Below are 61087 nucleotides of genomic sequence, written 5' to 3'. Positions count from 1 at the left end.
GAGGATGACAGGACTGTTTGCACCCCTCCCCCATGCCCTCTGCTGCCAGAGCACATTCCTCTTCTAGTGAGAAGGACATAAACATTTGACTGCCCCAGGCCGGGGTTTCGGGTAGGCCAGCCAACTTTCATGCCAGCTGCCAACAGCCTTCCTGGTGCTGGGTCAGCCAGGCCCTAGGGCCCTGGATGCTGTGTCCGGATATTCTGTGTCTGGGGTGCTTGGGGGTGATGGATGAGGTCTGTGTGTGCATGGAAGTGGGGTGTCAGAGTCTGAGTCCCTGGTAGGGATCTGGGCCTGGGTCCTTGGGCAGAGGTGTTTGGTCTCTAAGGTGGGAGGAGAGGGGAGGGGAACTCTGTGTATCACACCTGGGCTTAAAGGGAGCCTCCAAATGGCAGGACCTCTGATATGGGGGCCTGTGCATCTGTGAGTGTTGAGGGTTTTGTTTCAGAACCTGTGTGTGGGGACATCTGTTCCCCATGGGCAGCAGCATATCTGAGGGATACTAGGGAGGCAGTAGGAGTCGGGGAGGGGAGGGGAGGGCAGTAAACCCCTGGGGGTCTGGGACCCTGAGGGATGATGGTGGTGGTATGTGGGTGTGTGGTGGGAAAGGAGCATTTGGGATATGTTGGTTGCTGGGGGATATCTGCATATTTGATCCCATAGACAGGGAATTGAACTGGGGGGGGGGAGGGAGTAGGCATGATGGAAGCAGACCACTGCGTCCCAGCAACTATAGGTGACAAGTCCCCTGCCTAAGGTGATAGGAAATCCAAGCTCCTCCCCTCCTGGCTAGAACTCCTCATGGTCCTGCATGTCTGGGTTTGAGGGCTGCTGACTCAGTGTGTGCAGGCTGGGTGCAGGATACCCAGACAGTTCTTTGCCTCCATGGTGTAAAAGGCTACTCTGCCTTCCCAGGAATGAGACTTGGGCAGAAAGGCCTGGTGGGCACGGGAGGGGACAGTATCAGAGCACATTATACATGACTGTGAGCTTTATTGGAAACGTGGAGACCAAGCATGAGGGAAGGGAAGGAGCAGAGGCGTTGATAGAAGCTTGGTCCCTCCCAAACGGAAACGCAGCCTGTCACCGTAGCTAGGCTTGGAAGGAGGAGGAGGCAAAGCGCAGGAAGGTTCCTGGGGCCAATCTGTGAGAAGCCACAGGTGTCCAAGCGCCCACAGCAGCCCAAATTGGGATTGGATCTTTGCCCAAGGCGACAAGGAAACCGGTCATTTAGACTCCTGGGGGTGGGCCAGCGGGGCCAGACCTGCGGGCCAGGAGCCCGGCTCTTCCTGGAAGACGCCGAGGGACAAGTGCGGAAGGGGATGCAGACCGGGGCGCACGGCAGTTTGGGCAGGCCAGGCCGCTGTGCCCGCAGCCCTTCTTCCTCCTCAAGTCCGGAGCCTTCGGAGCTCCGGGACCGCGGCGGGGCGCAGGGACTGTGGGCTCGCGGAGCGGGGTCTTCACACAACCGGGGCGTTAGGCGAAGCGCACGGAGCGGCCGCTGCCACAGCTCTGGCCGCAGGGCGCGCACATTCCGGTGCTCACCGCCAGGTTCCCGCTGCACTGGGCGTTGCAGACGCTGCCGGTCACTGGCCGGGAGCCTGTCACGCAGAGGTCCCCGCACACGACTCCGCCCCGGGAGCTGCTGACACCTGTGGGAGGAGGCCAATGCTTAGCCCCAAGCGAGGTCCTGGCCTGCCCCCCCCCCCCCGCCCTTGCTGGCCAGAACCCCTTTCCTAGCTAGGGCTCCTCCTGTAGATTTCTAGTGCCTTCTCCCACACCATCACCTGGGCACTCCCTGGAGTCTAATTTCAAGTATCCCTGATACACTATTGGCCCAGGAACTCCCCACAGGCAGAAATAGCGACTTAAACGACCATAACCACACTGCCCTACCCTCTCCTTCTTTTTAGTCTCTTAAACCATGGCTATATGGTGATTTCCCTTTTGTTGGAACCCAGCCATTCCTGTTTAGAATCGGCTATGACTGTGGCTGCTTTCATATTACCAAAGACCACACCGCCTGCAAGGCTGACATATTTACTATCTGACCCCTTAAGAAAAAGTTTGCCCACCCGAAACTCCAAGCCCTTATTTCCAAACCCACAGTGTGGCTTACTTACAGACATTTACAGAACCAATGCCCTCACACAACCTGGGGAAAGCAAAGAGACAAAAATTAGGAAGGAAAAAGCTGCTGAAATGTTTTGACCTACAAATTCCCTCCTTTAAGAAGTGTTGATGCAAATTAGATGCAAATAATATCCCAATGAGCTCCTGACCCTTGAAGTGCAGCAACCCTACTTGGGGACATTGAAGAGGCACCCTCTCCATAGGTGGGGGACCCACCTCTGCTCCTCGCCCTCCAGCAGGCGCCTGTAGGTGGCGATCTCGATGTCCAGGCCCAGCTTGGAGTTCATCACCTCCTGGTACTCCTTGAGCAGGCAGGCCATGTCCTGCTTGGCCTTTTGCAGGGCGCCCTCCAGCTCAGCCAGCTTGCAGCGGGCATCGCTCAGGGCCGCCTCGCCCTGCTGCTCAGACTGGGTCACTGCCGTCTCCAGCTTGGTGTTCTGGGGGCAGGGGAGAGAGTTATTCAGACCCCCTGTTCTGGGTTTAAATCAGAGGCCAGGCTTCCACTGATCGATGACTCTCAAACGAGCCTATTTGTTAGGAATTGCAAATTCATGCTCCCGGGGGAACATAGGCACAGTGGGCCTCAATTTTGGAAATTTAACATAACAATCCAGATTCTGGGTTTCTTTTGAAAAATCAGGAGATCTGATCACACTAGGCCTGCAGTTCTGTATGGCCTGTCTTGGGGAGATCTGGTTGGTTTTGCTCTTTGTGTTTTCCATGAGCCACAGTCCCTGCCATACCCCCATATCCAGGGCCTTGGGTACAGCCTGCTTCACCCATTCATTAGTGTCTGACGACATCTGAGGGTGTGATCACTGATCCAGAACACGGACCAGAGAGGGCAAATGACTCTCCCACCTCACATGGTGAAAGGGCTGGTTGGGGAGCCCAGGTTTTCTGCATCCCTGACCAGTGCCATTTGCTCTGTTCCATTCTGCGCCTGGGTCTAGGGAAGCCCTTGTCACCTCCTTTCCCTCCACACTACCCTGCCTTTTCCATTCAGTGAGAATGTAGAGCATTTTTCATGAAGAAGACGGCCTGATGTTTGATGTTCACTTCTCTTCTCACAAAGTGGCAAGATGTCTGATTGAAATTCCTCTATGCAGGCTGACCCCACTCTTCCCACACTGAGGGGGACCTGGGCTCCTGTACCTGGCACTTGGCATTCTCCACCTCGGCCGTCAACCTCTGGATGATGCGGTTCAGCTCGTTGATCTCTTCTTTGGTGCGGCGCAGGGTCTCCCCGTGCCTGATCACTGTGGCCTTCATCTCCTCGCACTGGGGGGAGGCAGAGATGCTCATGAAGCTCAGCATGGGACATCCCACCCACTTAAGACATCATTGATGTCTATGTAGGTGGTATAGTGCTCAACTTGTACAACCAGACATGGCAGCCGTCTCAACCTGAGAGCTGTCAGCCCTTCTCTTGTCATGCTTAGAATAAAAGAAGGCCTTTCTAAACGATACCTCACACCCCTCCCACTGCCATGCGCAGAAGGCAGGTGTCCGGGGCCTCTCACCTTGGTGCGGTACCAGGACTCAGCCTCAGCCCTACTACGATTGGCGATGTCATCATACTGAGCCTTGATCTCGGCCACGACACAGTCCATGTTCAGGTCGCGGCTGTTGTCCATCTTGACGACAACGGAGGTGTCTGAGATGTGGGAGTTGAGAACGCGGATCTCCTGCAGGAGGAGGGGAGGGCAAGAACTATGTCCAGAGTCTGACTCTTGGCAAATTTAACATAACAATCCAGATTCTGGGTTTCTTTTGAAAAATCAGGAGATCTGATCACACTAGGCCTGCAGACCATCTCACAGTCCTTCCCTGACCCTTCCCCTGCTTCCTTCCCTGTGCGAAGTCCCAGTCATAGTCTTTCCTTGAACCCCGGGACCCCACCACACCCCTCAGGCCCAGAGTCCTGGGGCTGAGAGGAGAAGGTAGAGGGAGTCCAGGTCTGAGATCAACTGTCTGATCTCAGACAGGGTCTAGGACCAGAGCTGACGTCCTGTAATGATTGTTAACACAGTAACCAGGAAGTTACCACTTGTCAGGGCACAGGATACAAGAGGTCAAACTCTCCTTCTTCACTCTTGATAGCAACCTGCCCCAGTCTCTCAACTACTCTGTGCTCCTGACATGCTGCCTTAGGGCTTGGAAGTCAAAATGGTGATGAGTCCTTCCCAAGCCTAACACCCTTCTTGCTGCCCCCTGCTCTGAGCCCCTCACCTCCTCATACAGTCGTCTCAGGAAGTCGATCTCCTGGGTCAGGGCCTCCGCGTTGGCTTCCAGGTCTGACTTTCTCAGGTAGGCGCAGTCCACGTCCTAAAGGGGAAAGATGGGCCAGGTGTCTCCCTGGGAACACAACCCAGAACTCTCACTGTCCCCCCAGCAGGCTGAGCAGACTCTTTGGGAAGCTCGCTTGGATGTCATCCTAGTGTCTGGTGTCATGGCTCAGGCAAAGCCCTTTATGAAGCTAGTGGGCTCAGAAGCAGGTGTGGGGAGAAGAGGGGGTTCCCCCAGGTTTCCAGGCACTTCCTCTGGGACCACTAGGATGATTCCTCTAGAACTCACACCTTGCATTATTACCCAAGCTTAGGATCTAGTGTGGATGCCTCACACCTCTCTGCTCTGGATCTCGTGCAAAGAAAAATCTAGATCTGTGGTCAGAAGGGTGCTTGGCCATCCAGACTGCCCCTTCCAGCCCAGGGCAACTCAGAGCAAGACTTTCAACTCTGTGCCTCATTTTGTCACACTGAGGTGGCTGGAAGGAGAGGCAACGTGGTGGCACTTGTGCAGAGTTAGGCTGAAGAGGTGAGGAACCACAGCTGCTGTCCAGCTGTCACCGGCCTGAGGCTGTCGGCATTGCCTGGCATTCAGCAGCTCCTTCAGTCATGGGTATTTATTGAGTGCCCAATCTACATCAGGCACAGGGCCCGGGGAACTGGGAAGCCAGTGGCCAGATGGACAAGAATGTTGCCTGCTTGAAGTTGGCCCTGTACTTGAACGTTGGGTCTAAAGGGGAGCTGTGGAGCCTTTGGGAGAGAGGAACAGGGGCGAAATCTTTCTGGGGGAGCTGTGACTCTGGGGGAGCTGCTCAGCCTCTCAAATGTACACAACTTTCTGCTGCCTCCGCCCTCGGTTCAGATGTGGGATGAGTCCTCTGGGGTCACTCACCTTCTTCAGAGCCACAAATTCGTTCTCAGCAGTGGCCCTGAGTGCCACTTCCTCTTCATACCTGAGGACCCAGGACACAAAGCTCAGATGAAGAGAGAATAAAGGCCCAGACAAGCACAGCCCAGAGCACTGAACTAGAAGGGACCTTGTCTATTCTTGTGCTCTGGGCATTCAAACCAGCCTGTCACCCAAGGCTCTTCCAGTTTCAGGGATTCTCATTGCTGATGTGGTTCCCGGGTGGGTGCCTTTGAAGGTGCATGTTCTGTTTCTGGACTGTGACTCCCTGAGGGGCAGGAATTTGCCCTAGTTCTGGTAAAACTTTCCCCTCTTATTTCATTTTTTTTTGTGTGGTGCTGGGGCTTGAACCCAGGGCTTTATGCATGTGAGGCAAGCACTCTAACAACTGAGCTATATCCCCAGCCCTGCTTTTCCCTCTTCCTTACTTTCTTATCCCTCCCCCACTCAGTGCCTAACACAGCACCTAGAATGTTGAATGGATGCCCAATGAAAGTTTGATGAATTAATGAAATAAATATATCATGACGAGGTAGCTGGAGTAGCTCAGAATCTCTCTACAACCATAAACTCCCAACCCAGAAAAAAAATCCCTCCCCTTCAGAGGCTTATTGTCACTGTCTTCTTTCTATTGGGAAGTTCCTCTGGTAGTCTAATCCAAATTTATCTTGTCTTGACTTAATCCTGTTTTATTTCTCCAAACCTGCTTCCCCACTGCACTCACTTCTTCTTGTAGCCCTCCAGCACCTCCCGCACGTGGTTGAGCTCTGAGGCCAGCCTCCCGCTGTCGGCCTCCACACACTCGGCCTCCCGCCTCAGGGTCTCGATGTAGCCCTCGAACAGGGGCTCCAGGTTGCTCTCGCAGCACTTGCGGTTCTGGTAGAACTGCAGCTTGGTCTCCAGCAGCTTGTTCTGCTGCTCCAGGAAGCGCACCTAGGGTGGGAGTGGGAGAAAAGTCTGCGAGAGGAACCAGCATGCCCTGCTCTCCTTAGAGAAATGGCAGAGTCGAGACAGAACCAGCAGCAAAATGTGTAGAGGCCAAAAAGTGTGTAGCGGCCAAGGTGGATGTCATGGTTCTTTCTGGGCTCTCCTGACCTGAGGATGCACCTGTGGAATCCTTGTTTCATGGCTGAGCAAATGAGAGACATAGGATTGTGCTGGGTTACTGTGGGGACAGGTAGCCATGGAGGATAGTGACAATCATGAAAGGCTCCCCAAAGCAGTACTGGGCAGGATTAAGTAGGAAGGAAGCCTTCCACCATGAGCTCCCTCAGTGCAGACCCCTGGCTTATTTATGGATGTCCTTGGGGGTCAGCTGGGGCATGGTGGACAGTTGCCCAACAGTCAGGGTGGGAAGGGCTTCCTAGTTGGGGAAGGCAGAGAAGTTAGACTCTTTCCAAGCAGGATGCCCGAGGTTGGAAGAAGCCTGGGGAGATGTGGGTATGTATGGTCGAAGGTGGCCTACACTCATATAGGATACAGTGTCACACAGCTCTGGAGGCCAGGTTGACAAGGTGAGGCGTGCCACCCTTTACTGGAAGTCATTCAAACTGGAGAGACACAATGGCAGCAATACACTGTGGGCCAGGAAGACGGTCAGCAAACAAGACTAGGCCCTTGGCCTCCAGGTTTCCACTCCTCATGCATTTCAGGTGGAGTTGAGGTGCCTCCTTGCCTTTTAGCCTCGGGACCCTTCCATCCAACTCCTTGAGTGTGGCTGGGAATTCCCAGGCTGGAACTTCCAGATGAGGAATAGAGACTGTTGGTACTTTATGGATAATTTTAGGTGGTCTTGGCTCATAGGATCTCATGGCTACCTTAGCCCCATCTTCCCTTTCAAAATCATGGCTAGCTCACCCACAGTCTTCATGGGGAGGATGCTGGGGTGGAGCTCAGGCCGGGACCTTTTCCACATGCCATCTCTTGCTACCTCCCTAGGATGCTGTCCGTGGAGGCATGCTAGCCCCTCCTAGAGGGGAATGGTGCAACTGGGGATCTAAGCTTTGGACCTTCTAGCCCCAGGAATCTGTGGAGCAGGAGAGATCCTGGGCCTGGAGTCCTGCTCTGGCAAATCTTTCTGTGAGCCTTTGGTGGTGGTGATGGGGGTGGGGGTCCTTGCCTTATCCCTGCCCCTTTTCCTTTCTGTGTACACTCAAAGGACTGCACTCTTGGCAGCAATTCTTAAATATCCACCCTTCACAGGCTGACTTCAGAATTTTGCTACCCTCTGTGCTATTTTACTCATGTGACATCTCTAAGCATATTCACTCAGTGAAATCTGTAAACATTTACACTGAGGGAGTTAAAGTGGTAACTTTATGTTACCACCACAGAACCAGCATCACTAGGCAGGCACAAGGAATTCGCAAAACAAATCCTAGTTGAAACTATTGTCCCAGACAGCTCCGAATCCAGGGCTTGCTGTCTTTATTACAAGCAGAAGGGAAGCAAGTAGTAGATGTCACACACATTGCCACTCAATGAGATTTTTCTCCAGCTACTTTTTTTTTTTTTAAAAAAAATTATTTGGCTGTCAATGGAGCTTTGTTTTATTTATTTATATGTGGCACTGAAAATCCAACCCAGTGCCTCACACATGCTAGGCACCCCAGCCCTCTCCAGCTACTTTTAAGGAAGAAAACAGGACATGAATTTTTTTCATCAGATGTTTCAATGCTATTTAATATCATGGGTCTGGACACCCGAAAATTATCATAAAATAGCGGTCCTCGTTTTGCATTTCTATAAAGACTGGCCTGGGGCAACCCATCTCCTTCTAGAACATCCAGGACACCCACCTTGTCGATGAAGGCAGCGAACCTGCTGTTGAGGCACTTGATCTGCTCCTTCTCCTCGTGCTTCACACACTGCGCGTTGGGGTCGATCTCCAGGTTGAGGGGCGTGAGCAGGCTCTCGTTGACCGACACGGAGGTGATGCAGGGTGGGCTGGGTCCGCACACGCCGCCAGAGCGGTAGCCGAAGCTGCGTCCGCAGGAGCCCGAGCGGAAGGCTCCGCAGACGCTGCGGCTGCCGAAGCCCCCGGTGATGCCGCGGTAGCAGGAGATGCCGCGGTAGGGGGCGGCGGTGATGCAGCAGCGGCCTGGCCGGGGCCCGCAGGCCGAGGCGCAGCTGAAGGCTCGGACGCCGCAGGGGCCGCTGAAGCCGGAGAGGCAGGACATGGTGCAGTGGCAGGGGCAGGGGCAGGCTGGACCCCGAAGCCCGCGCGGAGCCTTATATGGCGGCCCGCGGGCCCGGGGAGGGAGCTCGCCGCCCAGGCATTTACGAGCTTGGAGGGCTCGGCCCTCGCGCCTCGCCGAGCCGGGAATCAAAGCGGGCCGGGCCGCCTGGCAGCCCACATGAAACGGCCTTCGCTTCCTGCCAGCGCTTTATGAGGCCGGGAAGCGCCTGGTCAGCTCCGAGGGCCATGCACTGTGGGCACCGCGGGCGGGTCCCTTACGCCCCGCTGCTGGGACTCAGCCCGGGAAGCGCTGGGTTATTGGCTCCATCCCGGGCGTGTGGCTGGACACACCCGGGCCCCTCTTGGGTCCCAACCCTGAGGCTTGGGAAGCCCTGGGAGTTACCTGAGCATGTGTGCACGGTATGGGGGGCCAGTGAGTGCGCGTTTGTTGAAGGGGTCAGGGCCCTCGAAAGTCAAGGGCAAGTTCATGTCGTGAGGTTGGATAGGTGAATAAACTTTCTGAGTCTCAGTTTTCTCATAGGCTAAGTAGGGATAATGATAAGACTTGTTGGGAGGATCTAATGAGATAATGGACCAGAAAGCATTTAGGGCTCTCCCTAGCACTAAGAACTCCACAAATGTTTGTTTGTTTGTTTTATTCTACTATTATTGTCATTTCCACCTGTGTCCCTTTAGGCAAAAACTTTCTCTTTTCTCCTCAGGACTTACTTCATATTTCGTCTCCTCTTCTAGTTAGTGTCCCCCTCACCCTGAGCAAGGACTCCTTATACTCTTCTCCTCTCCACTTGTGGGAGAAGGGAGCTAAATGTGCCTCACTGCTACACAATGCTCCTTGTACTTTGGGGAGGGCTTTTCAATACATAATTCATCTAATTCCCCAGGCAGCCTTCTGAATTTGATATTATTGGGCCCATTTATCTGTTAGGAAGTTGAGCTTAGAATGATCCAGGGACATTTTAAAGGTCTTACATGGAAGGCTCCATAGAGGCCTGCAGTCAGAATCAGAAAGAAGACTCTCCGGCCCCCCTCCATGCTGGCCTCTCCCAGGGTTGGGGTTTTGGGAGCTCAGTTCTTGGAGCTCGGGACATAGACTGCTGGGTTCTTAGAGGGAGGGGACTGATCCAAATCCTTCCCTGATATCAACTGACACTTGGTGGTGGCCACCAACTCCAGAAGGCCACAACCTGTCATAAAGAGGTTAATTATGGGTCCAGTGACTGCCAGGGGAAACCAGAGTGTGTGCTCAGCAGCTGGCATTAAAGAGAAGCCTGCAAGTCACCCTGTGCTTCCTTTGCTTTAAAGATGAGTTATTATTGTGCATACAGTAATTAAATCTTGGAACTCCAGAGGTCATCACAGCCAGCCTGGCATCTCATTGCCAAGGAGTGTCCCATTGTCCCCTTTGCTGTCTTTTCCACATTCCTGTGGGCTTGTCTTTGTCCACACAGCAAATTAAGTCCATTTGAAATTCAGAGAGGTGGGAAAGCTGCAGGCTGACTTGTGCCCACTAAGAACACAACCTTCTGAAGAAGAGGAAAGTGAACATTGGACAGAAACCCCACAAACTGTTGGCACTAATCCCTGATCCAGCTTCAGGGAAACGTGCTCCCTGGTGGCCCCTTTATTATTCTTGGAACCCAGGAGAAATGGGTTGAAACATGAGAAATTTCACAGTCAAGGAAAGACAATGAAGGACAGTTCCCTATAGAGAGGGATGGTGGTCACAGGCTATGGGAACAGGAGGACTTTTCCATTCGTGGCCAGATCTTCTAGAAGACAGTCTCCTTCCCCTTTCCATGTCCAGTGCACCATTCTATGGATGGAAAGCTGATGTCCTGTCTTGTTCATCATGTCTCCTCCCCAGTGGATCCCAGGAAGCAATTCAGGACAGAGAGCATCTCTGAGGATCCTGCAGAAACCAGGCTCAGAGCATGAGGGAGGATTCTGCATCCCAGACAGGGTAGGTGTGCTCAGAGGAGCTTCATGCAAAACTGCAGGGGTCTGGCTATAACGGCAGCACAAGGCTGTGGGGACTTCTTTCAGTGTGAGCCTCCAGTATGTGTGCTTGGGGCTGAGGTCAGGGCTGAGTCCTTGGAGGACACAACACTTTGGTTGGGCTTGAAGAATGTGAGGATTTAGAAGTGACAAGATGAGAGCTGAGGAGGAGGATTAAGTCTGAGGAAATGGTATAAGCAAAGACACCAATCAAGAGAGGCCAGAACCCATTTGGGGAATGGCAGGCAGTCCTCTTTGACTGATGAAGGGGTAGATACGGTAGGGGTAGATAAGCAGGGTGAGCTTAAAACATCAAGCTGAGCACCAGAGATGCTTGACCTAGAGGAGTCCATGCTCACAGAAGGGACACAGGATAGTACATGGAGGGTGCTTGTGTGTGTGTGTGTGTGTGTGTGTGTGTGTGTGTGTGTGTGTGTTTATGTGTGCTTGTATATGTTTGTCTACTTCTGGAAAATTCATCATGAAATACCTTAACCATCAGTATTCCCGTTTCAGAAATCCATTTCTTCCTTCTCCGTGGTAGAGTGATCAAGTGTCTCTGGAATCAGACACACTTTGGCTCTGCCATTTGTGATCTGGGTGAAAACATACATATAATCTCTCTGAGTCTCAGTTTCCCTGTATCTAGAATTGAGATAATAAAACTTTCCCAGAGACATTCTGAGGATAAAGTGTGTCTATAAAGCATTAGCACAATGCCTGGCATATAGCCAGCTGTCAATAATTGTGGTTGTTATTATTACAATTATTATTTTCCTCTCCATTGCCTATTGCACTGGTGACAATCAAGGGAGCCCTCCATGGCCTGGCATGCTCTTCCAGGTCCTGGGACTGTGGTCTCCTGCAAACTGATGCTCTCTTGACTGAGGACTCCAAATTCCACTGCTCTTTTAAGGCTTTGGGGACCCAGTCTCAGAGCTATGGGACAAGTTCTCCTGAAGGATCCCCAGATAACAGAGACCATCTGGAGAGTGTGGTCTTGTGCTTTCTGTCAAAGGGGGGAGATGAGGCAATGAGGGAGAAGTCAGAATCCTGTCTTTTCCTTTAGTTCCACCTCCTCCAGCCTGGAGTTACCATGATTTGTGGATGGTCTTGCCTGAGCTCTGGTAGTTCTGTTCCTGGGTGACTTCTCAGAGACATGGTTCAGGCCGCACTACCAGCTGTGCCTTGGTCTGTGGACCCCTGCCCAGCCACTGCTAAATATCCACCTTCCTGGGGTTTAGGCAGCTGCAGCACGGGCTTTCTGCAGTGGCTCCTGCAGACACAGCTGGGCTCTTGCTCTTGTGGTGTGTGTGGACCTCCCCTGCATCACCACTGTGTCACCAACAAGGGCCTGCCCATGTCCCTCAACTGGGAGATGAACCCCAACGTGCAGCACACGAAGCACAAGAAGGGGCAGATCAAGTGCTCCAAGAACACATTTGCTGCCTTCGTCAGTAAAGTTGGGCATCCAGGTTCTCCACACCCACATTTATTATTATTATTTTCTCCTTTAGGTACTGGGGATTGAACTCAGGGGCACTCAACCACTGAGCCTTAACCCTGGCCCTATTTTGTATTTTATGTAGAGACAGGGTCTCATTGAGTTGCTTAGTGCCTTGCCATTGCTAAGGCTAGCTTTGAACTCCTGATCCTCCTGCCTCAGCCTCTCAAGCTGCTGGGATTACAGGCATGCATCACACACCCTGCTCCATGCTCACATTTCTGACACCTCAGTCATCATCCGGATGGACAACAACTGTGACCAGAACATAGACTGCATCGTGACTGAGATCAAGGCTCAGTATGATGACGTCGCCAACTGTAGTTGGGCTGAGGCCAATTCCTGGGACCGCAGCAAGATAAGGGGCTCAGGACACCTGCCTCCTAGACGTAGCACTGTGAGGGACAAGAGCTAGCTATTAGCAAGGCTTCTTTTGGCTGAAGAAACTGTCCCCTGCCCCCAACAAGTGACATGCGTCCTTCCTGGGGAATGTGTAAGAGAAAATCAAATGATTCTATGGGGGACATAGACAGGGCAGACACATAGATGTGTGCAAACTGTGGACATGCTGGGGATGGTGCCTTCTTGGTTGTGAATGGCTCCTCTTGCAAGGATGTGCATGGGGGGCCTTGGCATTGAGAGAGGTGGTGGCTGCCCCATGCTGAACTTCATGAGCATCTCTGTCTCCCCCAGTGCAAGGAGATGAGGGCCACAGTGATCTGGCACCAGGAGACCTTGCACTGCCCCAGGGAGATCAACCAGCTGAACTGAATGATCCGGAAGCTGACAGCTGAGGTCGAGAATGCCAAGTGCCAGGTATGGGTCAGTGCCCAATAACAACGAGTCTGGGGCTTACCCAGTGCCACTCAGCCAGGGTGTACCCTGTCTAAACTTAGGCAGTCGCCAGGAATACAAACAATAATAAATCCTGGAGAGGATGTGGAGGAAATTAGACACTTTTGCCCTGTTGGTGGGATTGTCAATTAGTGCAACTACTCTGGAAATCAGTATGGAGGTTCCTCAAAAGACTGGGCGTGAACCACCATATGACCCATTTATACCACTCTTCCATATTCATCCTAAAGAATTAAGGTCCTCAAATGATAGTGATACCTGCATACCCATGTTCATAACAGCACAATTCACAACATGTGAACTATGGAATCAGCCCAGGTGTCCATCAAAGGATGAATGGATAAAGAAAATCTGATATATATTCCCAATGGAGTTTTATGGAGCCATACAGAAAAATTAAATTATGTCATTTGCAGGAAAACACGTGGAAATTAAGATTATGTTAAGCAAAATTTCAAAGGTCGTATGTTTTCTCTCATAGGTGGAAGCTAAAGGGGGAAAAATAAAGGTGGTGGAGAGTCTTGAAAATCAAAGGGAAATCAGTAGAATAGAGGAAAGGGATGTGGGGGAGAGAGTAGGGAGGGGGAATGTGATTGGGAGTGATATTGGCCAAATTATATTGTTGTATTGTATGCATGTGTGAATAGGTAACCACAAATCTCACTGTTAAGTACAACTATAAGGCACCAATAAAGATGTGAAAAAAGAAAAAAATATAGCATATATGATTATAAGAAAAAAATAGTTCAACATCCAGTCTCTAGTCCACTTGCTCAGGTAGAGTCCCTGGTTTGGTGACTCAGGGTGACCCAACTGATGAAGGCAAGACCCTCTTTTGGGGGGTTTTCCTAGCCAGATAGATATACTGGACATATTGAGGTAACAAACAGACACACTCAGGGGCCATAACCTCCCCTGTTCTCCTCTGGGCCTCCAGACACCAAGCTGGAGGCCGCAGTGACCCAGTCTGAGCAGCAGGGCGAGGCGGCCCTGAGTGATGCCCACTGCAAGCTGGCTGAGCTGGAGGGCGCCCTGCAGAAGGCCAAGCAGGACATGGCCTGCCTGCTCAAGGAGTACCAGGAGGTGATGAGCTTCCAAAATGGGCCTGGACATCAAGATCACCATTTACTGCCTTTGCTAAGAGCAGTAGCAAATCTCTTTACTTAGATTTGCAGGGACCCCATTGGGTAACTTAAAGCAGGGTAAAGCTCAGCCTCTGGCTTCATTTATATCTGTCTCTTTTATTGCCTTAAACCTTGGGTCAGATTCTTGCTAAATCTGCACATGAGCCTGTCAATCACTTAAGGAATGTAATACAAGGTTATTAGCCCTAAATTGATCTAACCTATCTCATCCCCCTTCAAGACTGAGGACACTGAGATCAGAGTTGCTAAGATATTTTCAAGATTTGCAGGGACATTCAACTTCAGAGCCTGGAAGTCTCCAGTCATTGCCCTAAACCTTTAGTCACCTTGGAATCCAGGAATAAAAGATCCTCACAGATGACAGTGCTGTTCATGATAAAATCACACCCTCCACCCCCACCCCACCAAGTGGGAGTAATTATCCCCTGACAGGGACTGAGGCTGCCCCCGCCCCCCAAGCAGGAGCAAACATCTCAGGGAAACCAGATTGCTCCCTGAAGCTGACATCTCCATGGTCACCTCTTACAATCTGAGCCGAGGCAATGATGGGCCTGATCAGGATGACCTACTCTGTCAGCTATGCAAACCCCTCAGTCATACAAATCCCCTTTTCTGTAAAACCACAAAGTTTCTGTCAGTCCTTTGAAGATAGAATTTTGATCACTATACCCCTATATCTGTACTTCCTGGTATAGCCATGCTGATTAAAAGCTCTTTTCCTGCCCTTTACCACTGCTCATCTCTTTGATTGACATATGGGCTGGGTGGCTGAATCTGGTCTCTTGTGATAGAGTAGGGGCCATTCCTAAAGGACTCTGGTAACATTAACAGTATTTATAAGAGAATAGGGCGTGGTTGCTTTAAGTTTGTTGTCAAATGCCTGATGGTCCATCTAAAGGAAGGGGTAGGGAAGGTGTGGAGCCCAATCTGCTAGGCAGGAAAGATGCCTCTAAGTTCTTTCTTCTGCCCGTGGGCCGGGGCCATTTGGTGTGCTGTTCTACTTCTAAGGCCTAGGCAGCAACCTTTGCTGTGTCATTCCCATTAAAATAGGATCAGTGGTCTGGAAGACAGATGCATGGAAAATTTCCAGTACAAAGAATAGAGAAAAAAAAATAAAAGAAAAATTAACTACCTTAGGGCCCCTTGGTACCACATCAAATAATTTAGCATATATGTAATAGGTATTCCAAAAGGAAAGGGAATAGAAATGAGGCAGAAAAATATTTGACAAAAAATGTCCTGTATTTGATAAAAATATCAACTCAATTTATCAAGGGGCCTCATGCATAATAAATAAAAATAATATCACACATAGACATATAGTGAAAATTCTAAACTCTTGAGAGTAAAAAAAAAAAGATTTTTTTTTTTCAAAGAAACCAGGGAAAAAAGGTCACACTACATATAGAGCCACTGACCAGTTGTCAGAAACAATCATGGCCAAATAATAATAAACTAAGAATTTTATAACCAGCAAATGTATCTAAAACATGGTTGAAATAAAGGCATTTTGAAACCCAAGAATGGAGCAAGTCTGTAATCCCAGTGGCTCGGGAGGCTGAGGCAGGAGGATTACAAATTCAAAGCCAACCTCAACAACTCAGCAAGGCCCTAAGCAACTCAGCAAGACCCTGCCTCTAAATAAAATATGAAAAAGGGTTGGGGATGTGGCTCAGTGTGTAAGTGTCCCTGGGTTCAATCCCAGTAATGCCCCCCCCCCAAAAAAAAGAGTGGACAAAATGTATCCATTGCTGTGCATTACAAAAGATATGATGAGGGTGGGGGATGAAGCTCATTGGCAGAGCATTTGTCTAGCGTGTGGGAGGCACTGGGTTTGATCCTTAGCACCACATAAGGGTAAAATAAAAGCATTCTGTCCACATACAACAACCAAAAAAAAAAAGACACAATGAAAAGATGCAAAGGGCAAGGCATGTGGGAGGGTGGGCAGAACTTTCAAGCCTCATGACCACCCTCCAGAAACCCCCATGCAATCAGCTCTTCAGAAACTCTCCAAACCCTGTCCTTTTGGGCTCTTAGGATGGTTTCATTCTATAGGCATGATCGATTCAGTCATTAGCCACTGGTGACCAACTTCATCTTCAGCCCCTCTCTGCTCCCTAGAGATTGGGAGAGGGGCTAGAAATCCCCTCCTTTAATCCTGACTTCTTTTTTTCCTCTGACCAGTCCAGATCCAGACTGTGCCATCAGTCAACTCACTAGCATAAAAAAGATACTATCACCTCAGAGATTTCAAAAATTTTAAGGGTTGTATGCCAGGAAACTGGACAAAAAGCAAATATAGATTTCACAATAACTCTGTGGGAATGTAAATGGTTCTGTGAAGGATGAAATGTCAGCTGAGAAGTGTGCCGTAGCACGATGTTAGCTCTAAATAGACTTTGATAGATTTAGGATACATATTGTTATTCTAGAGTGATTACCAAAATAAAATATTGCTCTAAAGCCAATAAAATAAATATGATTAAATATTTTAAAATATTTGATTAATCCAAAAGAAGGCAGAAAAGGAACAATAGAGAACAATCAAAGCAAAGCCAAAATAAGCAAACAGAAGGGATTATAGGAAACAGTAAATTGGTTGACTTAAATCTAGTCATCAATAATTACATTAAACATAAAATAAAGAAGTCTGACCTCAATAATAATGAGAAAAACAACTCAATTAAAATGGGCAAAAGACTTGAATCAACCTATTACAAAAGTAAATATATTAAGGGCCAAGGAGCACGTGAAAAGTTGCTCATCATTATTAGTCATAAAGGAAATCCAAATTAAAACCACAAGGAGAAAATATGTAACACCCACTGCTCGGCAGTTCTTTGGGTGTCCATGGTCTGACGCAGTTCTCTCCATTACTTGCTTGAAGTTCCAAGAAAAACTGCAGAATGTGCTGAGAACCCGGCATCCTGAGACAGGGAGTGGCTGAGGAACAGCCTGGCTTCTGTCCTCCTGAAGAATGTCCTTCAATATTTTAGCTCAGTGTTTTATGTCACCTCTGAGGTTTAGAGCCCAGGGCAGCTGCCTTTAGGGGTCCTTCATCTGTGGTGCAAATGGCACATGTGCAGTTGAGACTCTATTCCCTCTAGGCAGCTTTCTGAGCCTTGGGCTCACAAGAGATTTTAGGCTTCCATTGTTCTTTGCAACTGGTGTGTAAGTAACAAATCCACTTTGTGTAACTGGATGCATGAGTGTGTCTTGTCTTGGTCGACCTAGACAAGATGGCAACCAGTGCACCGTGAACCTTCTTCATACTTCCTGTTACGGACCCAAGGCTCAGAAGCTCACCCCATGGAAAAAACAATCTGAGAGATGAGTTGGGGAGAAAGAAAGGCTTTGTTCATGGCCAAAGAATGGAGAAGTGGGAATCCATGCTGGCAAATCTGCTTCTCAACTGCAGGGGGTTGAGAGATTACAGATATGGTATAGGAATTATGAGGGAAAGAGATAGGCTAATAAAGGGGAGGAATTGTCAAATATTTTCTGGAAATACTTCTAGGAGCTTGGATTGCCACCTCTTTTCATGGTCTGGTGTTTCTGGTCCCCTCCCTCCCTCCCTCCCTCCCTCCCTCCCTCCCTCCCTTCCTTCCTTCCTTCCTTCCTTCCTTCCTTCCTTCCTTCCTTCCTTCCTTCTTTCCTTTCCTTTCCTTCCACAGTACAAGGATTGAAACCAGGGGTACTCTACTACTGAGCCACGACTCTCAGCCCTTTTTGCTTTTTATTTTATTTTGAGACAGGGTCTTGCTAGGTTGCTGAGGCTGGCCTTGAACTTTACATCCTCCTGCCTCAGCCTCCCAAGTCGCTGGGATTACAGGCATGTGCTACTGCACCCACCTCATATTCTTAACTTCTAGGCTCAAGGAATGAGTCAGTGTTTTTAGCAAAAATGGCCATTAAGTCCCTGTAGAGCAGCCTAGTGAACTATAATCATCATAACACACACATCAGAGTTGTTTTCTACAGCAAAACCAGTGTGAGACTAATAATCCATTGCCCAGCTATGAATTTTTAAGTCAATTAGGTGTTTTGAAGCTGGAGGTTGTGTTTAGATTCCCCCTCAGTAATAAAAAGCTAAAATATGAAAGACTGACGATGCCAAGTGTGAATCAGCTGGAATGTTATGGAGTATAGAATGCTAGTGTTACCTTGGAGAGCTGTATACCAATTTCATTTTATTTTGTTGTGCTGAGGATTGAATCCAGGGAGGCGTGTATTCTAGGCAAGTGCCTTATCACTGAGGTACATTCAGCCCCTGTATGACAGTTTCTTTTAAAGTTCAATGTGCACTTGTCAAATGGCACAGTGATTGGGACATTTGCCCAAGAGAACTGAAAAACAGGTCTATACAGACACTTGTACATGAATTTCATAGGGATTTTATTCATAATCGCTCCAAACTAGAAACAACCCAAATGTTTATCAACAGATGAATAAATAAACAATCTGGGATACAGTCAGACAATGGAATATCACTTGGCAATAAAAAAATGAACTACTAGTACATTCATGAAACAATGTGGGTAAATCTACAAAACATTTTGCTAAATGGAAAAAAGAAATAAAAATATAGACTGTATGCTTCCATTCATTTGAAGTTCTAGAACTAGAAAAAATTGTCTTCAGTGATAAAAATTAGATCAGTGTTGGTTTGGAATGGGGTAAGAGACCGATGGCAAAAGGCATCAGGGAACTTTCTAAGGTGATGGATATGTCAAAATTTGTTGAATTGTTCTCTTAAAATGTATGCAAATTATATCTAAATAAAATTGATAAAATGATTTAAAGTCCACAAGATACTTAGAAATAAATATAATGAATATGGGAGAGGCCTATACCTTAAGAAATATAAACATTGTAAAAGTATTATAGAAAATTAAGGATAAAAAAGCTCTAACTAAATGAAAGATGTACCATGTTCATAGATAGGAAGCATTACTACGACAAGATATTGATTCTGGTTCAGCTGATCTACAGGGTGGATGTGACTATAATCAAGTTCCAAACAACATACATCTTGATGAGTTAGTTCTAAAATTTATGGGGAAGAACAAAGGGAAAGAAAAGCCAAGGTACCAATAAAAAGGAATGAGTGGACTACTCTTCTTTTAGGAATCTTAACTTATTTATTATAAAGCAACAATAATTGGACACTGGGGTACTCATACAAGGATGGACAAATTAATCAATGGAACAAAATAGATAGTTTCTACATTTATATACATATATAAACAAGTTTGTGCATAAGCTTTGATAAACAAGAGCATAAACTTAATATAACCTTAATGTAACAATGGTTTTTTTGTGTTTTTTTTTTTTTGTGTGTATTTGACATATGACAGAGTGCAGGGAAAGGAGGACCCATACATAGTTACATATATCCACAGGAAAAAAGTTCAACTGGATCTCTGTTCTTTGTTATACACAAAATCAATTTTAAACAAGTTAAAATCATAAATGTTAAAAGCAAAACTTTAAAACTTTAGAAGTAAAACCCTGGACCTTGGTATAGGGAAGATTTTTAAACAAGAAACATACTATGCTCAAAATAAAAGATTGATAAATTAAGGATACATTACATTTAGAACTTTTATTTATCAAAATAGGCCATGAAGACAATTTGTAAACTTGAAGATGATATTTGTAGTACATAGAAGTGACAAAGAAGTAATATCCAGAAAGACAAAGAACACTTGTAATTTAAAGAGATATTAGAACTTCAATAGTAATCATGAAAATGCTTTTTCTATATAAAAAAGGTTAGGAAAAAAGCTAAAAACTACATTTTTAGTTATGCATGTATTTGATAAAACAAAACAAAATCAAAGGGATATAGCACCATTCAGGGAAGTGACGAGCTCTGGTAAGCACAGGAGAGGCCAGGGCAGGAGCCTGTAGGTGGCTTGCTAGCAACTCCGTAATACATTTGGTCTGGCAAAATATTCATGGATCTTTCCTTTTCGTTATATTACTAAATAAGACAAGTAAAATGCCGTTTATAAGAAGTGAAGCTAAAACACAAGAACATAAATAGAAAGTGAAAATGTGTTAATGAGATTAGTCAGAATATCAGAGTACATTATATACAGTAGGGATGAGCAGTTTTTTAACAAATAATTTTATATTATAAATAATATAATTTCAGTATATATATTGTGTATGTGTGTGGTAGTGATTCAGGCATATACACACATACACACATACCCATACACATACATACACACACATATTATTCCAAATTATAATAAAATAACATTTAATCTCAGAGGCTGAGGAAGGAGGATTGTGAGTTTAAGGCCAGCCTAAGTAACTTAGTGAGGTCTTAAGCAACTTAGCTAGACCCTGCCTCAAGATAAAAAATAAAAATGGGCTAGGGATGGGCTCAGTGGTAAGCACCCCTGGGTTCAATCCCTGGTATAAAAAAAATAAAAAAACTCTTTGATTGCCAGTAGCCCTAAGAACCTCTTGTTGAAGTGTGCCCACAGATAAGTACAAATATCTGTAACAGCGTGGTTTGTTACAAGAAACTAAAAAGCACATATGCACTACTAATAGGTAAATGAATAAGCACATTTGGAATGCTACACAACACTGAAAAATAAACAAAGCTTCATCAAAAGAGATAAATCTCAAATTACAACTCGAGAGAGGAAAAAGCAAGTTGTTTTTAGAAGCACACAGTGAATCCCTAAACTATTACCTTGTTTCACCTACAAAGCTTAAAGGTAGGTGAAACCAGGTAATAATTTAGGGATACTTGCATATGATAAAACAAAGAAGGCAAGGAGAAGATTAACATAAAATCCCAGGGGAAGGGGCAGGGCCACAGATCATGGGTCAGCATGGGTCCCAAGGAGACTTTTGGAGGTACTGGTAAGCGCACAGGTTTGTTATGTTATTGTTGCTATTTACATCATTGAACATATGTTACAGATGCTCTTTTGCAGTATGAGAAATTTATATAAAAAAAGAAAATATCAGTGGCAACTTGTGCTCTCTGGTCTGGCTCCCTCCACTAGTTTGGTCAGAGCCTCACCCCAGATTCCCTGCCAATTCTGGGAACTGCCATCCCCAGTCCAGTTTCTTACCCTCCTGTATCTTCCACATTGTTATCAGACTGGCCTTCGTAAATGACATTCCACATCAGGCCACTCTCCTGCTCAAGCACCTTCTGTAGCTCCCCATTGTACATGCCACAAGCCCAGACTCCCTAACTTCACGCATTTTCCCCCATCTGAAGTAGCCTTCTCTCTCTTCCAATTTCCTTCACTTTCCCACTTCAATCCAGGGACTTCCATTTTCCCATCTCAGCCACAGGATGGCCTCTTTCCATCCCATCTCTGAGACCTCCAGGTCAGAATTTTGCGATTGAAACAAGGTGACGTCACAAAGCCCCCAGGAAGGAGAGGCCTCAGTGGTGAGGATTCTGGAGCTCCTCGGGCGGGCGCTGGAGCTGGGCTTTGGTGTTCAAGAGAAACTGGAGGAAACGATAGCTCCTTTCACATGGTGAGACTTGTCCAGGTGACTCATGGGTCACTCAGGGATCAAGGGGGCTTAGATTCCACTCTGATCTGTGGGACCCAGTCAGGCCCAAGCTTTTCTGCTGTGTCTACAATTTTTGGGAAAAGGAGCAGGAACGGGTAGGCAGTGGGGATACAGCAGAAATTTGTGGGCGAGGTTCCCACTGTCTGGGTTGTGAGTGACTTTACTGTCCCTCAGAGTATAAAATGCATTCTGGGACTGGGGTTGAGGCTCAGAGGTAGAGCACTCGCCTAGCACGTGTGGGGCACCGGGTTTGATCCTCAGCACCACATAAAAGTAAATAAACAAAATAAAGGTATGTGTCTATCTACAACTACAAATATTTTTAAGACATGCATTCTGGCTCAGCACCTCTGAGCCCCTACTTCCGTGCCCACGGTAGATGGAATGAGTACCCACCTGCTTGCTCAAGGAAAGGTAACAGACGGTCGCCTCTACCAGGCCTACTTCACAGATAGACATGAGCCACCAATGAGATGGTAGCAGTAAAAGATTAGGAAAAGTGTCAGGCACTGTGCCCAAGCTGTTTACGTATTGCACGTGGAGGCAAAAGTGCCACCAACTTCATCTCCTGTAGGCCACGCTCCCCATACTAGTCTTGGTTGGAGAAAGGAGCTGGTGCTTGGGTCCCCGTCACTGGGTTCTGATTTATCGCATTCATCAAGTTAAGTGGGTTTCCTCATATTCCTAGATTTGAAAAAAGTACTTTTAAAATTAGGCATCATTTTAAAATTTTATCGAGTGCTTTTAATATTCATTTTGGTGGTCACATGAGATAAACTGTGATAATTGGTGTGGAGTGCGGACTGGTGTTGTCATCTCCTGGCTGGGCTGCCTGGTGCAGCCAACGACCCTGGAGACAAGAAAGATTGCCAGCCCCTTTTTAGGTGGACATACAGATGACCATAGAAGTGAGCTGGCCGTCTGTGACGACCATGGAGAGTGGACACCGGAGCCATGTGTCCTGGTCTCCTCGTTCTCCTCCCTGACCTCTGCTCTTCTCTCCTTCCCACCCCCAGTGTGAGGAGATGGAGATGGCCACACAGAAGCACACGCAGGGCCCGAGGCACAGCAAGGAGGATCTGAACAGGCTTAACCAGGCCATTCAGCAGCTGGCTGTGGAGGTGGATGGTGCTAAGGGTCAGGTGTGTGGGCGTAGGGGTGGCAGGTTGGTGACGGTGGGAGGGTGCCCATTGTTTATGACAACTATTCCAGACCCTCCCATCCTTTAGACAGAAACCCTCCAGAGTTTTCTGTTTGTAAATGTGTGAGCAAACAGAAGCAGGCTGCATGCCTACCTTTGCCTGGAACTCTAGGTACGTCATGTGGGTAACTAGCGTATAAAAAATATGTATGAATATGATTATTTGTATAGTTATGTTCATATGGGTATGTATATTTCAGAAGTTGCAAGATTTTTACCTAGAATTCCTGTTTTCTTTAAAACATGAAGATCTGGCCATATTAAGCTGGTAACATTAGGCTGGAGAAGAGACATCTCTTTCTTCTCCATCTTCTCGTAGGGTACAAGTTCAGGGGTGCTGCAGGGCCTACCACTCCCAACTGCATCTTTGGGTACCTAGGCAGAAGACCCTTTGCCATTTCACACCCTGGCTTCACTCTGTGATCCTTGTGGAAGAGAAAAGGCATAGAACCCTTGCCTAGAGAACCAAAAGATAGAGAGCTCGAGAGGGTTCCTGGTGTCATCAGGGAAATGGAAGAGAGTGTGTTTCTCTGTGGAACTGGATATAATGATGTCTGTTTAACACTGGGCCTTCGCCTCTAGTACTTCTAGCCAGGCAGGCCCCTGCAGACATTTGTGTTTGTGACTTGAGCTTTGTGCCTTAGGAAGAAGAGGATCCTGATGGATGCTTCCTTTCTCCTAATCTCTCTCCCTCCCAGCCCTCTTTTCTTCCCCACTATCCCTCTTTGTTACGCACCCCCTGGAAGGGCTCTTCCTGCTCCCAATCTTGTCTAACTTTCTGCAAATGCAAGTATCTCAGGCCTGAGGAACATTCCCGGAGAAGCTTTGCTCTTGTCCAGGCACTGATGACTTTAAGGGGGCAGGGCTGGCAGGGTGGGTGGGGTGGGCCTGTCATGGTTCACCTCCCTGGTGAGGCAGCCTATTCCCCAAGCAGCAGGCTTGCCTCAGGCTTCAGTATTTGTTACTATTATTATTTTTCTCAGAGACCCCATACTTTAGTGTCTGTGGGGGAAGGTATTCTTTCTGTTGGTTTTCCTCATGAAACACGAACACCAGTAGCATTTGATGCTTCCTGGATCCTAGCTCCCATGAGGGGTGTCACCAAGCTAGATTGCAAAGCGCTCTCTCTCAGTCATCCTCAGATGGCTGGCCCCAAACCTCCACCTCGATTGCAGGGGGTGGGTAGATTGTTTTGTATCCTGCAGTCTAGACACAGGCCTAGCACAGGCCTGTTACCTCTCCTCACAATCATGGACAATCTCCAATCCCTCACTGGCCCTTTCACCCCTGAGAAAGATCTGAATCCTGGAGGGCAGAAGAGTGGAGGCCAAGGATGTCTTCTGTCCCTGGTTTTCCTTCACCCTCAGCCCTGTGAACTAGAGAAAGCCAAGGACCTGGCAGCCCTGCAGGAGGAGGGCGCCTCTGGAGGTGCTAAGGGCAAGCTGGCCTGGCTGGAGGGCGCCCTGCAGCGGGCCAAGCAGGACATTGCGCGGCAGCTGCGCGAGTACCAGGAGCTCATGATTGTCAAGTTGGGCCTGGACTTCGAGATCGCCACCTACCGCAGACTTCTGGAGAGTGAGGAGAGCCGGTGAGGGGAGAAGGTGCTTCTGATAGCTGTTGGGTGAGCAGGGCATGGCGGAGCGGCCACAACCCTTGTTAGATGGGGAGGGGTCACCTGGAGGGTAACCGGTTCTTCTGGAGCCAGTCTCCCCACCTTCCTACAGCCTGGGAACTAAAGGGCTCTGCTAATGAGGACCCTTGGTACTGGGGAGGGGGGTGATCCCACAAGTATCTTGCCCCTCCCCCACCCCCATGTCAGACAGCAGGGGCCAGTTTGTCCATCAAGACAGCTGCAGAGACCAGGGGTGGGGGGATAAGGTTTCTAGTGTGATGTGCCTTCATCTCTGCCTCTCTTCCTCAGGCCTGGGAATGCTTTTTAAAAAGGAACAGGTAGGGCTGGCTTGTCACTGTAGACAGCAATAGGAACCAAGCATTTCCAGTGTGAACTGGGTAGGCCAGGCTGAGGGGCAGACAGGCGTGAACTCCCAGCAGGCGGGAGCCACATAGGCATGCTGCAATGATCATCTCCTTTAACCCCTGCAAAAGCCCAGGGGGGAGGAATTACTACCCCTACACAAGGGAGAAGTCTCAGGGCAGGTAAATGACAACCTCAAAGACACACAGGTAAAAAGTGATGGTGTGAGGCTTCACAACATTCTTAAGATCACCGAGCTGTTTCCTCTGTGGTCTCCCTTATAAGTTTAAAATGCCCCCCTTCTAGTTTCCAAGATCAGTTGAGGCTAAAGAAAGGGGGCGATCTTTTGCTTTTTTCTCCTCCAAGAAGTCATCCACTGAAGTAAGTCATATGGATGAAAGCAGGAGGAACTGAGTTTAAAGGTCTGGAAGGAATTTTGACGAAAAGGCTGTGAGGATCAGACAGACCCATGGAGCTTGCAGGATGGAAGTCTCTTGGCTGTCTGTGGAGGGTCAGAGCGTCCGTCTTGGAGAATGGAGAGTATCAAACTTAGTATATAGATTCACTTACTTTCTTGCTTCTCCCCACAGGCTTGGACTGGGATTTGGGGCAGGGAGTGTAGGTAAGTAAACAATGTACCTTGAGCAGAGGCCAACTCTTGTATTCCCCCACTCCTATTTTGGATGCTTCCAACCTGAAGGGTATTTCTGTCCTTACATTTGTGCCTGCCGTCCCTGTGCAGCTTGCCTTGGTTGGGGACCCTTCCTCTCTTGGGGGCGGTTCTTTGGGTGTGTTGGGGGAAGGCTCTGTGAATCTGTTTCTTTGGGGGCAGTTTGCACAAGTGTGGTGGGGAGGGTCTGGGTATCTGTGCCCTATACGTCGGTCTTCTGGGCGGGGCGGGCACCGGAGAGCTTCCTTCCTTCTCACACCGCTCTCTGCCCAGCCCTGGGCAGCGCTGCAGCCAGCAGGCCATTGACCTCGAGCCCCTCCCGCCTGCTGGCGCCTCGAGCCGGCTCCCTGGGCGCGAGCGCCCCCAGCGCCGGTTGTGCGCGCTGCGGCCGCCCAGGTTGCGACGGGGGCTTCAGCTGCAGTGGCTCCCGCGGATGCTGAACCGTTCTCGCCAGCTCCGGAGAAGACGAGGAACCCCAACTTCTGCCCCCAGAGGAACCTCAAGTTCTGGCCCCTTTGTCTCAGATGCCCTCTCCCATGGAGCTGGCCCTCTCTCCACCTCTTCCTCTCAGTCCTCGCTGCGGAGCGTAAGGTCTAGGAAAGAAGCTTACAGAACTGTGACAGATCTGTCCCCAGTGCAGGAAGTCTGGTCGCTGGTGCCATGGAGTAGGCGTAGCCTGTGGCTTCCCTGCACCCAGCACCCTGCAGCTCTGAGCTGCCCTAACCCCTCTTTTCCAGGGACTCCTCCTTTACAATAAAAGTTCTGTAGTGACTGAGCTGCTAGGATTTATTCCCCAGGCCACCCCTGCAATAAAAACCAAGTTTGGCCCCATTGGCAGGAGGGGGGGGGCAATTCCAGGAAGCAACTCTGCCCTTGTGGTGTGTGGGCCCACATGACTGATGTTCGGTAACTTGCTATTGGTCTTTAGGATGGGGAGGGCAAATCAGAGGGCCCTTGGGGAAAACCAAGAGAAGGGGAAATTCCTCCAGGAGGGTCTAGCCTGGATTCTGCAGTCAGCTCTCTTGGGTAGAGTTGCTGAGGACAGTATTTATTCAGCCACTCCTTCACTCTATCAATATTTCTTGAATGGCCTCCCAGGGTCTTGCATAGTGTTTGGCACGGTGTGTGTGTGTGTGTGTGTGTGTGTCCATGAGCAAGACATTCTAGACCTGGCTCTCTGGAGATGATTTCCTATCCCAGGAGGAGACAATCATAAACAAGGAAACAGACCAGAAAGAGAGGGGAGAGGGGTGAAGTGAGTGAGGGCTGCCTGTTTTCTGCTGCCCTGACAAGGTACTTGAGGACAGGCTCTGAAAAGAGGGCCTCTACAGGTGGCACTGGGGGAGATGAACACAATTGGGCAGCCCAGGCCTAGGTTCTGGTTTAGCAAGTGACCTTAGAGTGGCAGAGGGCAGCATGGGTACCTATATACTTCCAGGTCTAAGAATTAGTGTGATTTGAGGTTTTGCAAGGCAACCGGACTTTGGGGGAAGAAGATGGGACAGTTTGGGGTGGAGTAGCCAGAGCAAGGCTGAGTTTCTGGGCTCTTTCCTTACCATGCAAACTGGGGAGAGCAGCTTCTGCTTAGTAAACTCACATTCTTTTCTGTTGCACAAAGGATTACATCACCAGTGTGTCTTGGGAACAATAGTTCCTGCTTTCTATGTCTCTGGGTGGGGCTAAGGTGCGTCATTTGCCAGAGGCCCTTGGCTTTACCTTTTAAGGTACTCTAGTGCCAGACTGTCTGCTGTGTTTTCCTGTTTCTCTGTCCTGAGAACAGGTATTCAAAAGGCCCCCTTCCTGGGTAAATAGAACAGTCTCATGCAAAAGGAATGAGAGAGAAACTTGGCTGGTAGGTGGCCCCCACCTGAGAGGCAGGGCACATGGCCCTGCTGGGCTCATGTTAACCACACTGGATCAAAGCTGACCTACACCAATAATATAAATATTCCTCCTACGATTCCCAATGCAAAACGGCTGCCCGAAAGCAGACTGCCCTGTTGCCAGATACTGGATCCAGCTCCATATTCTTGCATTTTGCTAGGAGGTAATGAGATTCTGTGATTTTCAAGGCCAGTTTTTCCAGCTCCTGCTGCCATGAGCATGTCGATGAAAGAACTTGGTGGGAAGTGCAGACAGAAATGTCCCTGAGGACTGTGGGCAGGGTTTCAGGTGTGTGTTTGCAGCCTGCATTTCTAAGGACTGAGCCTGCATCCTGCTTCCAGAACCCTGAGCCTGAACTTGCCTCTGATGTCCAAGAGATCCCCAAGGTCACTGGGGTCAGGTTAAAATCTCTAGGCTAGGGCCTTGTGGGTCACCAGCAATGTTTGTGGTTTGGGGACCCATGAGAGACTACCATGGCCATGGGCCACATTCCAGTCTGGGGTGGGAGAAAACGCCTGGTGCTTTTATGGAGAGTCATTCACCAGTCCAATTGCATGCTCCCTGAGTCAGGTGATTTTTGAAGGGAGGACCGTCACCAGTCAGTCACTGCTTCTTGGCATCAGGGGACAATAAGGAATCAGCTTTCTGTTGGTGTCACACACCTGCCTCACATTTCATAGCTCTCAAACAAGGGGATGCTATCTTAGCTGTGTCCACAGGCTCTATTTGAGTCTCCCGAGGGCGGTGACTGTCTCATTCATCTATACTCAGTGCCTGCCACAGAGTTGATGTGAATGGGGAACGAAGGCTTTATGATTCAGGTTAATCTACCCCGTCACCATCTACCCTGCTGTGCAGAACCCCACCCCACATCCTTTCTGTTTTGGTTAAACATCCCCAGCTGCCTCAACTCTATTGAAGTTTAGCTCAGTCTCTAATGGGTCCTATTTTCCTACCATTAGCATGCCTCACCCCACATAACTCTTCAGAAGTCTTCTGTGGTAACCCCATGTTCAAGATATCAACCAAACCTGCTTGGAGTAAGAAAGGAAAGACCTGGAATCTGCTCCAGGCTTGATGTTACCTGGACCAAACTCTTCCCCTATTTCTGGGTCTCAGTCCCACCCCACATCAGACTTCAGATCTAATTGGTAAAGTGATTTTTCCTTCCTACTTATTCTCTATGAGTCACAGTTTATCTGTAAAATATAATAGTACTTTCAAAGGGTGTTTGAGAACAAAAGACATTCCTGTATGTAAAGAGCTTATAAAGTACTTAAAATGATAAGAGTTAAATGCATTAATATTTTTAGTTATTGGAATTCTATGGAAGTTTTTTGAGGGATGCTGGCAATTGAACTCAGGGCCTTACACATATTAAGCACATACTGTACCATTGAGTTCTACCCCCAGCCCTTTAGAAACACTTTGAATACCTTTAAAGAAGGCTGTCAAAACCCTAAGGCCCTCTGATCTCTCTGTTCCAGCTGGAGCTAAAGAGACAGATGGGCAAGAGAGGTAGGCAGGCAATCCCAAGGGTTAGAACAATGACTCCCTAGCCAGAGGGCATCTCCCCAGAACAGCAACCAGCAGCACCTGTCCATAACTATTCCCACCTGGGCCTGTCTCCATCGGTGATCCCTGCCCTACTACCACACCCACGTGCACCCACAACCCCTCTCTTCAGCACATGTACACATCTGTGTGCCTGGTCACAAACACAGAAACCTTCACAGTCACACGCATACATGAGCTTCCACACAGCTGGTAGAGTTGAGAGAATACCCAGATATAACCATGCTGCTTCACTCACAGCCACCTGTAGACCCAGAGTCATGCAGTTTGAGCAGATGCATAGATAGCACGCACCCAAGCAGCACAGTTGCAGCCAGCCTACACTCCCCATTTCTCTCCAGTCCCAAGACCTCTCCTACCTCTCCTAAAAAAAAAGTTTTAAAAAATTGGTTCTTTTTAGTTATACATGACAGCAAAATCCGTTTTGACAAAATTATACAAACATGGAATACATTTTATTCTAGTTAGGATCTCATTTAACAGAACTTTAAATTGATAAGAGATCTTAGCAGTCATCCAGTCTAGATTAGATTGTATATAGTACATAAATTATATATAAATTATTATATGTAATAATTATATAAACTATTAGCTATATAAACCAAATATATAATTTACATAAATATTATAATTTATATATAAATATGTGAATAGAATATATAAATGTAATATATAATATAGATTATATCACATAATCTATATTATTCTACAATATAGAGTATATATTATAATCTGTATAAATTATATGAAAATTATTTTATATAATTATATACATTATTAATTATATATAAATTAAATAAACATAAATTAAATATATATAATTTGTATTATATAGCATATAATACATAATCTCTATTACATTATAATACATATAATCTAGTCCAGACTAGATTAATGAATACATTGAAGCCATGGAGGGGGGAGGGGACCTGCTAATGGTCACACAGTGAAGAGGTCCATTTTTGTGACTGTTCCACACATGGACATGATGTGTTCACCTTTGCTTCTCTGCCTGAGCCTCTCCAGCAGCAGGATCCTGGAGGGAGGAGAGGGTTGTGGAGCTGGACTGGGAAGGAGAGAGTTAAGACTTGGAGTAGGTGAGGGAATGAAAGTATGGCAGAGCTTCAAGGACCAATTGGGTTGATAGGACCAGTGGCACAGGAGGGAAGGAGGGATCAGGTGGCAGAGATGGGGAGTCCATCAGGACTGGAGATGGAGGTGACTTCTGGACTGGGGAGGGACGGAAGTGAGGAGCTGGTGTTTGGGCTTCAGGATGCTATCTTAACTAGGCCTGCTTCTCAGCGGTGTGGTGTCACAGTACAGAGAGCTGGTTACAACACCAGCCCACCATGGAACTCTGCGAGGCTCTGTCCTGCTCAGAATTTCATGAGAAATGTCCAGGAGACCTTAGCTTGATTCCTTATAAGAGCCTTTGTTAAGGCCGCTCACTTCTCCTTTCTCAGTATTCTATTTTCTCAAATTTGTCTTGTCCCGAGGCAGAGGAATTCCAATTTCTACTATTTTTTTTTTTTTTTGGCCCTGGGACTTGACGTTTAGAGATTCACCCTGCTCTAAAGATGCTTGTTCAGGAACTCACCAGGGCCCATGGTGCCGCTGAGCTGCCAACCCCACCCGCTAACACATAACACTTGCCAAAGCCTCGACAGTGTTGTGAATACTTCCTTGACCAAGGGAGCTCACTGGTCCAGAAGATGTGGAGATTTCTCCATGTACTTGTAATTTCTGATCATGAATTAGTGTGATAAGAGGCTGGCCATGGCCCTGACCCCTGGAGACACTTCTACTTTGCATTCTGCAAAAGAATAACACTACTGATAAATGCATATAGTGATAATTTTGTAGTAGGCATTAAGCGTTTTATGTTTAAAATACTAAATTGACCTTGAGGTAAGTGCTCTTTTATTGTTATTTTAGAAATATGCCAATAGGTACAGAGAGAACCAGCACATTGTCTGAGTTTCTGAGTCATTTTGGACCCAGGCAGCCTGGATCCAGAGTCTCTGCTCTCACCTCTGGGCCACATCATGTTTTTGTGTGTAGTTTTCTGACTTTGAGGCAATGCAAACCTTTGAGGCAATGCATCTCCAAACCTCAAAGAGACTCCATTTTTTTTAAAAAAAAAGCCATGTCAAAGGCTTTTTGAAACTTTAAATCATATTCATGTATCTACCCCTAAAGAATTCCAATAAATTACCCAGGCATGAATCTTCACCAACAAAGCAGTGAGTGATGTTTCCTTAAGTTTTGAGTCATGACAGAATCTAACACTCATTATCCACCAGTTTACAGACGTGCGCAGGATGTCTTTGAGGTAGCTCTGGTCTAGTGGAATGAGCCCTAGAGACCCACACAGGGTTCAAACCATAGTTCAACCACTCAACCAAGTGGAAAGCTGGTTACCACAGGTCTCCACTTTTGATCTCTTCATCTGTGAGATGTATCGTTGAGGTTGTGTGGGTAAAATCATTAAAGTTGTGTGGACCAAATTCCATCATGTAGAGCCTAGCACAAACCCTGGCTAAGTCAGACTGTTGTGAGCCCTGGGGTAAGGGAAAGTCCTGGAGGCAGCCCTGGGTCTTTATCTGATCCATGTGACTCTGAGGCCCTTCTCAGCCCCCAGCACCTGAGGAGCTTAACAGACATGCACACAAGGTCCACTGTTGGCTACATTGATTTATTGGAAACACAGTAAGACAGAGATGAACAGGGCAGAAAAGGAAGGGGGAGGCTGGGGGGGGGGCTCCAGCCTGGGCCCCATGGTATCCCAGGGTTTGGCCCTGGTCCTGGTCCTCCCCTTTCTAGGCTCCAAGGGGACTTCTTCTTGGTCAGCAGAGCCCAGGAGCAGGGGATCACACAGGGAAACCAAAGGGGCTGGGAGCAGAAGGGACTCATCAAAGTGCAGAAGCAGTGGAGCCCTTGCCTCAGGCCCCTAGGCTGAGAGGGGCTGAACTGGCTCCTCAGTAGAAAGGCCAGGGCCTGGGCTGCAGCCTATGCGACTAACATTTTCGGCAGCTGCTGGAGCAAGAGCCCACTCCGAAGGAGCTAATGCCACAGGAGCCCACTCCGCAAGTGCCCAGGCCGCAGGACGTGACGGAATTGCAGGGCGCGCACATTCCAGTGTTCACCACCAGGTTACCGCTGCAGGGGGCGTTGCAGGCGCTGCCTGTGACCGGCCTGGAGCCAGTCACACAGAGGTCCCCGCAGGTAACTCCGCCTCGGGAGCTGCTGACACCTGCAGTCCCAGAAGGCTGAGTTAAAACTGGGAGGCAGGGCAAGGCATCCCATTTCCCCAAGGGCATCTCCTCATGGTTTTTCTGGTTGTCCCTCCTGAAGTGACACCAGCCCCCCATTTATGTTCTGCTCTTACTGCCATCCCTCTTTCCATACACCTCCCCCACAAGAAGGGGGAGATCTGTTCCCTATGGGTTCCCATACTCACAGACATTCACAGCCCCAACGCCTTCACACAACCTGAGGGTGGACAAGAAAAGGAAATTAGTGACCAGCCCCAGTTGCAAACAGAGCTCTCCAAGGTCTTAGGGTGGGATCCACAAGGAAGTCTCAACAAATTAGGAGCCAAGGCCCAGAGGGAGCAGGTTGACCATACACACCCTACCCTTCCAAGGTGATAAATCTTAGGTTTTACCCCCAGAAATCTTGACCTTTGATGAACCAAGAAAAAGATAGGGTCTAGGTAAGGTATCAGTACTGGAGACACAAACATCCAGGGACTGGGACCCACCTCTGCTCCTCGCCCTCCAGCAGGCGCCTGTAGGTGGCGATCTCGATGTCCAGGCCCAGCTTGGAGTTCATCACCTCCTGGTACTCCTTGAGCAGGCAGGCCATGTCCTGCTTGGCCTTCTGCAGGGCGCCCTCCAGCTCAGCCAGCTTGCAGCGGGCGTCGCTCAGGGCCGCCTCGCCCTGCTGCTCAGACTGGGTCACAGCGGTCTCCAGCTTGGTGTTCTAGAGATCCAGAGGAGAACAGGGGAGGTTATGGTCCCTGAGTGTGTGTATATGTCATTGCCTGCATGTGCCCAGGGTCTCCTCACAGCCTTGTTCACCTGGATCACCCAGATTGACCACCCTGGGGACCTGGTCAGGCAGATGGGCTGCAGAATGAGTGGTGAGGCCCACACAGGGCACAGCCTGGCTGTGTGGCACAGGGCAGGGCCTAGCCCCCCTGCTGTTGGGCACAGTGAGCCATACCTGGCACTTGGCATTCTCAATCTCGGCCGTGAGCCTCTGGATGATGCGGTTCAGCTCGTTGATCTCCTCCTTGGTGCGGCGCAGGGTCTCCCCATGCCTGATCACTGTGGCCTTCATCTCCTCGCACTGGGGGAAGCAGACATGCTCTGAGGCTCAGCATGGGGCACATTGAGCCTGTGCAACCAGCCAGCCAGCCCTGTCCTGGCCCCAACCTCAGAGCTGTCTGTCCTCCCCTCACCAACTCAGGGCATCAGAGTCCCCAGGCAAAGAGGCCTTGTTCCCCTCCCACTGCCCCATGCACGAGGCAAGGGTCCCGAGCCCCTCACCTTGCTGCGGTACCAGGACTCAGCCTCAGCACGGCTGCGGTTGGCAATGTCATCATACTGAGCCTTGATCTCAGCCACGATGCAGTCCATGTTCAGGTCTCGGCTATTGTCCATCTTGACGATGACTGAGGTGTCAGAGATGTGGGACTGGAGAATGCGGATCTCCTGTAGGAGGAGCATGGGGACATGTCAGAGGCTCCTTAGACCAGAGCCCAACCCAGCACACCATGCCCAACTTCTCAGGCTCCCTTGGCCCCCAGACCCTGCCTGATCACACAATCCCAGCCTGGAGCCCCAGACACAAATCCCTGTCCTCCTCCCCACTCCCTACAGCCCTCCGCTCAGCCTAGTGACCCTCACCTCCTCATACAGTCGCCTCAGGAAGTCGATCTCCTGGGTCAGCGCCTCCGCGTTGGCCTCCAGGTCTGACTTGCGCAGGTAGGCGCAGTCCACATCCTGGGAAGATGGGGGGGTGGTAAGCTCAGAGGGTCCCTGAAGATTGTGCCTCTAAATGCCTCTTTCCTCTTACCCGTTCCATTCACTCCAGGGGAGAAGGATCCCTACTGTCTCTACCAGCAAGCCATCTTCGACCCTCCCCAGATGCACCCAGCAACCTCCCAACTGTGACAACAAACCCTTGGTGCCTTGGACATGGCCCACCTGCTTGGCAGGACCCCTCCCACCTCTCCTTTTTACCCCTCCTGCTGTAGGAAGCCTGCCCAGGGGACCCCTCAGTTCTGCCACCTGGTCCTTCCCTAGCCCCCAGCAGTCCCCCAAGTGGCCCCCTGACCACTCCTGGTCCTACTGCATCATCCCTAGGCTCTGGGGTTAGATCTTTGCTTTGTCCTCAGACTTTCAGCGTGCCAACGGACCACACCACTCCCAACAGGCAGACTAAACTCCTGGACTCCAGGGCACCCCAGCCACAGACCTCCTAGGCACCCAGAGGTCAACATAGCCACCCCCTCGCCCCAGGGCAGGTGCGAGGGGTCATTTCCCTTGTCACAGCCCTAGGTGTGCTATTTGATGGTCTGCCTCTCTGGGCACTGCCCATCCTGATGTGGAGAGGTCACTGCACCCACCCTGAGGTTGAGCCCCCACGGTGACCCCAAAAGAGTCTGCCCCGAAATCCCTCACGGCTCTGCTTCCCTCTGCCATGCGACTCACCTTCTTCAGAGCCACAAACTCATTCTCAGCTGTGGCCCTCAGAGAAACTTCCTCCTCATACCTGAGATGGGAGAGAGGGGAGGTGAGGGCAGGGCAGTGTCCACAGACCCCACCCCGCAGGCCAGCCAGGGGCTGGAGAGGGAAGCCCGCACCGCTGACCCCAGCCGCCCTGCCAAGTCCTTGCTGGTTGGAGTTGGGGTGTCTGGGGTCCTCTCTCCACTCTGAGTTGGGGATGGAGAGGGCTCCTATGGGACCTTCCAGTCCCAGTGCCAAGGCTGCACTGAGGTCCCCTCAGGAGGCAGAGAAGGGAGTGGACACTATGGCCTCTGGGGTACTGCAGCCAGTGCCCTCTGCCATGGTGTCAATCCTAGCTCAGCTGTGAGTGTCATAGACCCAGAGGAACTCAGAACTGAGCACCAAGGCAGGGGGCCACCTAGAAGATGGAAGGCTGAGGTGGGTGCAGAGCACTCCAGGCCTCAGGGCTGCTGTCAGGCAGGTGTGGATGGTCACAGCTCCATGAACAGGTCCTGCAGTCCCTCAGCCTGCACTGGGCCACACACCCTCCCTGGGCATTCTCATCATCTGTGCCAAGGGCTCTCCCAAAGCCAGTCTGTGTGGGAAGGGACACCAGAGCCGGCCCCACTCACTTCTTCTTGTAGCCCTCCAGCACCTCCCGCACGTGGTTCAGCTCTGAGGCCAGCCTCCCGCTGTCGGCCTCCACACACTCGGCCTCCCGCCTCAGGGTCTCGATGTAGCCCTCGAACAGGGGCTCCAGGTTGCTCTCGCAGCACTTGCGGTTCTGGTAGAACTGCAGCTTGGTCTCCAGCAGCTTGTTCTGCTGCTCCAGGAAGCGCACCTGCCATTCGGGGTGGTGGGGAGGAGGGATCAGGGGTCAGCCAGCTCTTGGCATGGGGGTGATTGTTTGAAGGGGCCTCTGACCCTGGAACTCACCAGAGATCAGGCGGAGGTGGGCCCTGAGAACAGGACAAGTTCTCCCTTTCCTGATCCTGATCCATGGTGGGAACCAGGGGCTGGTGGAGATATGTGCCTGTTCTTATGTGAGCCCAGTTCCCCATCCAGATGGATCCAAGGGACAAATGTCAGGGGCCAGGTTCAGGGCTCAGCACCCCTACTCTGAAGGCAGTGAGGCTGGAGCTCTCAGCCAGTGCCCCACATTCAGACCCCATCATGGGGTTCTGGTGTGGGCATCATGGAGCTAATTTCAGGCCATCCAGGACAGAGCCGGGCTATCCCCCACTTCTTCTGGCAGACAACCCTTCCTGCCCCAACCTGGCCCACCTTCAGTCTGGACCAGTCTCAGCAGCCACTGATGCATTCCTCTTATACTTCCTGCAGTCCAACTTGTGCCTAGATAAGACTGTTCACTCCATTTTCCCACACAATCTGCTTCTCTGACTGACAGTTAAGTCTTTCTGGGTTTGTATCTGTGTCCCATCAGACTGTGGTCTCAATGATGTAAGGTCATTCTGCTTCTTCCTCCTCTCTCAGTGTTGAGGCCTGGCTGTACACATGTGTTGGGGATCAGGAAGGGTGCGATCCAGGACACCCACCTTGTCGATGAAGGCAGCGAACCTGCTGTTGAGACCCTTGATCTGCTCCTTCTCCTCGTGCTTCACGCACTGCGCGTTGGGGTCGATCTCCAGGTTGAGGGGCGTGAGCAGGCTCTCGTTGACGGACACGGAGGTGATGCAGGGTGGGCTGGGTCCGCACACGCCGCCAGAGCGGTAGCCGAAGCTGCGTCCGCAGGAGCCCGAGCGGAAGGCTCCGCAGACGCTGCGGCTGCCGAAGCCCCCGGTGATGCCGCGGTAGCAGGAGACGCCGCGGTAGGGGGCGGCGGTGATGCAGCAGCGGCCTGGCCGGGGCCCGCAGGCCGAGGCGCAGCTGAAAACTCGGCCTCCGAAACCTGATCCGCAAGTCATGGTGCTTCTGAAGGTGTTTGCTGCAGAGGTGAAGATGGGAGGGCTGGAGTCGTGGTGGAAACTCCAATGTGCTGGTCTGGGCACCCCAGTCCTATTTATGCCCAGCTTCTGAACGGGCTTGGCTATGAAGATGGATTGGGGCAATTTGAGCTTTATGGGCTTGGGCGGTTAGCCTTGTCCAACCCCTCTCCAGAATGTTCTTTAATGGTGGAGTGGCCCGCACCCTCTTCTTTGTAAAGCATGACAGCCTCTGGGCCCTTGGGGACTCAGCATGTTTCCACTTCAAAGTGCCTTGCTGGCAGGCATGCATCCAACAGGCACTTGAGGCACAGAGGAGGGCTGTGCAGAGGGCCAGCAGAGGGGAGAATGGGGCTTGGGGAAGGGGACTTGTGACTAGAGTGTGAAGTATGGAGGAAGGGACCTGGGACAGACTGAGGCATTTACAAATAACAACTGGCTATCTCCATTCCACAGTTAGTGAAGTTCGTTGGTTCATTTATTCCTTCTTTCTTTTATTTATTTTTTTCTAATTAGTTATATATGACAGTAGACTGCATTTTGCTTCATTGTACACAAAGGGAACACAACTTTTCATTTCTCTGGTTGTGCACTACACAGAGCCACACCATTTGTGCATTCATACATGTACTTAGCTTAATGGTGTCCATCTCATTCCACCATCTTACCGACCCCTGTGCCCCTCCCTTCCCCACCTCCCCTTTGCCCAATCCAAAGTTCCTCTAGTCTTTGAAATATTTATTTATTTATTTAATGTGGTGCTGAGACTTGAACCCAATGCCTCACATGTGCTAGGCAAGCCCTCTGCCACTGGGCCAGAACCCCAGCCCCAGTGACTAAAGTACTTCTAAAACAAAACCTGCATCTCTCCAACTCTAGATTCTGCAACAGGCTGCTGAAAATCATCAGATTTTCCTAATATGATAGCTGTCAGCAGATTATTAAATATTTTTACATCTTTTTCAACTTTTATAATAAAAATTTTCAGAGAAAAGTTGAAACACTATAACAAACACAGACAGATGTTCCACCTAGATATCTAAAGAAAACCCCTGATAACATTGTGTTACATTTGCCCCATTATTTGATGCTTTCAGAAATCATTGCTGGTAAACCTTAAATACTTTAACAGACATTTATGGGGTGTGTGTGTGTGTGTGTGTGTGTGTGTGTGTGTGAGAGAGAGAGAGAGAGAGAGAGAGAGAGAGAGAGAGAGAGAGAGAGATAGAGAGATAGAGAAAGAGAGAGAGAGAGAGAGAGAGAGAGAGAGAGAGAGAGAGAGAGAGAGAGATAGATGAGAGATATGTTGGGGGTTGAACCCAGGGCCTGGTGCTCACTAGGCAAACTACACCCTAGCCGCATCAGCACAAATTTCTTAAGATTAAGGATGGTACTTTTTCCACATGTAAGAAAATTAACAATAATTTCAAACACCACTTATTATCCACCCCATATTCAATTTTTCCTAATTGTTTTTCCTAATTGTGTGTGTGTGTGTGTGTGTGTGTGTGTGTGTGAGAGAGAGAGAGAGAGAGAGAGAGAGAGACATGGAATTGAACCCAGGAATGCTCTGAGCTAACCCTCAGCCCCTTTTATTTGATTTGTTTATTTTTTTGTGATGCCCAGAGCATCATTCATGTCATGCAAGCACTCAACCACTGAGCTACCTCCCCAGTCCTAATTTTCTATTTTGAGACAGGGTCTTGCTAAGTTGCTGAGGCTGACCCTGAACTTGCAATCCTCCTTCAGCCTTCTGAGTCACTGGTGATTCAGAGTGTGCCACCATCTCAGGGTGCCCTAGATTTTTTAAAAATAGATTTTATGTGATTTATCTGTGGCTTTCTCCCTTGTGTTTTCTAAAAATTGGAAGTTGGATCTACAACTAGTTTGCTAATACCGTAGGTAATAGATACAAGTGGCTATTTAAATTTGTATCAGTTAAAATTAAGTAAATAGAAAATCAAGTTCTTCTGTTGCACTCTGTGTATTTAAGTCCTCAATTATTACACACCACTAGTGCCTACTTCATTGGTAGCACAGGTGAAGAACATTTTCAGCATCCCATAATTTTGTTTTGGACAATATTGGGTTGGGATCTTGAATAGTTTTAAATTAAACATTTTATAAAATATGCTATGTCAGGGGCTGGGGTTGTGGCTCAGTGGCAGAGTGCTTGCCTAGCACATGTGAGGCACTGGGTTCAATCCCCAGCACCACATTAAAAAAAAGTAAACAAAATAAAGGTATAAAAATATTTTTAAAAAGATGCTATATCATATTATATCAGCCCAGGAAGCATAAAATGTCAGATTGGTGATGCTAATTGGATCACTTGAATATGTTTTTTGTCTTTACAGTTGGAAAGGACTCTGTAGGGAAACATACATACTATTAAGATAAAGGGTATTTTATTGTTTATGTACTATATGATCATCATTATATGACCTAAGTAATCTCTAATTCACACATCAACAAAATGAAGGGTGTACCATTACCTCCATTTTACAGATGAGGAAACCGACGTGCAAAGGGGTTAAATGACTTGACCATAGCCTCATGGCTGGCTAGAGCCAGGAGATACAGGTGCTTTCTCACCTGCAAGCAATGACATCCCTTGTTTTTCCTACTCCCTATAAATAAAGTTGTTTAGGAGGGGTTATCTCTGGATTTGTGGTGGGGAGAATCAGGAAGATGGGCAGAAGCAGAGGGGATTGATCAAGGAGGGCATGAAGGGACGGGGACAGGGAAAGAAAAGGAAAGACAGTGGATGAATCTGACATCATTTTTCTGGTAAATCTATGAATACAGCACAGTGAATCCCACCAGTGTGAATATCCACAAGACTGGAGTTCTAATAAGAATAAGGTATTCCTTGCTTGTATAACTATATCAAAATGGGTTCTATGTCATGTGTATCCAAAAGGAACCAATAAAATTAAAAAAAAAAAAAAAGAACTAGGAATGAATGAGGGGTGTGAGTGGCAGGGGGCACCCTGGTGCTGTTTGAAGGCTGGACAGGAAGGAGTTGGGTTGGCTGTGCAGGGCAGGCAGGGGTTGGACACCATCACTTTTAGCTACTGGGATACCTCTGGGATTTTTAGACCTGTAATTCATTTGGTAGATTGCACTATGTCCTATTTACCCATGAACCACCCATACTGAACAGGTCTAGAAAAACTACTGCATAAAATACAGAGGCATGCATTAAACTGAAGAGAACAGGGTTGTGAAATGACTTGACTCATGGTCCTGGGGGGCCAAGGCAGGCAGAGCTGCCTTAGGGAAGGGGCAAGGGGGTGGCTGGTGGGAAAGAGCAGGAAGGGGAAAATCAGGGCAGGGTTCAGTGTGTCTGTGCACAATATTCAGAGGGGCCCTGTGACATGATAGATATGGGGTCACAGACTCTGTGGGTCACCTGATCATCTAGAGGAGGATGTGGCAGTTGCTGTTACCTTATGTGTTCAGTTGCAGCTGGGCCAATACTTCTGAAGCTCTTTGCACCCTCATCTGCAATTCTGGGCAATGCCCATCATCAGACAGCGGTGTCTCCCCAAACCAGCTGGCTGGGTGTCCTGAGGATGCTGAGTCAAGGTGCATCTCACACACTCGACTTTTTCTGCCATGTAACTCGTTATAAAAATGCCATGCATAAGCACAAGCTAATTACTAATGACTGGCCGTGGCTAAGCAATTTTTCAAGACGCAAGAAACAATTTCAAACGAGATATGAAGAAACTCCGATGTGACACCACTTCATAAAACTTCACAAATTATTGATTGCTGCTCATTTTTGAAGACATAAAATTTCCATTAAACCTGTTGTCTTCAAGTGGAAAAACTCAAGGTGGTGGTGGTGGGAGGGTTAGAGACTCACCATTCTTGTCTCTGGCAGTGTATAGGTATTTTATAAAAGTTAAAATTATTCTTATAAAATTTAATTTCATGAAATCATTTTTGTGAAATATGTCAACACACAGGAGATTGTAGAGGTGTGTACCTGCCCCTTTAGGAAGAAACCAAATACAGGAATCTTAGCAGCCTCCTATGTAATATACCCCATTCTGTTTGTATTTTCCCCCTTCCTGGCTAGAGTGACCCCTCACCTGGACTTTGTGTTTAATTATCCCTTGTTTTCCTTTTTAGTTTTAGAATCAATGTAAGCATCCCTCAATGATGTATTATTTTGTTTCCCAGTTTTTGAACTTCACATCAATGGAGTCATGCTGCAGTCTTCTTTCAATTCTGGTTTCTTTTGTTCAGGGTTGCTTCCTGCGACTGCAGTGCTCGGCTTTCTCCGAGGAGTGCTCATTGTACGAATAGAACAGAGTTATTCACCTTTCTACCCCCATATTCTCGTGGGTGTTTCCCGAGTTCTGTATGGTGAGCAGAGTTGGCACCAACAATCTTTTCTGTGTCTTCTGGTGCATCTGTGCGAGAGGTTTTCGGGAGTGCAGGTTTTTTTTTTTTTTTTTTTTAAATTGTGGAAGTAGTGTATCTTCAGAGAAGAATGCTATTTTATGCTATTTTATGAATGTTCTTCCAAACTTAAAAAATAACAACCTAAACCAGGCACAGTGGTGCACACTTGTAATCCCAGTAGCTCAGGCTGAGGCAGGAGAATTCAAAGCCAGCCTCAGCAACTTAGCGAGGCCCTAAGCAACTCAGTGAGACCCTGCTCTAAATAAAATATTTAAAAGGGCTGGCGAATGTGGCTCAGTGGTTAAGTACCTCTGGGTTCAATCCTCAGTACTAAAATCATCATCATCATCATCCTAGATGTTTATCATTCTCCATACTAGATATGTTTCTGAGAACCCAACGTGTTTTGACTTATGCGATTTTTACTGATGACCCCCTGAGACCTGTGTTCTTAGACACTGAGGCCTGGGGAGCTTGAGAAATTGCTCAGGTTATGAGTTTGAGACAGAGCTGACACAGCCTGGTGCTGTGGACCCCTGTAGAAGGGATGAGTTTGTCCTATTGTGCCTCTATCTGACCGCCATCTGCCGTCAATAATGGTAGCACCCATTTGGTGGTGTTTGTGTGTAACACACAAGCACACACTCAGTCATCTCTTCTCCTGTGCCCTCTTCAAGGCCCTGCAGGGTGCCACTGGGACTCAGGACTAGAGGGTGGAGGAGAACTCACCCTTGTCCTTGATGAACTTTCAGTTAGAAAAAAAAAGCTGGATGTGGGCCCAGACCCTGGACAGAAATGCAAAGACTGCATCACATCAATGTGTACAAAAGTTTTGTTTGTGGATATGTTCCAAGGGCTTGGCACATAGTAGGTATTCAGTAAATATTTGTTGAATGATTAAAATGTACTAGCTACATATTAAGTGCTGAGTAATGGAGACATCAAAGTTTGGTGGCCAATTTTGTCAAGCTTTGTGGTCGGATGGGGTGGGGACCAAATGAAGCAGAGCAGAGGGTGCCCATTCCTGGGAGTGGGGAGGGGGAGGGGTGATGTTCCTTGCTGGGACTTGAGTGAAGGGAGGGGGATGTGTCCTTGGACAAAGTGAGCCAGCTGACGGAGGCAAGGATCCTGAAGGCCTTGGGCAGAGTGGAGATGGGATGTATGCTGGGGGAGGGATAGAGAGGCATGGAGGGGAGAGAGGATTCCTAGGGAAAATGGAGAGAAGGAGATGCTTAATCTTAGACTGTTACTCTAAAGGGCCACTTGGAAAAAAAACAAAGGAGGCCTGTGCCGGGGAGTGGCTGGGGAGAATGGGAGGGAGAGAGATGATTGGGGGACCGCGGAGGAAAAATGGGAGAAGATCCAGGGGATAATGGAAGAAAGGGGGACACTCCAGGGATGGAAGAGCAGGGGAGGAGGAGGAGGGAAGGGGCCTAGCACGGAGGGCAAGGTCCAGACCTACTGGAGTGGTGGGCAACCTGAGCTCCAGATTTATAGCAGTGAGCTCTGCAGGGCGGGGGCCAGGGCTGGGGTAGGCTCGGGGCCTAGTTGGTGGGAGGGCTCTCGGAGGCAGAGCTCAGTGTCCAGCCCCACCCAGGCTTCCTACCAGGGCCTTTGCCCCCTATCTAATGGGACTCCCCTCTGGTGAGTTCTGATGGATAACTGACCAGTGTGGTGGGCTCTCCTGGCTGAGGAGGCAGGGTTCTACCTTGAACGTCTCCCCAGTTCACTAACCCACTGCCTGCCTAGTGGCTAGACTTGAGGTGAACCCCCCAGCGACAGCTTGGTAGCTCTGCTGTTCTGTAAATAGCCACTCTGCTACCCCCTCAGTGTCCCTCAGTGGAACTTGGCCTGCCCACAGACAGCCAGGACTGCAAGGGTAGAGAGGACCCAGCCCCCTGGACGCCAGCAAGCCTGGCAAGCAAATGTTTTGGAATCCTCCAGATGTAGGGCCACAGGCTGCCTCGCAGCACGCAGTCTCGGAATAGTCTCAAGGATGACACTGGCCCTGCTTCACAGCTCTCTGCCTCCTCTGTCACAGTACCTCTCGGGCCCCTCCACTCCCGCAAAGGCCTGCAGGCTCCCCTTCCATCCTCCCCTGGCCCTGTCTCACCTGCTCCCACTCTCTGAAGTATGCCGGGGCACACCCTTTTGCCAACGCTGTCCTGACTGCCTCCTTACCCAGGCCTGTCCTTGCTCTTCCCCGGGAGCCCTCCCTGCTGCTCCAGTCAGACCAGCTGCATTTTACACTGTCCCTGAATGGACACAGGCAGAGTCACTGTGTTCCTTAACATCTGGTGGAACATCTGAAAGCAGCCCTCTCCAGACATCTGGCCTTTGTTGTGAATGAGGGTCTGTCTTCCCTGCCAGACCAGAGCATCTCCCTCCTTCCCTTACTGCCTCCTTCCCCCACCCAATTAAGATAGGATCCAGCCTACCATATCATATGATAGCTCCCATATCATATCAGACACCGAGTCCCTGAATGCCCCAGCTGGAAGGTGACATCCGGTCTTAGCAATCCTCCATTTTGGGGAATCCACCTCACAACAGGCTGCACCAGAAAGGCAGGACTTAAGGGAGCTCTGATGTTTTCTTTGATAGAAAGTTTCCCTAAGTACAAACTCTTTTTGGAGCTTCTGGGAAGTTCTTCCTCAACTCCAACTTACATTTGTCCAGCTGCAGTGAGAGTTGACCTTCTCCTGCTCTCCTTGGCGTTCCATTATACTTGGATGGATTATCAAGGGCACCTTCCACTCTCAGCCACTCTGCCACCCCTGGCTACCCACAGATCAGGAGGTTTGGGGATCAAGATGAGTGAGCATGACATTTTTGATTCATGACTAAGGTTTGCTGATAGTCAGTTAAGGTCACATAATAAATACAATCTATGAATTATTCACCAGTTACTGGCTTTTCAGATTAACCAAACTTCTTTTTGACTAGTGTGGTCGTCCAGGGATGAATGACATTTTTTTTCTTGGTTAGGGTGATAAATTCTCAAAGGGCCTCACTGAGGCATTCAGTCTGGACTGGGGATTGGAGGAGGGGCATTTGGGCTCTTTCCCAGGATATGGGAAATGAAGACAGTAAAAGGTTTCAGTTCTTTCTGCCCCTTGGACAGGCCCAAGTGGTAGAATGACAGTAGATAATATTCACTGAACACTTTCTTTGTGCCAGGTGTCGTGTTAAGCATCGCCCATACATTACTGCATTCAGTCCTCTTACTAGCACTTAAAAACAGGCACCATTGATGTTAACTGACCATAGATGGCTTAGGAATGTGGGTGGGTGAATCCATCAAACATGCCAATATGGCCGCAGCAGCAGCAGCAGCAGCAGCAACAAAAATAAAAATGATTGCACACTTGGAGTACGTTTGGCTCAGTTCTAAGAGCTCTGCACGGACGAATTACTTTCATCCCCACAACAACTTTAAGAGGTGGGCACTATTATTATCCTCATTTCACAAATCATGGAGGAGGTACAGAGAGGTGAAGTAATTGCCTAAAGTTACACAGCAGAGGACGGCAGAACTGGGATTTGACACCAGGCAATTTTGGAATCTGGTTCTGTCATCTCAACTGACATGTTACCTATCCTACTTTTTTTTTGCAGTCATATTAAGACATCAATTTACACAGTGACTGAGTGTACACACACACACACACACACACACACACACAATTGAAACCCAGACTATGGAACAAGAGTTACACAGGAAGCAATATAAAGCACTTTGATATTGTTCTATTCTATTTTATTTGATGTCGTTTCATCTAGTTCATTAAAATAAAAAATTTAGTTCATTAAAATAAAATTCTGGTTGCTCTCATTGGTGGGTCACAACATGAACTCTAAATACATAAATAAATAAGACAAACAAAACACTGCCCCAGAGCCAATTGCATCTTTTTCATAACTTTATTTAATTTATTTATTTTTATGTGGTGCTGAGGATCAAACCCAGTGTCTCACATATGTTAGGCAAGTGCTCTACTACTGAGCTACACCCCAGCCCCACAAATTGCCTCTTAAAGATAACAACAAAACCCATATGCATGGTGCTCTGGAGTACACTGAGCATGTACACATCTCTGTAAATGTCCAGTGCTTGGCAAAGCCTTAACCCACTTCCCAGAAGAGTGAAGTGACTTGCTCCTTGTCCTGCCCCCAGGGCTAGTTAGGAAAGTTCCTTGGCCCCTACTCAGTCATTGGAAGTTCAGATCCACACTGGATGGGCAGCAATCTGGATCTCCTCTGACACCTGTCAAGGTTAATGACAAACTGCTGTGCATGGAGGGGCATTCAGGAGGGCAGAACATGGAAAGTAGCAGGATTCAGGGAGTGAGGTGGGGACTGGACCAGATAGCTCTATGGGGTTTAGTATTCTGAGCCAATGGTATGCAGACTTGTAGAAGCAGGGCTCACCCAGACCTTGGAGGAAACACAGAGGCCTGCAGTGAAATGTAGATATTTGGTCATTGCTTGAAGCCTTGGGGGAAATGACTGGGTACTCCTGGGATCAGTGAGCCAGTGTGTTCCCCCGAGACCTTGTGGAAGACCCCAAGGGAAGGCATGCCTCCATATGGCATAAACTGGCCAGATGGCCTAAGAGCCTGTACACATGTATGTTCCTGTGAGGATGAGCAAAGGTGCAGATGAGTACCTGAGGACAGGTGGTGTGTGAGACGGTGGAGGGAAGGCAGCCAGTGAGTGGAGAGAGAGTAAGAGGGAGGGAAGTGAGAGGTGAGGAGAGATGAGAGAGAGCGGGGGGGGGGAAGAGAGAGAGAGAGAGAGAGAGAGAGAGAGAGAGAGAGAGAGAGAGAGAGAGAGAGAGAGAGGTTTTGACAGGTATAGTGAAGGATTTGGGAGCAGGTGTGAAGGCGTTGGGTTCCTGTGTGAGACGAAATTAGATACTTTTGTAAATGTGGGGATTTTGGGGTGCAGAAAGGGACCATCTGGGTCAGGGAGACCATCAAGCACACCTCAGGTTTTACATCATCTGATGTGCTGGCCCAACCTTTCTGAGCCGGTCAGATCAGCACCATGGACAGCGACACCGATCCCGCCCCCCCCCCCAAAAAGCAGCTAATCTGAGCCCCAGCTCCGCGCTGGCCCCTCTTTCCAGCCTGAATCAGTGCGCCCCACGTCTCTCAACCTCTCAATTTCTGTGTATTAGAAGGCTGGGGTGTGCGTGTCGGGGTGAGCTGGCCCTTTGAAGAAGAAAATTGTGCAGTTTAGGGCAAAGGACCATAAACATGAGCACCAATTAAGCACATTTAGGGGAGAGCCACAGTAGCTTAACAACCCAAGCCTATAAAGGCATCTAATAGTCCCCAACCACGTGGTCAGCCAGGCTCCGCGGATATATAAAAGGCCGACAGAGGTGGAAAAGGCAAACAATTGAATCCAGGTCCACTGCACCCTCCATTTGGACGTCTCCAACGTCAGAGCCTCCCGTCTCCCGCCAAAGCACCATGACTTGTGGATCCTACTGTGGCCGTGCCTTCAGCTGCGCCTCCGCCTGCGGGCCCCGGCCAGGCCGCTGCTGCATCACCGCCGCCCCCTACCGCGGCATCTCCTGCTACCGCGGCATCACCAGGGGCTTCAGCAGCCAAAGTGTCTGCGGAGCCTTCCGCTCTGGCTCCTGCGGACGCAGCTTCGGCTACCGCTCTGGCGGCGTGTGCGGACCCAGCCCACCCTGCATCACCTCCGTGTCCGTCAACGAGAGCCTGCTCACGCCCCTCAACCTGGAGATCGACCCCAACGCGCAGTGCGTGAAGCACGAGGAGAAGGAGCAGATCAAGGGTCTCAACAGCAGGTTTGCTGCCTTCATCGACAAGGTGGGTGTCCTGGATCGCACCCTTCCTGATCCCTAACACAGGTGCACAGCCAGGCCTGGCATTGAGGGGAGAGGCAGAGGCAGAAAGACTTCCGTTTCACTGAGATCACAGTCTGATGGGAGAGGCATACACAGACAGGCACTCCAGACCTACACAGGCACTCCAGAGCCAGAAAGACTTAATTATTAAAAAAAAAAAAAAAAAAAAAAAAGGAGAGAGGACAGGTTGCTCAGGTACAAGCTACTCAGCTTGTGGAGGAATGCAGCAGCTGCTGTTGGTCTAGAGGACTGGGCAGCCCCAGCTGAGGGCTGTGTGCTAGGGCAGGGAGGATTGTCTGCCAGAGGAAGTGGGGGAGGGCAGGATAGCCCAGCTCTGTCCTGGATGGCCTGACATCAGCTCTACGATGCCCACCACCAGAACCCCATGATGGGGTCTGAATGTGGGGCACTGGCTGAGAGCTCCAGCCTCACTGCCTTCAGTGTAGGGGTGCTGAGCCCTGAACCTGGCCCCTGACATTTGTCCCTTGGATCCATCTGGATGGGGAACTGGGCTCACATAAGAACAGGCACATATCTCCACCAGCCCCTGGTTCCCACCATGGATCAGGATCAGGAAAGGGAGAACTTGTCCTGTTCTCAGGGCCCACCTCCGCCTGATCTCTGGTGAGTTCCAGGGTCAGAGACCCTTTCAAACAATCACCCCCATGCCAAGAGCTGGCTGACCCCTGATCCCTCCTCCCCACCACCCCGAATGGCAGGTGCGCTTCCTGGAGCAGCAGAACAAGCTGCTGGAGACCAAGCTGCAGTTCTACCAGAACCGCAAGTGCTGCGAGAGCAACCTGGAGCCCCTGTTCGAGGGCTACATCGAGACCCTGAGGCGGGAGGCCGAGTGTGTGGAGGCCGACAGCGGGAGGCTGGCCTCAGAGCTCAACCACGTGCGGGAGGTGCTGGAGGGCTACAAGAAGAAGTGAGTGGGGCCGGCTCTGGTGTCCCTTCCCACACAGACTGGCTTTGGGAGAGCCCTTGGCACAGATGATGAGAATGCCCAGGGAGGGTGTGTGGCCCAGCGCAGGCTGAGGGAGTGCAGGACCTATTCGTGGAGCTGTGACCGTCCACACCTGCCTGACAGCAGCCCTGAGGCCTGGAGTGCTCTGCACCCACCTCAGCCTTCCATCCTCTAGGTGGCCCCCTGCCTTGGTGCTCAGTTCTGATTCCTCTGGGTCTATGACACTCACAGCTGAGCTAGGATTGACACCATGGCAGAGGGCACTGGCTGCAGTACCCCAGAGGCCATAGTGTCCACTCTCTTCTCTGCCTCCTGAGGGGACCTCAGTGTAGCCTTGGCACTGGGACTGGAAGGTCCCACAGGAGCCCTCTCCATCCCCAACTCAGAGTGGAGAGAGGACCCCAGACACCCCAACTCCAACCAGCAAGGACTTGGCAGGGCGGCTGGGGTCAGCGGTGTGGGCTTCCCTCTCCAGCCCCTGGCTGGCCTGCGGGGTGGGGTCTGTGGACACTGCCCTGCCCTCACCTCCCCTCTCTCCCATCTCAGGTATGAGGAGGAAGTTTCTCTGAGGGCCACAGCTGAGAATGAGTTTGTGGCTCTGAAGAAGGTGAGTCGCATGGCAGAGGGAAGCAGAGCCATGAGGGATTTCGGGGCAGACTCTTTTGGGGTCACCGTGGGGGCTCAACCTCAGGGTGGGTGCAGTGACCTCTCCACATCAGGATGGGCAGTGCCCAGAGAGGCACACCATCAAATGGCACACCTAGGGCTGTGACAAGGGAAATGACCCCTCGCACCTGCCCTGGGGCGAGGGGGTGGCTGTGTTGACCTCTGGGTGCCTAGGAGGTCTGTGGCTGGGGTGCCCTGGAGTCCAGGAGTTTAGTCTGCCTGTGGGGAGTGGTGTGGTCCGTTGGCACGCTGAAAGTCTGACGACAAAGCAAAGATCTGACCCCAGAGCCTAGGGATGATGCAGTAGGACCAGGAGTGGTCAGGGGGCCACTTGGGGGACTGCTGGGGGCTAGGGAAGGACCAGGTGGCAGAACTGAGGGGTCCCCTGGGCAGGCTTCCTACAGCAGGAGGGGTAAAAAGGAGAGGTGGGAGGGGTCCTGCCAAGCAGGTGGGCCATGTCCAAGGCACCAAAGGTTTGTTGTCACAGTTGAGGAGGTTGCTGGGTGCATCTGGGGAGAGTCAGAAGGCAGGAGATGGCTTGCTGGTAGAGACAGTAGGGATCCTTCTCCCCTGGAGTGAATGGAACAGGTAAGAGGAAAGAGGCATTTAGAGGCACAATCTTCAGGGACCCTCTGAGCTCAATCCTTCCCCATCTTCCCAGGACGTGGACTGCGCCTACCTGCGCAAGTCAGACCTGGAGGCCAACGCAGAGGCTCTGACCCAGGAGATCGACTTCCTGAGGCGACTGTATGAGGAGGTGAGGGTCACTAGGCTGAGCGGAGGGCTAGAGGGAGGTGGAGGGGTGGACAGGGATTTGTGTCTGGGGCTCCAGGCTGGGATTGTGTGATCAGGCAGGGTCTGGGGGCCAAGGGAGCCTGAGAAGTTGGGCATGGTGTGCTGGGTTGGGCTCTGGTCTAAGGAGCCTCTGACATGTCCCCATGCTCCTCCTACAGGAGATCCGCATTCTCCAGTCCCACATCTCTGACACCTCAGTCATCGTCAAGATGGACAACAGCCGAGACCTGAACATGGACTGCATCGTGGCTGAGATCAAGGCTCAGTATGATGACATTGCCAACCGCAGCCGCGCCGAGGCTGAGTCTTGGTACCGCAGCAAGGTGAGGGGCTCAGGACCCTTGCCTCGTGCATGGGGCAGTGGGAGGGGGCATCACCCTGTATGAACAAGGCCTCTTTTGCCTGGGGACTTGATGTCCTGAGTTGGTGAGGGGAGGACAGACAGCTCTGAGGTTGGGGCCAGGGCAGGGCTGGCTGGCTGGTTGCACAGGCTCAGGGTGCCCCATGCTGAGCCTCAGAGCATGTCTGCCTCCCCCAGTGCGAGGAGATGAAGGCCACAGTGATCAGGCATGGGGAGACCCTGCGCCGCACCAAGGAGGAGATCAATGAGCTGAACCGCATCATCCAGAGGCTCACGGCCGAGATTGAGAATGCCAAGTGCCAGGTATGGCTCACTGTGCCCAACAGCAGGGGGGCTGGGCCCTGCCCTGTGCCACACAGCCAGGCTGTGCCCTGTGTGGGCCTCACCACTCATTCTGCAGCCCATCTGCCTGACCAGGTCCCCAGCATGGTCAATCTGGGTGATCCAGGTGAACAAGGCAAGAGGGCCTGTTTCTGGGCTGTTCCCAGCTGTAAGGAGACCCTGGGCACATCCAGGCAATGACATATACACACACTCAGGGACCATAACCTCCCCTGTTCTCCTCTGGGCCCCTAGAACACCAAGCTGGAGGCTGCAGTGACCCAGTCTGAGCAGCAGGGCGAGGCGGCCCTGAGCGATGCCCGCTGCAAGCTGGCTGAGCTGGAGGGCGCCCTGCAGAAGGCCAAGCAGGACATGGCCTGCCTGCTCAAGGAGTATCAGGAGGTGATGAACTCCAAGCTGGGCCTGGACATCGAGATCGCCACCTACAGGCGCCTGCTGGAGGGCGAAGAGCAGAGGTGGGTCCCATAACTCTTTACTCCCCCAATCATGCTTGGGCTCTCAGCATGCCATGTCCCTCACACTCCCAGCATTCTCTCCACCTCCATTACTACACCTCACCAACCTGCAGCTGGACAGGAAACTTGTGTAAGTCCTTTGAGTCTGATCTAGCCCCATCTGAATGTCATGCTTACCTAGGCTGTAATATGGGATTGACGACTTTTATATATCTGAATTCAGAGTTGTGTATATGTCGGGTGATGTCTGTTCCTGAGAGTGTAACTTAACCTCGGGTCACCTTCCTTGAATGGCATTCCCTCTTTCCCAGTCTTGGTTTTTGTGTCATTCAGGATTACGGCTCTTACCTAGCCTGGTCCTGCCTAATTCTTGCCCTAGCCCTGGGAATTCTGATTTATTTCCTAAAGCCTGCTTCAGCAGGAAATCCCTTCAAACTTTGCTTACCTACTGTAATCATAATAAAATACTCCAAAATGGTCTTCCATTATAGCCTGGGGCTGAGGTAGACCAAGAGCAGGATCTGTCCCTTGTGGCAGGTTTGTCTTACTCTCGGGAGTTTTGTTTTTGGCCTTCTCTGGAGGTGGGGATGGAGGTAGGGGAAAAGATCCTTTGGACATTCAGACTGCCCATGGCTAGAGGGCAGCTCTACAGCTCCAGCCTCTTAAGGAGAGACTCTCAGAACTAGAGCTTAATCTTTTCCTTTGAGTTTTGTCCCATAGTTGTTTATTTGGGTGGGAGGTTGTCTGTCCCCCCTTAAATACATTTACAAAAATCAGAACCTAGAAACTGCTGCAGGGAAGAGTTCTCAAGTGCTCACTGCGTGCTGGGTACTAAGCTTTGCACGTATGGGAGCTGATTTTCCTGATGAGGAAAGCTAGGCCCAGAAAGGTTAAAACTCACAATGCATAGTTCATAAGAAGCGGGCAGCAGACTGCAGGTGCTTGCAGGCCGACTCCAGAACCCACGTGGTGACTGGGATCTGTGGCTCCCCTAGCTGGTTTCTTACTCCTTTCCCCTGGCAAGTCCCCAAAGGGAGATCCACGAATCACACCTTGCACCTGGTTGCTGATCGCGGAGCCTTTCCCGCGGTACTGACCTGTCAACTTTTCGTCTCCCAACAGGCTGTGTGAGGGCGTTGGCGCCGTGAACGTATGTAAGTAGTCCGAGCCCTCCCCTTTCTCCAGCTAGGGAGGCCCGAACCTTTGGGGAGGGGGCATCGCGCTCACTGCAAAGCCACCTGGCTGGAGCTGTGCCTGACGCTTGGCTCCCTGTTCTCACCCATGCAGGCGTCAGCAGCTCCCGCGGTGGCGTCGCCTGTGGCGATCTCTGTGTCTCCGGTACTTCCCCTGCTGTCAACACCAGAGTTTGCAGCGCCCCCTGCAGCGGCAACGTGGTGGTGGGCACCCCCAACGCCTGCGCCCCCTGCGCCGGGGCCGGCGCCTGCAGCGGCGGCTGTAGGAAGTGCTAGGAGGCCTCCTACAATCAAAGCTACAATTGAGGGCCACCGTCACCCTCTGCCCAGCCAGGACCTCGCGCAACCGGAACGCACCACCCACTGCTGGCCTCCCCAGCCGGTTGGTTGCCTGATGTGTACACCCTACACTTCGTCCCCGCCTGCTCCCCTCTGGGCGCGCTGAGCCCCGGGAGGCAGGGGCGGGTGCCTTGGTCTTTTTCTGTAACCTTTCCCAGTAGTCAGTTTGTTGTCCCAAGGATTCATTCTTTTCTTCCGCCTTTTGTTTTTTTGCTGGACTCATTGGTCCTGCCTGACCCCCTTCTCCAGAGCTTGGAGGAACAGGACCGGCCCCAGAATCTTCCTTTCTGCCCTTTCCAGGAGGTTGCTCAGGTGCTTTCACCTGGAAATGCAAGGGACCCGGCCAAGGGAGGGAGGGAGAATACCTCCTTCCTGGGCTGCCTGCAGAAACTTCTAAAAAGCCAATGACTCAGCTGCCTTCCTGCACGTTTGTCTGTCTCACTCTGTGCCTCCAATAAACTAATTGTAGCGAATCAAACCTGCTGTCTTGGAAGTGTCTGGGCCCTGCTACAATAGCTGGGACTTGCTGTGATTGATAGGTGTGGCTGGCTGTGCCTAATAGGTAGGCCCTGCTGTGATGGATAGGTGGGCCTTGCTGTGATTGATAGATGGACCCTGCCACAGATTTCCTCAGTCCTTAACCATCCACATAGATATTTTCAGTAGGTAAACATGATTGCAGAAGGCGCTGTCCAGCTGGTCTTGAGCAAGCAAACTGGGGACTTGGGGAAAAACAAAGACTCAAGGGGACTGTGGGTTTCTCTAATCCAGGGTTGCTTGCAGCAGCACTACTGTCATTGCAAGCTTCGTAATTCTGTTGAGGATGGGGTCGTGGTGCCCTGTTCACTTTGGTCCTGCTGGCTTCTAGAACTAGATGCTGGCAGTGTTCCCCTGTTCCCTATTCTGACAACCAAATATGTCTCAAGATATGGCAAAATATGTCCTAGAGGTTCTCAACTATGGCAATACTGTCCCCTCACCCAAGGGCATTCCTTGGGGGATGTGTGTGAGTGAAGGAGAGAGTGGAAGAGCTCTGGGATGGAAGTCAGGAGAACTGAGCTGCTAATTCAGAGTTCTGATGGCCATCTGCAACAAGGGTCACTTGGGCAAATGGCTTCCACTCTCAACTTCCTTCTGTTTCCTGACTGGAGAGTGATGGAGGGTGGACAGTATTCCTGAGATCCCTCTTGGCTCTTTGAGTGAGACAAGGTGTTTGAAAGGGCTTGGTTCATACTGACCTGGTTTGAACACCGGTCCCAGCCACCTGCTAGTTCTGTGATTGTGGTCATGTCTGTCATCCTTGCTGGGCTTAAGCTTCTTTGTGGATATGATGCCTAGGGCGCTGGAGGGAAGAGTTTCAGACATCTAACCACACAACAAATCATGCAGATGGAGAGGCTTGGCATGATACTTTATCATTTCTCATGGTTCTGTCAGTGTGCTGTGTGCTTCTCCTTCGTGTGATGTTGTTTGGGGTGCTAGGATGGCTAGAAGGACAAAAATGGCCTCACCCATAGGACTAGATTTGGTTCTGGTCATCAGCTTGGAGCTCAAGTGATGCTTTTGGGCCAAGATATAGCTGTCAGGATCTAATCAAAGGATAATAATTGAATAGAGAAAGTTAATATAAAGAGTTGTATTAGAGGACTGGAGGCATTGGCTGATACATAGCAAACACTAAAGAATATAAGAACTGGGGACAGGATTGGCTCAGTGGCAAAGTGCTAGCCTAATTTGCATGAAGCCCTGAGTTTGATCCACTGGAAAAAAAAAAAACAGAACAGAGCTGGGGTTGTTGCTCAGTGGTAGAGTGCTCGCCTAGCATGCATGAGACACTGGGTTAGATCCTCAGCACCACATAAATGTAAAATAAAGATATTGGGTCCACCTAAAGCTAAAAAATAAATATTAAAAAAACCCAGAGAACCAAACATTTAGGAACTATAAACATAAGGAACAGCTCCTACCCCTATGCCTTTTTTCCAGGATTAATTGGTAATTTCCCCACACTCTAGCTAGACTTGTCTTCCTGAGGACACTCAGGCTCAGCCTGATGCCAACTCCCAGAGCCAATGCCACAGGCTTTAGGTTTTGTTATAGCAGCATCCCACAACCAGGTACCAACTTTTCTTCCACTTAGCTATTGCAACATAACAAAATAGCCCCAAGCTTGGTGGCTTAAGACAACAATATTTTTCATGTTTGTGTAGGTTGATGGGTGATTTGTTGGCTTTCTATGATTGGCTAGGGCTCTGGGATGGTTTGAAGGTCCAAAATAGCTTCACTCCTATGGTTGGCATTTGGTGGTGTCCACTGGCTGAGAGTTCAGCTGGGGTGATAGCCAGGGGCCTCTGGGTTCCTCCAGGTACTACCACCTGTCATCAGTACTATAAAGAGGGTGGTTGCAAAAACATTCTTGTGGGTGGTATTGGAAAAGTTCACCATCACCAACATGTTTTCTATGAGCTCAAGCTTGTGCCACTTTAGGACAGTTCTGGTTACCTCCATTTCAGCACTACTCTAAAAACCTTCTTACAATACTGTCTATTGGCACCCTCTGAGCCCTGTATAGAGGGGGGATGAAAACAAGAACCTCAATGCGCTATTTTAACATTCTTTCCATGATTGCAAGCTGGTACCACACTTGTCAAAACCCTTTCTTTCTTTTTCTTTTTTTTGGTACCAGAGATTAAATCCAGGGGTGCTTAAACACTGAGCCATATCCCTAGTTCTCTTTTGTATTTTATTTAGAGACAGGATCTTGCTGAGTTACTTAGGGCCTCACTAAGTTGCCGGCTTTGAACTCATGATCCTCCTCCCTTAAAGCCTCCCAAGCCACTGGGATTATAGGAGTGCGTACCTGTGCCCCAGTGGTTAAAACCCTTTCAAATGGCTCCTACAAATGCTAAAGAACAGAGAAACAAATTAAAAGCTAAATAAATAAATAAATAAATAAATAAACAAACAAATCAACAAAAATTGGCTCCTACAAGCTCTCTTACAATAGCACCTGTTGGAATCTTGTGAGCATTATAGAGAAAGTGGCAGAAAACCAGAATCTGAGCATGCAGTTGAAAGGTTCTCCATTACCAGTGCATTTTCTGTGAATGTAAATTGTGCTTCTAGGGGTGCTCTGGTCACCCCATTTCATCCACTCTCTCTCTAATGCTCTATAGAGCACAGAATCTCCCTTCTACCACATTCTGTTCCATTGGTCAAAGAATTCTCAGGGCCAGCCAGGATTCAAGAGGAGAAGAAATGAGTTTTTTCTTTGCTATGAAGAGCAGCAGGGGCAGAGAGGGAAACTATTGTTGGGAGATCATTCCTAAAGACAGCCACCACAGGAGGATTAAATGAGACAAAATGGATACAGTTTGGAGTATAGCGTGCCACAAAGAATACTGGAAACTTGGTATTCATCGTTGTTGTTATTACTATTACTGAAATAGCATAACAGCATCCTGAGCCTCTGAAGAAAGGGGGCAGAGTGAGGCAGTAGGAAAAAGAGGGAAGACTGGAAGTCAAGAGGCTTGGATTCTCATCTTGGTTTTGCCACCAAGAGTGGTTGGTTGGGATGGGGATGTGGCTCAAGCGGTAGCGCGCTCGCCTGGCATGTGTGCGGCCCGGGTTCGATCCTCAGCACCACATACCAACAAAGATGTTGTGTCCGCCGAGAACTAAAAAATAAATATTAAAAATTCTCTCTCTTTCTCTCCTCTCTCACTCTCTCTTTAAAAAAAAAAAAGAGTGGTTGGTCAAGGCTGTTAGCACAAGAATACTGGGCTGGATAGAAACTTCACTGATCAGCAAAAGCTTTTATTCAGGAATGGAGTCATGCCTCTGATGGACCCACTTTCTTGGTGGAAAATAAGCTACGGGCCAAATGGGGAGTTTACACTTACATGGGGTACACTGAGAGGCGACTTAATTAATGAGCGTGTCAGTTTAGGCACTTAGGCATTTGGAATCTGTTTTGCTGGGCGAGATGGTGGGGGTGGGCTGGGGCCAGTGGTCAGTATCTGGGATTTGTCTTTACTGGGCCAGATGGAGGGTCTGGGGAAGGATTTGTTTAGGGAAGGATCAATGCTCTGGCTTCTTTCCAGAGACTGTCATTCCAGACTTGATGGATATCTCCTCCCTGGGGCCTTTCTTGTCCCTGGGAAATAATGTACTGGGAAAGGATCAATGTATTGCCTTCTCCCTTCTACTTCCTCCCGGGCCACTCTATTTTGGGGTTTGTCATTTTCCATATCCAATAAAGGCCCTTCACTTTGGGGGCCTCAGCTAGTTCATCCATGTGGAGTGGGGGTTAGACCATCAGCCCCTTGGATGTGCAGGAGCCTCAGCTGGTGCGTGAGCAGGACAGGTGTGGAGGGACCGCTGCTCAGGAATTGTCACTACCACAGGCTTGCCAGCACAGAGGGCTCTGATGGTCGGATGGCTCACAGTCATCAGGGAACTTTCAGAGAAGAGGCAGTTGGCTCTCTGAGAAGTTCAGAAGGCCTTGCTAATTGGCCGACCTACCGAGTGCATGGGAAATACCATGGCTGATACCACGCAAGGTGACAGGCCAAGAAAGTGCCAGCAAGGAAGAGTCCTTGAGAAACACCCTGGGAGGAAGGAGAGAACTTTTATGGGGTGAGCTGGAGCATTTTAAGCTTCTAGGGGGCTCTGGCCTTGCTGAGCTCATCAGACTGCCTGGAGGGTTCCGGGCTCTTGGTCTAACCGACCTCTTCACATGCTGTTCCTGGTCTGCGGAGCTCACCTCTCCCTTCTGGCTCATTCCTTACCCACATCAACCTTTTGCTGTAACACGGAAGCCTCAGGGATAGGGACAGCATCACTGATCATTTTCCTCACTTCTGGGAACCCAAACCCGGGTAACAGCAGGTCTTGGTGTGTAGCGGGTTTCATGCACTATTTGTTGATTCAGTGTGGACTCCTGATCTTCCTGTGGGCCTCAGCGTCAACACTGCTTCCTCTAGAAACCCACCCACTTTCCCAGGCTAATAATCCTCCAATGGTGCTCCTCTTTTTGTCCCCCAAACAAAATGGGGCTTGTGGCAGTGCCCTTCCTCTTGGTGGAGAGGAGGCGGGGCCCAGGACTCAGATCAGAGGCTCTAACAGATGGAGACTTTGCAGCCTTGGTCTTGCCTGGGCCCTCAGGCCTGTGGGTGGAAGGAAGGTGCATCACCTCCCATAGGAATGGGCCCCTCGGGCCCCTCAGGTGTGCTGTGATTACCCCGAGCGAGACTAGGACTCCTTAGGTCCCTGGGAAGGGAGTGTTAAAGCCCAGAGTAGAATCAAGCCATTTCTCAAGGTCACGCTCTAGAGGCCCTTGGAGAGAGAGCTTCTGGTCCCATCTCTCATTTGACCTGTGTCCAGGGTCTCTGAGTGAAGTGGCACCCCCTTTCTCCACAGAAAAGCCCTCTTCACCATGGCTGATTTTAGGACTGTCAGCAAAAGAGTCTCTGCAAAAGAGTCCAATGTAGATAAACTTCCTATTTTTGTGTCACCCTGTTTACTTGGCCACTGGCTGGGAAGATACCAGCATTCCAGGTGCTGGACACCCCCTTACTAGTTTTTTAAAAACATATCCAGTATAGTACTTTGTAGAACTGTGCAAACAAGGTCTCTGGCCTTGAGCTGGACTTCACAGAGATGTCTACATTTTTAAGATAAGTTACAAATGGGCTCCATGGTAACAGCTGGCAGGGGGAGGAAAAAAAGGGGAGAAGAAGCTCTCCCCTTCTCAGATGTTGTCCTTGAAGGGTTAACTTGCCCAGAACAGTGAAATAAAAAGCTGATTTTATGTGAATTTCTGCAGACTGTGAACTTCTGAGCCCCTCCCCTTACACGCTGGGTATAAAACTCTGAAACTCCCTGAACTCGGGGTTCAGGAGATTAATTGATTACAGCAAAAACTGTGCCCTCTGAACCTGGCTGCAGCCAAATAAAACTGTTTCCTCCTATCTTCGGTGCCTTGCCCCCTCTGTCCCTACAACATGAGGCAGAGCAGGGGAGAGAGGTGGGAGCAGGGGGACTGGGGAGCCGTGAGATTCTGAGTGGTCAGTCAGAGCCAGATAGGTAGGGCTGGCATGCTATGTTTGACAGTCTGGGTCACCCTGATGGCATTGGGGGTCCATGGAAAGGTCATGCTCACGCTCCCTGAAGGTCTCTCTGGCTGCTGTGGAGCAGGGGCTGGAAGGGAAGAAGAGAGGGCCTCCAGGCAAGATGGAGGTGGCCTGGGCCAGGATGGGGCAGCAGGGAGAGAGAGGAGAGCGGGTAAGAGAGGTGTACGGGAGGCAGGAAGGGAAGCCCTTGGGAACTACCTAGTTTTGAGGAAAAGGCATGAAGAGATCTGGGTTCTGGTTCTGGCTGAGTTGTGGGGCCTACTGTGCTGATGGTCTGGGTAGGGGAAACAAGCAGGGGCTCTGTTGAGGGCATGGGAAGTGGTGAGCTTGGAGGTCGTGGGCTCCAAGTGTGTCTAGGAGTGCCAAGGGAGCTGTCCCATGGGAACTGTGGCATGGCAGTCTGCAGCGGCGCAGGGAGGCAGTGGAGGATCCTCAGGCCTCTGAGCTCAGCTGCAGGCATGACCAGGCAGGAGCTCAAGGCTGCCTAGGGACAGTGTGGGGGAGGTGAGAGGGCCCTGCAGTACCGGAGTGTTTAGGGGAGGTGGCATGGAGACGGAGGAGAGCCAGTGAGCAGGGCTGGCTGGGAGGAGCTGAGGGCCTGGTCTGTCAAACAGAAAGTCCCAAGCTTAGGGGACTGGGAGGGGTTCAGGGAGCACAGGGAGCTTGGTGTGGAGCCTGGAGGGCCTTAGGGGGGATAGTGAGTGAGAGAAGAAGGTGGGTCCTCCAAGAACAGCAGGGGCAATGGGTGAGGAGCGGGGCAGGTGGAAGAAGGGGAAGGGGAAGAGGGTGGGGGAGGATGGGATGGGGTGATGAGGAAGTGGGCAATGTTCTCACCAGAGCTCTCCCAGACCTATTCCTGGAGGGTGGGGTTAGGGGCCTCTCAGCTCTTCTTCCACAGAGTTCCAGGGCACAGGAGAGGTCAGGCAGAGGGGGCAGGGGATCCTCTTAGTGCTGAGGTTGAAATTCCTAGGTATGTGGGGACAGGGTGCTCCGCAGGCAGCTGGGGCCAAGGGACGGTGCCTCTTACCAGCTTGAGGGCTTTTGGGAGCCGAGGAGGGTGTGTGTGTGGAGGGCAGGATGGGGAAGGTCAGGGTCAAGAATCTCATCTCCTCTTGTTTGATGAGCAGCATGGTGAGGAGGACAGTGCCAATGGTGTGTGGCTTCCGGATAGACACAGGGTGGCTGTTGGCCCATCTGGTGGCTACTGCTGTGGGTGGATGTGGTGTTGTGGGGCAGAATGCAGATGTGAGGGGAAGAAGCGGGGCGTGTGCCTGGGAGGGGGTGAGAACCAAACACACATTTGCCACACACAAAGGTTTCCAGCAGACCAGTGGCCTCCTCTGCTTCCCTCAGGAGAGTTGGAACTAAACCAGGCTGGCAGGTGTACTGTAGGTAGATGTGCCAAGAACACCAGCAACACTGCCTGGCCGGGGAGGGCAGGCCCCACAGGTGCCCAAGCTGAGGGCAGGCCAGAATGACCGTGGTCTTCAGGCCTTATGGCTGGGCCAAGTGCTCACCAGATGGTGGGTATGGATTCCTTCTGAGAAAATAAGCAAAACACAGAGGCAGGCCTCACAGTTTATTGGAAAATGGGCGACCAGAGGGCAGAGAGTCATGGGAAGCACTCGCACCCTGTTCCTTCCAGGGAGGGAAAGCTCTTCTCCCAGCAGGGGCTGGACCAGATAGGGGAGGGCAGCAGGACAGGAGGGGCAGAAGAGTGGAGGTGGCCAGGAGGCGGGGTGCATTCGCAGAACGCAAGGGAGGAGGCCACAGATGCGCTGCTGTTCTCAGTTGCAGGAGGAGCCGTGGCAGGTCCGCGGTAGGCTGGAGGGGCTTCCCTGGCTCTTCCGGACCACCTAACACCTGCCGGGGCCGCAGGGTGCACACATCCCGGTGTTCACTGCCAGGTTCCCGCTACAGGGGGCGTTGCAGGCACTGCCTATCACCGGCCGGGAGCCGGACACGCAGAGGTCCCCGCACACGACCCCGCCCCTGGAGCTGCTGACACCTGCGGAAAGGACAGTAGGATCAGGAGGCCTGGCTGGTGGCCGCCCCAGCCAGCCATCTTTCTTTGGTCTAATATGTCTAGCCCTCCTGGGAAAGCCACATGAAGCCTTTAGTTCTAATTCTGAAGCTGTGGAGGAAACCCTAGCCTGGGAGTCAAGAGGTCTGGGTTCTGGTGCAGATCTGCTTTGAGCCTTGTGCAAGTCCCTTCTTCTCTCTGGGCTCAGCTTTCTCACTTATACAAGGCAAGGATTACACTGAGTGACATCAGTTGGCCCTTCCTTCAGTGACATCTTTTTTCCCTCTTCAACCTCAGTTATGTTGTGAGTTTCTTCCTGCAAGCTAACTTCAGTGTCTCCTGCTGGGTGACCAGTCTTGTCCCCTTTACTGGGGGGATTATTGCAAATGCTTTCCCCAGGGTCTCTGTATACCCCTAGTCAGGAGATCCTTGTTGTTGCTCAACCTAAAATTGTCCTTTTCGGGGCTCAAGATACTTACAGACATTCACAGCTCCAATGCCTTCACACAGCCTGAGTGGGGACAAGGTGGGGAGGGGAAGAGAAAAGAAACCAGAATAAGATTGAGATTCCCTTAGGTGCTGGAGTGGTGCAGCTCGGGGCTGTTTCTGATTTACATTTCTGTCTTCATACAGTTTAGGAAAAGGTGTCTTTTGGGCACTTGCAGAAGTGCAGAGGCAGACTACTCAGCAAGCAGAGCGATGGCTGGATTTCAACTCTCATTTGCCCTTATCTGGCTGTCTTTGCACGGTGTATAGCCTGAACTACCATACCCAGTAGACTTGGATAGGCCCAGTTTTAGGAGTGGAAGGTCCTCTTGGGCACACAAGGTCATCACTAGAGTCTGGTTAGCAACTCTGCTGTGGGGCAAGAGATCTCCTAGAAACCAGGCAGGGTGTGGAATCTTGGAAGATTGAGGATGGAAGTCTTGAGGATGTT

General features: G+C 50.0%; 4 protein-coding genes and 1 pseudogene across 4 annotated transcripts in view; 2 read left to right on the top strand and 3 right to left on the bottom strand.

The window, feature by feature from the left end:
* Window positions 1-973: 973 nt before the first annotated feature.
* On the bottom strand, window positions 974-8913 carry LOC106144876 (keratin, type II cuticular Hb1). The gene is made up of 9 exons (XM_078014645.1): window positions 8127-8913; window positions 6053-6261; window positions 5314-5374; window positions 4366-4461; window positions 3657-3821; window positions 3289-3414; window positions 2350-2570; window positions 2124-2155; window positions 974-1652 (listed from the first exon to the last, which is right to left on the bottom strand). The coding sequence occupies exons 1-9, from the start codon at window positions 8505-8507 to the stop codon at window positions 1477-1479; spliced, it is 1467 nt and encodes a 488-aa protein (XP_077870771.1). The 5' UTR covers window positions 8508-8913; the 3' UTR covers window positions 974-1476.
* Window positions 8914-11882: 2969 nt separating this feature from the next.
* On the top strand, window positions 11883-27738 carry LOC120888305 (keratin, type II cuticular 87-like; annotated as a pseudogene).
* Window positions 27739-31573: 3835 nt separating this feature from the next.
* LOC120888306 (keratin, type II cuticular Hb1) lies at window positions 31574-36554 on the bottom strand. The gene is made up of 9 exons (XM_078014644.1): window positions 36186-36554; window positions 35262-35470; window positions 34615-34675; window positions 33808-33903; window positions 33448-33612; window positions 33122-33247; window positions 32658-32878; window positions 32355-32386; window positions 31574-32147 (listed from the first exon to the last, which is right to left on the bottom strand). The coding sequence occupies exons 1-9, from the start codon at window positions 36552-36554 to the stop codon at window positions 31912-31914; spliced, it is 1515 nt and encodes a 504-aa protein (XP_077870770.1). The 3' UTR covers window positions 31574-31911.
* A 9578-nt stretch (window positions 36555-46132) lies between these two features.
* Window positions 46133-52471, top strand: LOC101970545 (keratin, type II cuticular Hb6). Its single transcript, XM_078014643.1, has 9 exons — window positions 46133-46837; window positions 47595-47803; window positions 48389-48449; window positions 49170-49265; window positions 49462-49626; window positions 49842-49967; window positions 50241-50461; window positions 51584-51615; window positions 51749-52471. The coding sequence occupies exons 1-9, from the start codon at window positions 46472-46474 to the stop codon at window positions 51928-51930; spliced, it is 1458 nt and encodes a 485-aa protein (XP_077870769.1). The 5' UTR covers window positions 46133-46471; the 3' UTR covers window positions 51931-52471.
* A 7230-nt stretch (window positions 52472-59701) lies between these two features.
* The window catches only part of LOC101957527 (keratin, type II cuticular Hb3), an 8814-nt gene continuing 7428 nt past the window's right edge, over window positions 59702-61087 (bottom strand). Inside the window, exons 8-9 of the mRNA XM_040280613.2 lie at window positions 60630-60661; window positions 59702-60135 (exon numbers count right to left, since the gene is read on the bottom strand). Of these exons, the coding sequence (XP_040136547.2) occupies window positions 59984-60135; window positions 60630-60661 (184 nt within the window). The 3' untranslated portion in view covers window positions 59702-59983. The remainder of the gene's footprint in view (window positions 60136-60629; window positions 60662-61087) is intronic.

This window comes from Ictidomys tridecemlineatus, chromosome 6 (assembly GCF_052094955.1).
Source record: "Ictidomys tridecemlineatus isolate mIctTri1 chromosome 6, mIctTri1.hap1, whole genome shotgun sequence".
Taxonomy (NCBI): Eukaryota; Metazoa; Chordata; class Mammalia; order Rodentia; family Sciuridae; genus Ictidomys; species Ictidomys tridecemlineatus.
The sequence above is the reverse complement of the archived record's forward strand: the minus strand, read 5'-3'. Positions and strand labels throughout refer to the sequence as shown.

What these genes read in the sequence shown, in the direction of transcription:
- LOC101970545 (XM_078014643.1), top strand. Translation starts at nt 46,472, where the DNA reads ATGACTTGTGGATCCTACTGTGGCCGTGCCTTCAGCTGCGCCTCCGCC. An exon ending in TTGCTGCCTTCATCGACAAG is followed by an intron (nt 46,838 to 47,594) that starts GTGGGTGTCCTG and finishes CCCGAATGGCAG; the next exon opens with GTGCGCTTCCTGGAGCAGCA. An exon ending in TGAGGCGACTGTATGAGGAG is followed by an intron (nt 49,266 to 49,461) that starts GTGAGGGTCACT and finishes CTCCTCCTACAG; the next exon opens with GAGATCCGCATTCTCCAGTC.
- LOC106144876 (XM_078014645.1), bottom strand. Translation starts at nt 8,507, where the DNA reads ATGTCCTGCCTCTCCGGCTTCAGCGGCCCCTGCGGCGTCCGAGCCTTC. An exon ending in AATTTGTGGCTCTGAAGAAG is followed by an intron (nt 4,462 to 5,313) that starts GTGAGTGACCCC and finishes TTTCCCCTTTAG; the next exon opens with GACGTGGACTGCGCCTACCT. An exon ending in CATTGGTTCTGTAAATGTCT is followed by an intron (nt 1,653 to 2,123) that starts GTAAGTAAGCCA and finishes CTCCTCCCACAG; the next exon opens with GTGTCAGCAGCTCCCGGGGC.
- LOC120888306 (XM_078014644.1), bottom strand. Translation starts at nt 36,554, where the DNA reads ATGACTTGCGGATCAGGTTTCGGAGGCCGAGTTTTCAGCTGCGCCTCG. An exon ending in TGAGGCGACTGTATGAGGAG is followed by an intron (nt 33,613 to 33,807) that starts GTGAGGGTCACT and finishes CTCCTCCTACAG; the next exon opens with GAGATCCGCATTCTCCAGTC. An exon ending in CGTTGGGGCTGTGAATGTCT is followed by an intron (nt 32,148 to 32,354) that starts GTGAGTATGGGA and finishes CTGGGACTGCAG; the next exon opens with GTGTCAGCAGCTCCCGAGGC.